This window comes from Dendrobates tinctorius, unplaced genomic scaffold, assembly GCF_039654945.1.
Source record: "Dendrobates tinctorius isolate UK_male_01 unplaced genomic scaffold, ASM3965494v1 ptg000116l, whole genome shotgun sequence".
Lineage (NCBI taxonomy): Eukaryota > Metazoa > Chordata > Amphibia > Anura > Dendrobatidae > Dendrobates > Dendrobates tinctorius.
In genome coordinates, this window is record NW_027361784.1 from 10,809,508 (window position 1) to 10,865,535 (window position 56,028).

At 46.5% G+C, this 56,028-nt stretch overlaps 1 protein-coding gene across 1 annotated transcript; it reads left to right on the forward strand.

The window, feature by feature from the left end:
- The first annotated feature begins 2,485 nt into the window (after window positions 1–2,485).
- EBAG9 (estrogen receptor binding site associated antigen 9) lies at window positions 2,486–49,081 on the forward strand. Its single transcript, XM_073590196.1, has 8 exons — window positions 2,486–2,689; window positions 6,253–6,324; window positions 12,252–12,350; window positions 17,651–17,726; window positions 22,024–22,173; window positions 22,706–22,813; window positions 24,509–24,600; window positions 48,673–49,081. The coding sequence occupies exons 3-8, from the start codon at window positions 12,268–12,270 to the stop codon at window positions 48,791–48,793; spliced, it is 630 nt and encodes a 209-aa protein (XP_073446297.1). The 5' UTR covers window positions 2,486–2,689; window positions 6,253–6,324; window positions 12,252–12,267; the 3' UTR covers window positions 48,794–49,081.
- Window positions 49,082–56,028: the final 6,947 nt, after the last annotated feature.

Sequence of the window (56,028 nt, forward strand, 5' to 3'; positions counted from 1 at the left end):
AACCCCTCTAGCACTAGGAATTACTCCCTACCACAGGCAGTGCACCTGGATTCCAGCTAACTCCTCTAGCACTAGGAATTACTCCCTACCACAGGCAGTGCACCTGGATTCCTGCTAACCCCTCTAGCACTAGGAATTACTCCCTACCACAGGCAGTGCACCTGGATTCCTGCTAACTCCTCTAGCACTAGGAATTACTCCCTACCACAGGCAGTGCACCTGGATTCCTGCTAACCCCTCTAGCACTAGGAATTACTCCCTACCACAGGCAGTGCACCTGGATTCCTGCTAACCCCTCTAGCACTAGGAATTACTCCCTACCACAGGCAGTGCACCTGGATTCCTGCTAACCCCTCTAGCACTAGGAATCACTCCCTACCATAGGCAGTGCACCTGGATTCCTGCTAACCCCTCTAGCACTAGGAATTACTCCCTACCATAGGCAGTGCACCTGGATTCCTGCTAACCCCTCTAGCACTAGGAATTACTCCCTACCACAGGCAGTGCTCCTGGATTCCTGCTAACCCCTCTAGCACTAGGAATTACTCCCTACCATAGGCAGTGCACCTGGATTCCTGCTAACCCCTCTAGCACTAGGAATTACTCCCTACCACAGGCAGTGCACCTGGATTCCTGCTAACCCCTCTAGCACTAGGAATCACTCCCTACCACAGGCAGTGCACCTGGATTCCTGCTAACCCCTCTAGCACTAGGAATTACTCCCTACCATAGGCAGTGCACCTGGATTCCTGCTAACCCCTCTAGCACTAGGAATTACTCCCTACCACAGGCAGTGCACCTGGATTCCTGCTAACCCCTCTAGCACTAGGAATTACTCCCTACCACAGGCAGTGCACCTGGATTCCTGCTAACCCCTCTAGCACTAGGAATCACTCCCTACCACAGGCAGTGCACCTGGATTCCTGCTAACCCCTCTAGCACTAGGAATCACTCCCTACCACAGGCAGTGCACCTGGATTCCTGCTAACCCCTCTAGCACTAGGAATTACTCCCTACCATAGGCAGTGCACCTGGATTCCTGCTAACCCCTCTAGCACTAGGAATCACTCCCTACCACAGGCAGTGCACCTGGATTCCTGCTAACCCCTCTAGCACTAGGAATTACTCCCTACCATAGGCAGTGCACCTGGATTCCTGCTAACCCCTCTAGCACTAGGAATTACTCCCTACCATAGGCAGTGCACCTGGATTCCTGCTAACCCCTCTAGCACTAGGAATTACTCCCTACCACAGGCAGTGCACCTGGATTCCTGCTAACCCCTCTAGCACTAGGAATTACTCCCTACCACAGGCAGTGCACCTGGATTCCTGCTAACCCCTCTAGCACTAGGAATTACTCCCTACCATAGGCAGTGCACCTGGATTCCTGCTAACTCCTCTAGCACTAGGAATTACTCCCTACCACAGGCAGTGCACCTGGATTCCTGCTAACTCCTCTAGCACTAGGAATTACTCCCTACCACAGGCAATGCACCTGGATTCCTGCTAACCCCTCTAGCACTAGGAATTACTCCCTACCACAGGCAGTGCACCTGGATTCCTGCTAACCCCTCTAGCACTAGGAATTACTCCCTACCATAGGCAGTGCACCTGGATTCCTGCTAACTCCTCTAGCACTAGGAATTACTCCCTACCACAGGCAGTGCACCTGGATTCCTGCTAACTCCTCTAGCACTAGGAATTACTCCCTACCACAGGCAATGCACCTGGATTCCTGCTAACTCCTCTAGCACTAGGAATTACTCCCTACCACAGGCAGTGCACCTGGATTCCTGCTAACTCCTCTAGCACTAGGAATTACTCCCTACCACAGGCAATGCACCTGGATTCCTGCTAACCCCTCTAGCACTAGGAATTACTCCCTACCATAGGCAGTGCACCTGGATTCCTGCTAACCCCTCTAGCACTAGGAATTACTCCCTACCACAGGCAGTGCACCTGGATTCCTGCTAACTCCTCTAGCACTAGGAATTCTTCTCCACCATTTTTCCTTGAAGATATGAAAAATTCCTGCTACAATTTATAAACCCCCTAACAAAAGGTAAGACCATTTTACAGACGGCGCTGACATGAGGGAAACGTTATTTACGAACGTCAAAGTTTCAAAAATTGCTAACTGTTCTCAAACTTTTCATATTTTTTGTTATAAATAAATGCAAAACATATCGATCTAAATTTACCATTAACATAAATTTCAACGTGTCATGGAAAAAAAAATTCTCAGAATCACTGGGATATGCTGGAAACATGTCAGAATTGGGGGGGAGGCTGGGTCACTAAGGGGTTAAATGATGACACTGTGTCCCCTCTTCACACATCTGAAGGGCAGCAGTAAGCACCACACTACAGGCTGCAGGACACACAGGTAGAAGTAAGGAGGATCGTGAGCCAGGGAATTATGGGAAATGTAGTTTCTGAAATAACGTAGAGACTACACTTCCCAGAATGCTTCGCTTCGTTTTCCACGTCGGCGGCGTTTTGACGTGTGGAGCGTGCACTGCCGCCGCTGCGTCGACGTCATCGATCCTGGACAGAGCGGTGGGAGAGAAGGAGTGCTCGTCCCTCTTCCCTGTGTTTGCCGGGACCTTGCCTCGCATGCTGCCGCCTGATGGGCGCTCCACACCCGGAGCCGGGCGCACGCTGAGCCGGAGCTGCGCGTCCCCTGCAGGTGCATTGTGGGTAGTAGTGCTGAGGGAAACGTGCTGGAGCTTATCAGCCCCGGGGAAAGCTGGGTGACCGCCCGCAGCAGAGCCGCTGCTCCGGGATTAGAGCCCAGTGATCAGCCCCAGGGTGCGCTGGGATCAGTAGTCCCACCAGTGATCGCTGGCAGCTTATGGTGCAGTGTTTCTCTTGCATCACATGGATGAGCTTTTCCTAGACTTTTTCCCCCAATGTTGGTTCTTGTTCACATGAAGCTTTATTTATTTTCTATTTTATCATGTTGAAATTTTGCTGCATTTTTTTTATCCTGTGCAAAAAAAAAAAAAATCCTGATGCACATTCCCGAGTTTGGAAAATTTAGCGCTTAAAAAAAGAAAAAAGACACCATAAAAAAAGGAAAAATAACCTACCGTACCATAATTCAGCCTCTGTGTTCTTTTTTTTTGTCATGGGGGGTAAAAACCAAAGACTCTTTGCTGTGGGTTTTTTTTTCTTACGTTAACGTGGGAACGCTGCATTAAAATTAGCAGGAAAAATGCAGATTTTTTTTTTTTTTCCTTTCCAAAATTCACTTCAGATAAATAAAGATAAACATGCAAAGATGTGAATGAGACTTTACAAATCTCACTGTTTTGCTGCAGTTGGAAAAACTATTTTTTTTTCTTTCCGCCCTAAAAACTGGACTGAAAAAAAAAAAAAAAAATGCTCCTAGTGTAATAATAATCCCGGTGGTCTCGCACAATGGCAGAGTGACTTCTGCACTTAGGTAACAGGACAGTCAGTCTGCAGCAGTGTGGGGGCCGCGAGAACAAGCGGAGTCTCCGTCACTGAAAGATTTGAATCTCCTCCGAGGGTAAATACCAATCCTAGAATCCTAGAACCAATCCCCCGTTACACACTGCGATATCGCTAGCAATATCGCTGTAAAGTCACCGATTTTGTGACGTAGCAGCGATATTGCTAGCGATATCACTATGTGTGATACTTACCTCCGACCGGCTCCCCCGCTGCTCAACACTGGTCACGCGAGAAGCTGCTGGACCATTTCTCGTCGGTCACTTCCTGCGGCGCTTCCTGCTGTGACGACGAGCGACGCGTGGAGCCGGGCAGGATCGCCGCGTCTGACGGGTAAGTAGCGACCCCCGTCCCCAGCGATGTCGCTAGTGAGATATGCCTGTGTGGCAGCTCACTAGCGACCACTTAGCGATGCACCAGCGATCCTGACCGCGTCATATCGCTGGTCGGGATCGCTGGTGAGTCGCTAGGTGTAACGGTACCCTTAGAGTTGGAGGGGACCTCCTGGGCCATCGTGTCCAACCCCCTGCTCAATGCAGGATTCACTAAACCATCCCAGTCAGATGTCTGTCCAGCCACTGTTTGAAGACTTCCATTGAAGGAGAACTCACCACCTCTCGAATTCGCAGAATAATGCACTGCCCGCTCATTAAAAAAACAATTTTGACTAAATGTTCTGCTGCACATCAGTTGCAGAAAATACTCCTCATATTCACTACTTGTGCATTTGCTCTCTGATGTCCGCCCCCTCTTCAGGCTACTTTCACACCTGCGTTTTTTTTGTGCTGTTTTTGCGCATAAGTGCGCATCCGTTTTTTTCCCCCTATATTTAACATGGGTGCACATAGTCATGCGTTTGTATGCGCGTGCGTTTTTTTGTAGTGTGCGCCTGGCTGCGCAAAATGCATCCTGTTGCATTTTTTGTGCGTCCGACCTGTCCCAAAAAAACGCATGCGCACGAAATTCACCCAAAACTAGAGTTGAGCGACTTTGGTCGGATCGGGTTTCATGAAACAAAATTTGAGTCGGATGAAACTGCTCCGACTAGGGCAAAAAAAGTCGGAGTTTCGTCTGAAACCCGACCTCAATGCAAGTCAATGTCATCCACTCAATGATGACTTTTATTCCCCATTGACTTGCATTGGGGTCGGGTTTCGGATGAAACTCTGACTTTTTTTGCCCTAGTCGGAGCAGTTTCATCCGACTCAAATTTTGTTTCATGAAACCCGATCCGACCAAAGTCGCTCAACTCTACCCAAAACCCATTAAAGTCTGTGGGAGTGCTGACGTGCTCATGGTCATGCGCACGTCAGCGCAAAAAAAAGCATGCATTTTTTGCAAAAACCATGTGCAAAAAACAAGAAAACGCACTAAAAAACGCAAGTGTGAAAGTAGCCTCAGTAAGCCAAAAATAGAGGCTTCTAAATTACCGCATCAAAATTTGACCTTTTAGTCAGTTTTTTTTTTTATTATATGTATGGTATATTTAAGCCACCATTTAATTCATGTTCTATATTCTGTTTTATGTGCGCCTTCCTTGCAGATCACGCGCCACAGCGATTTCAAGGAATTGTCCAAATTCAAGCGCCCGTCTCAGATTTGCAATGACCCCCAGTAATTTTAGTATATAATGGGGCTCAGATTTCACTAGAGTCTATTTTTTAAATAATTCTGTTCTCGAATTGGTGGTCAACATTGCCCATGTGCCAGGCAGAGGGAGGCTGTCAGGGTGCCACCTGCTGATGTGTTTCCATGTTTTATTTCCTCCCTACTAGGGATGAGCAGACCCAAACGGTAAAGTTCGGGGTTGGTACTGAACACCTTGTGTCCGATGTCAAACCTCAAACACAGACTACTTACTGAATGTCAGGTTTCGGCTTCTGTAGCCTAAGGCCATGTGCACACGTTGCGGATTCTGCTGCGGATCCGCAGCTGATTTTTCTGCATTGTACAGTCCCATTGTATTCAATGGAAATCCAATAATGCTGTGGACATGCTGCGGATTTTTCAGCGCGGATTTGCTTCGGTTTTAAATTCGCAGCATGTCAATTCTTTGTGAGGATTCCGCAGCGGTTTTACATCTGCTCCATTGTACAGGTGTCAAACCGCAGGGGAAAACCACAGGCTAATCCGTAGGTCTTTTGACCTGCGGATTTACCTGCGGATCTTTCTAAATCCGCGTGGAAAAATCTGCAGCACCTTCAACAACGTGTGCACATAGCCTTATAAAGCTTGCTGAAAGCAAGCTTTAAGACATTGAGCACTACCATCCGTATCACGGCCATGGTAAGTAATGGCATGTCTATGATTAGCAGGCGCACCGCGTGATTCGGCCTGATAGTGTGTATATGTGTGAGCTGTGAGCTGGTCTTTATTATGCTGGGAAGTGGCCAATATCCATGGAGCTTCTTTTCCAGCCTATTAATATCAGTCCTCAGGTGTCTGCTTTGCCTTAACTTGTGATTAAAATGATGTGGGGGGGCAAAAAAGTTTCTCCCCTAATTTTAATAAGCTAAGGCAAAGCAGACAGCCGGGGGCTGACATTTACATTCTGGGAAGCTCCATGGATATTGGGCATTCTCAGCATTCGACTACCAGCTCACTGCTGTCTGCTTTCCCTTGGCTGGTTATTAAAAAAATAGTGGGGCCCGTGTATTTCCTTTTTTTTCCCCCATTTCAGCTGAACCCAAGCTTCCACAGGGTCCACTCATCTCTTCTCCTCAACCCATGTATTTTCCAGTGTTTCTTTATATAACAGGTGTTTTCTATCTCCAGTGACCACAGAGGACGGCTCTCTACGATCTTCTCAGATCTGTGAATGAAGCATAAAGGAGCCGGCGCTCACAGGTAGGTTTTATGTGTCACATGCCGAGAGTCCGTGGTTGAAAGAGCGTGTCTTGACCATAGGATGGAAGAACAGAACGGGGGATTGTTAGTATTCTGGGCCTGGGGGCACCCACCAGAGACAAGGCTTCTTTTTGTGTGTGAGTGGGGGTCTTACCACAATGCCACAGATGACTGGTTGACCCTTTGATGAGCAGATGTTGTATGTCGCTGACTTGCAGGTATGACCCTGGGCCATGAGATCTGGTGTCCTAGGAACAGAAAATGGGGTTTGTTCCTTCTAAGATGTAAAAGGTTTCTGATCCCAGTGTGCGGGTGATGAGACGAGGGCCCTATAAAGCTGACTCTCCGAGGAGGATACAATGAAGGCGATTCCTTGTTAAGGACATTGTCAGTCTGTGTACAGGGGGCAATTTTGGGACTGACTGCCCCACTTTTGAATTCGGGTTTAGATGTTTGTGGTTAATCTGGAATTTGGTCCAAAGACAGACCCTGAAACGGACATGTGAAGCAAACCTAGGCCGTGCTCTGAGGACTAAGGCTATGTTCACAAGGTTATTTTTCTTTTTTTTCAGGTGAAAATGCCTGAAAAACCTACAAAAAACCCAAAAGAATGTACTATGTAAAAAGTAGTCTTGCTTTTCAGACATGTATATGTATGTTCAGGCTTATTAACGTCTCTTAACAGCTTCATGTTTTCTAGAAATGCCAAGTGGTTTAAAACAAGTTACATGCCCTTTCCTCTGCCGTTTTCCGCTCGGGAGATCCTCTGTACCTTACAATACAAGTCAATAAGAGCATTTTGCCATCATTTTTGCTTTAAAAAAAAAAACAAAACTTCACTATCCAATGGAGTGAGGGGGGAAAAAAATCAACAGCAAAAAGGACATGACAAAAACCTTGGGAAAAACTACAAAAATTGACCGGGGGCTAAAACAGAAAAACACTCAGGACATGGCTTAAAAAAAAAAGCACACAACAATTTTCAACGGAAAATAATGGCCAGTTTCCTGCTTCTTCTGCTCGAAGGCATTGGCGGGTTCTCCGGAGTGTATAAGACACGGTGTGCACAACATAGCCCGACACTTTTTTGTTTTCTGAGTTGATAACCAGTGTCCTCACCTTCAGGTCGAAGTAGAAAGGGTGCGGCACTGATAATGTAACAGTATATATGTCCAACTCTGGCCCGCGACACCAGGCGGGTCTCCCAGGTGTATTTGGCCTGCGAGGCACTTTCTCCCAGCTTTGCACATTAAACTATATCGGCTTCCCAGATGCCAATACAATTAAAAGCGATGATGGAGAAGGGAGCATCAGCCGACTCTCTCCCATCATTCCCGCTCTACATCTGCAGAGGATTTGAAGACTCCATAAAGAGATCGGAGCAGAGGTGAACATTTATTTTATTTAATGTGAGGCCAGTATACTGTATGTGGGGCCCTTTATAGTGTACTAGCTGAAGAGCCCGGCGCTGCCCGGGCATAGTAACTAACTGTGGTTAGTTATAACAAATTATAATTATCCTCCATCCCATAGTCCCGTGCCCATATACCCATCATACATATCCTCCATCCCATAGTCGAGTGCCCATATACCCATCATACATATCCTCCATCCCATAGTCGGGTGCCCATATACCCATCATACATATCCTCCATCCCATAGTCGAGTGCCCATATACCCATCATACATATCCTCCATCCCATAGTCGAGTGCCCATATACCCATCATACATATCCTCCATCCCATAGTCGAGTGCCCATATACCCATCATACATATCCTCCACCCCATAGTCCCGTGCCCATATACCCATCATACATATCCACGATCCGATAGGTCCGTGCCCATATACCCATCATACATATCCGCCATCCCATAGGCCCGTGCCCATATACCCATCATACATATCCGCCATCCCATAGTCCCATGCCCATATACCTGTCATACATCCTCCATCCCATAGTCAACCATTATGACATCATAATGAGCGGCGGGGCTTGATACACGCACACTTTTTCCTCATTATGTAGATAGGGGCAAAATTATTTGGTGAATTGGAACGCGCGGGGTTAAAATTTCGCCTCACAACATAGCCTAGGACACTCGGGGGCCAGACGTGTGACTGTGCCAAATTTTATGGCTGTAGCTGCGACGGTGCGGATGCCAATCCCGGACACACACACACACACATTCACATTGAGCTTTATATATTAGATGGGCCGCTACTCAGTTGGCGAATGGGGGCCACCATTCTTTGTCGGGGAATTAAGGGAGTTGAGAAGGGTCATCATACCGTGTGTGGGTGTGGATGAATTCTCTGTAGGGGTATCATACTGTTTGTGGGCATTTTTGTTTGCATCATACTTTATCTGTATTCAGGCTTTGTTATCCTTTGTTACATTATTTTACTCGCTTATATAGCGCCATTAACTCCACAGCGCTTTACAGACATCGGATTAATATTATAATTTATTCTAATTATATTAGGCCATTGTGCCACATGCTTTTTACTGCTCTTACATTATTATACATTTTTATAGCACCATTTATTCCATGGCGCTTTACATTTTCAAAGGGGCAATTATAGACAAGTACAATGAACATGAGCAAAACAAGGCGCACACAAGTACAGAGGATAAGAGGACCCTGTACACGAGGGCTCGCAGTCTACAGGGATGGGTGAGGATACACTAGGACAGGGTTCCCCAGCTCCAGTCCTCAAGGCCCACCAACAGATCATGTTTTAAGGATTTCCCTTGTATTGTACAGGTGATGCAATTATCACTTGGGCAATACTAAGGAAATCCTGAAAACATGACCTGTTGGTGGGCTTTGAGGACTGTAGTTGGGGAACCCTGCACTAGGAGAGGGTAGAGTTGGTCGTGCCGCGGTTCAGCAGACTGAATTGCAGGTTGTAGGCTTGTCGGAAGAGGTGGGTCTTCAGGTTCTTTTTGAAGGTTTCCATGGTAGGCGAGAGATTGATATCTTGGGGTAGAGAGTTCCAGAGTATGGGGGAAGCATGGGAGAACTCTTTTATGCGATTGTGGGAAGAGGAGATAAGAGGGGAGTAGAGAAGGAGATCTTGTGAGGATCGGAGGTTGCGTGCGGGTAGGTACCGGGAGACCATGTCACAGATGTATGGAGGAGAAAGGTTGTGGATGGCTTTGGATGTCATAGTTAGGCTATGTGCCCACGTTGCAGAAATGTGGAATTTTCTGCAACTCCCTGCCGTGGGTAAAACGCGTGCGGAATTCGCATGCGTTTTCCTGCAAAACACAAGCGTTTTGCAAGGGTTTTTTGCTTGCAGAATGCTTGCGCATTTCCAAGCGATTTGAAGCATTGCTTAGAGAAGTGTTTGACAGGTTGGTCACACTTGTCAAGCATAGCGCTTGACAAGTGTGACCAACCTTTTACTATTAGTAAACCTTTTACTTTTAGTAAAAAAAAATATTAAAAATAATAAAAATAAAAAATAGAGATATACTTGACCTCCGTTGGCCCTCGGAATCCTCCCGGCCCTCATGGCGCTGCTGGCAACTTCCGTTCCCAGGGATGCATTGCGCAAATGACCTCTGATGACGAAGCGGTCTTGCGTGACCGCTACGTCATCAGAGGTCATTCGCGCAATGCATCCCTGGGAACGGAAGTTGCCGGCAGCGCCATGAGGGCCGGGTGGATTCCGGGGACCGACGGAGGGTAAGTATATCTCTATTTTTTTAATTATTTTTAACAGGAATGTGGTACCCAGGGCATGGAGGACGGTCTCCTCTCCTCCAGACCCTGGGTACCATCCACACATATAACGCTCACTTTACGCATAGTGGGCATAGCCACATGCGTAAAGTGAGCGTTTCAATGCAATCCTATGGCGGCGAAATCACAGCGATTCCGCAGAAATAATGGAAATGCTGCGGATTTTACCGCTATGCGATTCTGCAGCGGAAAAATCCGCAGCATGGGCACAGCAACTGCGGAATCGCATAGGATTGCATGGAGATGCGTTTAAGCGTTTCCGCTTAAGGTTTTGGACTGGAGCCTCGATGATAGGAAGCCAATGAAAGTCTTGGCATAGAGGAGAGGCTGGGGAATAACGGGGAGACAGGTGGATTAGTCGGACAGCAGCATGTAGGATGGATTGGAGTGGTGCCAGAGTGCTAGAGGAGAGGCCAGAGAGAAGGAGGTTGCAGTAGTAGAGGCGGGAGATAAGGGCTTGCACTAGTGTCTTTGTGGTTTCATGGTCAAGGAATGCACGGATCCGGGAAATATTTTTGAGTTTGAGGCGGCAGGAGGAGGTGAGGGCTTGGATATGTGGCTTGAAAGAGAGCGCAGAGTCGAGGATCACCCCAAGGCACCGAGCGTGCGGGACTGGGGATAGAGAGCAGCCATTGACATTGATGGATAGGTCTGGTGGAGGGGTAGAGTGAGCTGGGGGAAAGATGATGAATTCTGTTTTGTCCATGTTCAGTTTTAGAAAATGAGCAGAGAAGAAAGCTGAGATAGCAGCAGACACATTGTGGGATTTTGGTCAGTAAGGAGGAGAGGTCAGGTCCAGATCTGCGTGTCATCGGCGTAGAGATGATACTGCAAACCGTGGGATTCTATGAGCTGTCCCAAGCCGAAGGTGTAGATAGAGAAGAGTAGGGGTCCTAGAACTGAGCCTTGAGGAACACCGACAGGTAGGTGGGGAGGTGGTGTGGGAGAGGGAGACACTGAATGTAAGTGGATGTAAAATTGTCCGATTGTGTTTTTTTTTCTTTTTTTGTGTGTGTTCATCTGTAGACCTGAATGGGCAGGTCATGTCTGACATATTGAAGAGCATAGTACCTTATTTTTTTGGGACTATAAAACGCAACCCAAATTTTAAGAAGGAAAACGGGGAGGGGTAATTAATGCATCAAATGGGGGTCCGTCTTACAGTCTTGCATCCATCTTACCCGGTGGGGAATCGGCACCCCTGGTGGCAGCAGGAGTCGCACGATTCTTCCGGTGGCCCGACAATGCGGGGCGATGATCTCGCTCCCATCCCAGCCTGGTGTGGCGATTCTTGGTGGTGTGGGGGCCTCCGGCGACATTTTCTGAAAGTCCAAATCCCCCACACTTCTATTGCCTTGATGCTATGTCCTCTGGGAAAATGGCCACCGAAGGCAGCGAATGCGCAGATTGAGATCTTGGCCACAATTGATTCCCCAGGCGCAGATTGAGATCTCTGAGCCGAGATCTCAATGTGCGCATGCGCCGCCTCCGTGACCATTTTCCCGGTGGCCGCAGCATCGAGGCAATAGAAGTGCGGGGCTCCGGGCTTTCAGAAAATGTCGCCTTAGCCACTGGCACCGCCGTACAACAATCATCGCCCTGCAGCGTCAGACCAGGACCATCACAATAATCTCCCGACTCCTGCTGCCACCAAAGTGTAAGTACTGTACATTCCAACTATGACACCCCCCCCCCCCCGTTTTCCACCCAAATTTTTTTGGGGAAAAAGTGCGTTTTATAGTCCGAAAAATACGGTACATGCTACTATATTTTTATTTTCACTTAGAGCAAGTCTGTCACTTGAACAGTCGGCGCGTCGTCCTTGTTACTCGTGCAGAACACGTCTATATTGTACGCTCCTGAAGCCTTGAAAGGGGTTCTCATGTCAACAACTTTGTGCAGGTACCCATCCTAGATTGGGGCCTCTCTGTCACCCTGATCTCTGATCACCTGAATGACTATCATGTATTATTACTTTTCCTATCCAGCTGCTTTCCCCAGAAGAATGAGCTGATGACTAGTGCTGCCTGACCAGCCAAATATTAAAGGGATTGTTCCCTTTAAATCACCTTCCCATATCTTGATCTAGTGTACCCCATTACTACTGGGATAGCTGAGCATTATATACAAACCGCCTGATTTTGTGATTTAACTCTTTTGTGTGATTGCCTTGCAGGTGAACAGCTCTCGGCATGGCCGTCACACAGTTCCGCCTATTTAAGATTTGCACTTGCCTCGCTTCCGTTCTCGCCTTCTTCAAGAGATTAATATGCAGGTAACCTGGGCCTGGCATCTGTTACTTTTTAATGTACTTTAGTTACCTTATATAGCTTCAGTTATCCTAAATATTTTTTTATATTTATTTATTTTTTAATAGACGATACATTCTTTTCCTGACCTGATCCTGCCCATACAGCCCTCCATGCTCTGACATCGGTGTAGCCGAGTGGGTGTTTAGCCTCAGTGCCTGCACTTTTCTTTCAGCTATTCCCAATCCGTATTTTCGGCACAATTCATGAAATACACTTTTCCCAACCCTCTTAATAATCCTTCTTGCTTATGTAGAATACAGTGTAGAGACGGTGATGCCTTTGAGAAGCCGAAAGTGTAGTGACAAGCCACATCTTATATTATGTAGGGTGCACTCACATTCACGTTTTGCAGTGTCTCCTTCACGTGTCCTGATTTTTCCAGTACTGGAAAAACCTGTATCGGTGCTGTCTGTGCATACCACCTACTTGAATAGAGATGACAGATGTTTAGATGTTGGATGTGCAGAAGATAGAGGTAGATATGGTGCAGATAGAATGATATCCGTGAGATATTTAATTAGGGCCGTGTATGTGTAGTTTACTGTACTTACATTAGGCTAATAAATGGGGGAAAAAAGGGGTCCCATCCAGTTTTGATAACCAGCCAAGGTCAAAGTAGACAGCTGAGGGCCATTGGATATTGGCCCCTTCCCAGCCTAAAAATACAAGCCAATAGCAGCCCAGAATTGGCACATCACACGGGATGCAACAATTCTGGCGCTTTCCCTGGCTCTTTCCAATGGGAAGAACTGGTTCACTAGCAATCTGGGTAGTAATTTCTGGGCTTGATGTCAGCTGACATCAAGCCCAGGGGTTAGTAATGGAGAGGCGTCTATCAGACACTCCCGTTACTAACTCCGTAAGTTAAAAGGAAAAAAAAAAAAAACACAAACTCCCATGCTGGTCTGAAGTAGTCCAAGGATTCAGACGTAGTCCTCAAATGGCAACTTGAAACAAGAAAAGAGAGAAATAAAGACAAGAAGCAGTCCATCGTTTACCAATTTATTAACCTCACAGCTCCAACGGAATGCTTGGACTAATTCAGACAAGCATGTGTTTTTTTTTTTTTGTTTTTTTTGTTTTTTTTTTTATATTAATACATTGAACCAGAGTTTGTTTTTTGTTTTTTTTTTCCCAATAAAATATTAAATATTATGGGGCTTTTTTTTCTTAACTTACGGGAATGGTAATGGAAATGTCTGATAGACACCACGCCATTACTAACCCCTGGGCTTGATGTCAGCTGACTTTACACAGCTGACATCAAGCACACAAAATAAGTAAATATTATTCCGATTGCCTCCACACCAGGGCAAGCAGGAAAAACAAGGCAAAGTGCCAGGATTAACACATTCTTTGTGATGCGCCAATTCAGGGGTGGCTGTGGGCTGGGAAGGGAACAATATCCATGGACTGTCCCAGCTTGATAATACCAGCTCACAGCTGTCTGCTTTACCTTGGCTGTTTATCAAAAATGGGGGATTGGCCCTATAAGCTTTTTTTTCAATTATGTATCAGATTAATACAAGTGTAATAAGCTACACATTCAGAGCACTAATTATGTATCTCATATATATCTTTCTATCTACACCATATCGATCTCTGCACATCTTAACATGTAAAAATGCCATTTCTATTCCAGTGAGTGTCACACAGACGGTACAAGGATGTCACACCTTGTCATCCATATGTGTGGGATGTATTGACGTCTATGCTGCAGGAAAAAAAAGCGGACGTGTCCACGAGTGGATCACACCGACATGTGCGCAGCCTCATAGATTATAATGGGTCTACATGTGCAAGTGTCTTCAGTACGTGTGAAAACCATCACCAAACGTACTGGAAACACTGACGTGTGTTACTTGTGGGGGGTTTCCGGAAACCACTCTTCGATACATTGGGCCCCCCATGTATGTAGATGAGCCCACATCATACCGGGAGGTTATTGCTGGGTTACACGGCCGGCATCTTCCTATAGTAGCAGTGATTGGCTTCAGCTCCAATCGTTGTTTTGTTACTATATAAGTGCCAATATCTGTCGCTCACAACGGCATTTTAAGAGAACCGGTTAAAGTAAAGATATGATCATTATGGCCCAGATATACTGATTTAATGGGTACCTGTAGTGAAAAAATCTGTAGCCTGGTTCTGTTTAATTCACCTTAGAAGTTTTGGTGCAACAACCTTTTCATGCATCGGGGTGAGACTGTGGGTAGAGACCCAGTTTGGCTTGGGCCCCTCCACATCTGTATGAGCCTCCTTCTTAAAATTTCACGATAGCTCAGCCCTTGCCGGTGGCTCTTGTACGCTTTCACGTTCCAGTGTCCTGCAACAAAATGGCGCTGCAGGCTCAGGTTAATCTTGCTTTCTCCAGCAAAATGGAGCCTAGATCATTGAGTTGAGATCCCAATCTGCGCTGGCGCAAAATTTAGCAAACCGGGCTCGGAAAAACGCAGGTGTCATAGCAGTGTCCAAAACCCACAGTCCTGCCCGTTGAAGGTATCCATTAAATCAGTATATCAGGGCCATTGTGGCCATACCTTTCCTTTAAGAGGTTAAATACTGATGGAAGGTTCTTTTTTAAAAAGAGCGGTTGCCGGTTTGTGTGAACACTAGCTCCCAATGGCTTGACATGATGACGATTTACTGATTGGCAGTGTAGCCGGAGCATGCTGAAAACCCCCATGGCTGCCATCTTAGTTCTGTGAAGCTCAGGCGGTGGCCTCAATACTGAGGTGCTCCTGAGATGCCAAATCAGCAAAAATCCCTAATTTTGGAAACTGCACCATTTCAAACCCACAGGTGCTTCACAAAAGCTTATAACATAAGGACTACGCTGTTGCTTTAGTCCCAAACTTCATTTTCACAATGGTAACAAGTGAAATATGGACCCCATAGTTTGTTGTGTAATTTCTCCTGAGGACACTGATGCCCTATTTATGGTCGGAAATTACTGTTTTTGCGCACGGCAGATATAGAAAGGGAAGGAGCACTTGCAATTTTGGCTGGGATATATTGTGGATGCCATATTGCATTCTAAGATCCCCTGAGGTTTTGAAATGATACCCCTCGAGGAAATCCTCTAAGGGTGTAGTGAGCATTGTGAACCCACAGGTGATTCACAGAATTTTTTTTTTTTTTTTTACAGTAGGATGTAAAAATTAGGTTTTCCAGTAAAATGTTAATTTAGCCCCAAATTTTCATTTTTACCAAAGGGTAATAGGAGACAATTGACAGCACAATTTGTTGTGCAATTTCTCCTGAGGGTGCCGATACCCCATCTCTGGGGGAAGACTACTGTTCAGGCAAATTGCAAAACTTGGAAGGGAAGGAGCGCCATTTTGGATGCAGATTTTGTTGACGTCGTTTGCGGGTGCAATCTCTCCATACATCCCTCCATGAGTTTATCTACAGTTCCAGTGAATATGCTGACGCCACAGGTTTTTCATAGAATTTTATACAATTGGGAGGTGAAGATAAAAAAAATTTTTTTTACCAGTAAAAAAAAAAATTTTTGTCCCAGATTTTCACTTAAGGGGATCAGGTGACAATGGACCCCCAGCTTCTAACACAATTTCTCTTGAATACATCAATACCCCATATGTGGTCAGAAACTATGGTTTGGCACAAGGCTCGGAATGCCAGGAGTGCTGTCTGAATTCTGTAATAGAATAATTTGCCGGTGTCAGTTGTAGAGCTAATAAAGTGCCAGAACTGCTGATCCCTCCCCCCCCTCTCAAGTGACTCCTTTTTTTGGAAATTATACCTTTGCGAAATCCTATATGGATGTAGTGACAAATTTGACTCCCACAAGTGTTTTCCAGAAATAAGAAATAGTTGGTGTTGCATATTGAAAATCCATTGTACCCATCTCATGCTTCTGGAGATATGTACCTCTGAAATGTAAAGTGCTGCGGAATATGTCGGCGCTATAGAAATAAAATGTATTATTATTATTATTGCCCCATAAATTAAGTGGGTTCTCATCATTACGGTAATGGTGAACATGTGGACACTAACTGCGGTTTAGGCACATTGGGGCTTAGCAGGAGAGGGGCATTTAGATTTGAGAGCACAGATGTTACTGGATTCCTCCTTATGAGGGGAGACATTTAGCTTTTCCAGACTTTGTACTACAAGTAATGTGGAAGCCCCTTTTCAGTTTTCAGATGATGGACCGGAGTGGGGACTTGATTGTTTTTAATTTTTTTTGTGCGAGTTCACTGTTTTTATTGGTTGCATTTTGCGGCGCAGAACATTTTGGATCACTTTTAAGGCTCCGTTCACATTTATCTTGTGCTCTACATTGAGCACTTGCATCAAAGTTTTCTCAGTCTAAATCCCTGAAATGTGATTTCAATTGAATAATCCAATGGATCCATTCACTGCACGCGTAAAGAAATGGGTCACCACTGGTTAGTAGCCCAAAATGACTCTCATTAGCCTCATTACAGTGAAATGTTTAGTCTGAATCCTATTTTCAGATATTTCTGTGGAAACCTTGAGTCGAGTGCTCCGCTTAGAGTGCAGGATGAAGGTGAACTCAACCTTATTCTGATATTTGGGAGGCAGAATGAACACACACAGCTTTTTTAAGAACTTTATTTTTTTCCTCCTTCCCTCTCACTGGCTTCTAAAATGTCATGGTCGCTATGAACCACGGCATTTAAACAGCTAGACGGAGGTGGTTATTGCAGCCGTTAAGCTGAGTCCCCACTCCTGTTCCTGCACGATCACCCGGATGTACCAGTACATCTATTTTAATAAGACATATCATTGTGTGTTATGTCGGGAAGGGTTTATTCATGATGTGTATGAAAGTAGACAGAAACACGAGCACCCTGAGCAGTTCTGATGTAGATGAGGGAAGGTGGTACAGGAATGAAGCTGTGCTGATACTGGAGAGCCAGTGAAGACAGCAGCTCCCTGGACACACAGAGCTCACATCCAGCCTATATTACTGAGAGGAACACGTCGTCATGAGGAGAGTCAGAGACTAGGAGCAGGTTACAAGCTGCATGTCAGGGAGTCGGAAAAAGAATGACTATTATAAACTCAAACTTTGTGCCACATTTTTAAATAATGGAAACTACTAATATGTAAAATTCCTTCTTTTTTTTTTTCCTTTGAAAGCTGTCAATGGTCTCTAAATGTACTGGTATTTTTGAAGATGCAATTTGCTAAACTTCTTTAGTTGCCTGCCTCTCTGATCGGTTTGGCTGATTCATGTTGTCTTTTTTTTTTTTTTTTTTTTCTTTTTAAGGTCCGGACGTGGGAGAAAGTTAAGCGGTGATCAGATAACTCTGCCGACCACTGTAGACTATTCTGTTCCCAAGCAGGTCAGTTACTGCCTCGCCTCCTTGTCTCTGTTCTCCTCCTGCCGCACATCCTGTTCATTGTATATACTGATGTGTGTGCGTATATGTAGGCAACGAGATATGGGCACAAGACACCTAATATGTATATGCTATGTACTATATTTTTCAGACTATAAGACGCACTTTTTAACTCCCAAAATGTGGAGGAAAATGGGGGGGGTGCATCTTATAGTCTGGATGTACAGGCTTTGGCAGTGGTGGGGAGGTGGGGGAGCTGTTTCAGCGGAGCAGCGGGTCACAGAGGCTGGAGTCAGTGGCAGCGGCCAACTCCTGTGCCCGCTGTTAAAGAAAAATGAATATTCCCTTCATTAAATGCCCATGGGTGTGGAGGGCAGTGAATATTAATTTCTTTTTGGCATCATGGTATGATTGGCCCCATCACGTTCCTGGTATGCATTGCCCCATCCTTATCCTGGTATGATTGGCCCCATCCCATTCCTGGTGTGCATGGCCCCTTCGGTATTCTGGTGTGCATGGCCCCTTCGGTATTCTGGTGTGCATGGCCCCTTCGGTATTCTGGTGTGCATGGCCCCCTTCAGAAAAGATTAAAAAAAAAAACATCACACTTACCTTCCTCGCAGCGTCATGCTCCTTTATGTAGCAGGGACGTCATGCGCTGCTCACAAGCAGAGCACAGCTGCCGGAATAGTCACCGGGATTGTTCATCGCAGAGAGCAATGAGTATTCGTTGCTCTTCAGTAACGCGCAGTGTCAGCGGGAGCCTTCCTGCTGCTGCCGGCAGTCACTTGTGCAGATACTTAAGAGAAATGAATATTCTGACTATTCATCTTAAGTATCTGCACAAGTGACTGCCGGCAGCAGCAGGAAGGCTCCCGCTGACACTGCGCGTTACTGAAGAGCAACGAATACTCATTGCTCTCTGCGATGAACAATCCCGGTGACTATTCCGGCAGCTGTGCTCTGCTTGTGAGCAGCGCATGACGTCCCTGCTACATAAAGGAGCGTGACGCTGCGAGGAAGGTAAGTGTGATGATTTTTTTTTTTTATCTTTTCTGATGGGGGGGCCACTCATACCAGGTTAAGGATGGGACCCTGCAATACCAGGATAGGGATTGAGGGGACCATATTTACCAGGATAGAGGATATTAAGTACAGAAGTGACCACATTTTTTGCTTCAGATTTTATTTTTTCCTTATTTCCTCCTCTAAAACTTAGATCCGTCTTACAGTCCGAAAAATACGGTACATCTCCTCCTACTGGGCTTGTTTAGGAGCTTTAGAAACACTCATTACTTACTACTATGGGAAAACAGTTTTTTCTGCTTTTTGTTTTCTTATTGGGCTAAAAAACAAAAAAATGTAACCCCTTAATGATGCAGCCATTTTTTCTTTTTTTTTTTGCACTCCTACAAAGAGGGGGGGTTGTTTTGGATTCTTTTTGCACGCAATAAGTTGTAATTTTGAATGACACCATTTATTTTTGTCATACAATGTACTGACTGTCAGTAATGAAAAATCCAAGTGTGGTGAACTGGTGGTAGGGGAGTGGGGAGGGAACAAAAAACTCTTCAAATCCGCCACTTTTCTTTTGTATTTACTTCATAATGAACACCATAAAAATAAGTAAAAGAAAATCTGCTAAGGTCAGTATGATTATGGAGATGCCAAACGTCTGTATACAATGTATATGTATATATTTTGTGTGCCTTTTTTTTTGTTTGAGTTTTTTTCAGAGTGGGCTGTAGTTTTTAATGTCAGCATTTTGGGGTACAAAAAGCGTTTTTATTACGTTAGTTGATTTTTATTCTTTTTTTGATGTTTAATATATTTAAACAATTTTATAGATTTAATCCATTACTATTAGGTTTATGCTCAAAATGACGTCACCAGCCTTATCACAAGACTATCTGACAATCCAAAGTGACTGACATTCTTCCCTCCCTCCCGTTGTGCAGCCCCTGATGATCTGCCCACGTCAAAGAAAAAAAATTGCCATGTTCGACAGGAATCTTTTCCCTAATAGCATGCCTTCTCTTCCATTCTTCATCTAGATCATCTTTAGTCTCTCAACCGGCGGTAATGAACTTACCGCCGATCAGAGTCAGTGTTTTCCGTGCTGTCATGGCAGATGACAGCGTGGCAATCAATGGATTCTTGGGTCCCCCATTCATCTTATTGGGGTCTGGATACTGTTCTGGTACCCAAATCAAACTTTTTTTTTTTTTTTTTTTAAACTTCGCCAAACCCGAACATCCACGGGTTCGCCCATCACCACTAACAGCTGAATCTAATGGCGGTCACTGCTCCCTACTGATTCTCCTGGATCTCTTTAGCATTGACACTGGATCAGCAGCTCCTCCTCACTATGCTCCGCTCTATCGAGCTCAAGGACCCCGTTCTTTGTTCTCCTACCTTTCTGACCACTTGTTCAGTTTATAAATTGCCGGCTCCTCCTCCTCCTCTCCCCTCCTTCTCTTCTTATCAATGGGGTATCTCAGGGCTCAGTTCAGTTTTCAGTACCATTTTTATGCTGATGACACCCAATTATACTCCTCTTATCCTGACCCCCACCTGAATACAAAATACCAATGATTGTTGTTTGTCCGCTGTCTCTAACGTCATGTCTGCTCTGTATCTGAAACTGAATCTTTCCAAAACTGAACTCCTTGCTTTCTCTGTTGGTGGTTCTGCCATTGCTCCCCAGCATCGTGCCCGCTGTCTTGGGGTCATATTGGATCAGATCTTTCCTCTACTCCCTACATCTAATAATTCGCTGACGTCACCTGCACCTCAATAACATCCTTAAAATCCGCCCTTTTTTACCATCCTGAATGTGGGATCCAGGGTCATACTTTTGTCCCACTGCTACACTGATGCCTCTACAATACAGTATAAACTCTCACCCACAGCTCTCCACAGTGCTGCACCACCCTACATTTTTTTCATCATTTCTATCACCCTACACGTCTTATCCATTCTGCTAATAATCCAAGACTAGAATAATCCGAGCATCCCATTCCAGTCTGTAAGACTTTCCTTGTGCTGCACTAGTTTTCTGGAATGCACAACCCAGGACAATTTGATAAATTCAAGTATACACAGTTTTAAGGTGTTAAGTGTGCTCTAAAAACGCATCTCTTTAGACAGACCTTTCACCTCACTAATCTTAACTCTTCCCTGTTCTTCCTTCCTGCATTTTCTTCAGTATCTGTTCCCTCCTATTCTTCGCACTTGGTAACTGTATTTGTAGACCTAGTGGCTGGTTCATGCTGCATCTTTCAAAGCCCCTATTATAATATAATTATAATGGCTGGCCCTTACTATACAAGGTCTTTTTTTTTTTTTTTTTTTTTTTTTTAAATACCTTTTGTTTAATATCTTTCTATTTTTTTTTCGTATAATGAAGGGTTTTTCAGTTTCCCAGTATACTTTCTGTATCAGTTCCTCACCAATTTCATGATCTCTGTTTACTGTCATTTTGTAAGATCTTTCATTGTTTACAAATGAGAGGCCGGCCACGTGACGGATGCACAGGCGCGCTGCCGGCCACGTGACGGATGCACAGGCGCGCTGCCGGCCACGTGACGGATGCACAGGCGCGCTACTCATCACACAGCTCTAATGTTTTTAATGTAACAAACCGTGCACCTCTGTCCATTGCATGACCGGGACATAATTTCAGCCTCTGGAAAGTTTTGCTTACACTGCAAACATCACTTTTGCTTTTTTATGGATCCTTCCTCAATATGACATAATTGGCCTTAATTTTTTTTTTCTTACTAGTAGGCTATTCTGATGGAAAAGAACAAAGCCCTCTTATACATTATTATTATACATTTATATAGCGCCATTTATTCCATGGTGCTTTACATGTGAAAAGGGGAAATCAGTTGTATTTTTGTGGGTTTTTGTCTGTTTTCACCAGTAGACTTTCCTGTCAAATTCATCAAAATGGTGCACGATGTTTGCATTTGTCTCAAATTGAAAATGGCATTTTTCCTTCCCCCCCCCCCCCTGTTTGCTGATTTTTACTCCTTTTTTGTAGTGAAATGTCGCACATTTGTCTTCAATTACAAAAAGAAAACCTTTTGTATTGTACTGTCTACTGAGCATTGCGTAAAAACTTTTGCGACAGTCACAAATGACGAATCAGCAGATAATATCCAGCTAATGAAAGCCGCGTCTACCGTGTACAGACAACCCAAAGATGAAATAGGCACAAAAGCTGATCTGAATCTGGTGGAAAAAAATAATGTAATAAGCATGACTCTCGCTAACTCTCGTGCGTCTCGTTTAGGTGGAGGAGTGGAGTTCTTGGGACGATGAAGTCCCCACGAGCGTGAAGATTGAAGGCGGGAATGGAACTCTGGCCACACCAAATTCCGGGGAGCAAGAAGAACCCGACTACTTCAAGGACATGACGCCAACAATCAGGAAAACCCAGAAAGTCAGTTCACGCACCATAAAGTGGTATATTGACTGTGCTGCCGTCTGACCGCTGCTCTGCCGGGGTCTCGTGTAGCTTTGCTTGTTGAAACCAGTATGCAAATACTATGTTAGATGCTGCAAAATGAGCGTCCGGGCACCCCGACCACCAAATTATTTCTAAACCGGCAGATGTATAAGAACAGACACATCACATAATATCACACTGGAGATATGAGTTTAATATCTTACAGTCGGAGCACGCAGGGTTAAACGCAGCTTCTGTGATTCTACTAGCAAATGTAGTCAATATGGCATGGAACACAGTGGAATCTATAGGTATCGCGATGTGCATAGTCTGCGCTGGTAATTAAATGCTTAATCCGCCATTGGCCGTCTACCGAGTGCAATTTCCTTATCACAACAGCAGGTGGCGCCGTATACACAAAAGTCTGTTAGAGAGCAGCGTGCGGGCGGAAATAATGGCCGTGTGTTCGCCACGTTCTGGCTTCCGCCGCTACAGTTTTTGATCTCATCTTTCGCTTTTTCTGCAGATCATTGTCAAGAAGAGAGAACCAATCACTTATAATGTCCCAGATGGGAGCATAGGATTTTCAAGCCGACTGGCAGCCACACAGGATCTCCTCCCTTATGTACAATCGGTGAGTGTTGGATGAGACGGCTGAAGACCTGCACAACGCCGGTCTCCGATTATGTTCGTGTCAGGCGGGCTCGTTATTGTCTTTGTCACGGTGCGCCGTGGTTTTCATGGTAGCTATCACACCGGTCCCATGCGGCTAGTCTTTAGTCTTCTCCTGGGTATCCATCAAGCTGCGGTAACTTTGTAAATCGCATCCAGCACATCGTGTGATGGGGATAGTCGGCCCTCTTTGCCCTCCTTGATGTACGACCAAGCACACAGCAGCGAACGTGGAGCCATGGAGCACCCGGAGGGCCATTAATGTTAAGCCCCCGTCACACTCAGCGATGCTACAACGATACAACCTGGTAGATAGCTGCTGTGTCGCTATGTGGTCACTGGTGAGATGCCAAACAGTCAGATCTTCCCAACGACGCAGCAACGATACGGCGACCCGTAGCGACCTTTGTAACGATGTCGGCGGTATGCATGCCTATATGTGTCTTCGCTTCTGAGTCGCTAACGAGCTGTCAAACGTACCGATGCATGCTACCCAGCGGGACCTCAACGATCAAAAAAAAGTCCAGGTCATTCCGACACGACCAGCGGTCTCACAGCAGGGGCCAGGTCGCTGCTACCTGTCAAACGTAGCGAGATCGCTGCTGAGGTTGCTGTTGCGTCACAAAACTTAGTCTCGCTTAGTGTGACGGGGGCTTTAGGAAAAGAGGACCATCATTATTTGCAACTCATTCTTTTGGCCTATCCACAAGATAAACCATAAATGCCTGATGGACGGGGGCCGACCACCGGTGCTTCAAAGGAGTCTCTTGGCTGAAGGTGACCGCATAAACCAAGCTCAGATCTTTGTGGGCTATAGCCTTCTATAAAAAAAAAAAAAAGTCCCTTTTAGGGCTCTAGTCCCTGCTTCCATTCTGCAAATCTTGAAATGTAATCTAAACTGTTAATTATGTGCTCGGTGCACCCCGGGTGTGGCCAAGAGTCTCAGCGCATCGTTCTGCCCACTGGTTTTGCCTGTGCTGCCCCTCTTTTTCTTTGGTGATTGACAGCGCTGGCTTAACTGCAGTGAGCACTGTCTGCAGAGAAAGTTAAGGCAAGCCAGCGCTGTCAGCCATTAGTGAGAGGCGGAGATATGCAAAACTAGTGGGCAGAACAGGGCACTGAACCTCTTGGCCACACCCAGGGTGCACTGAGTACATAATTAGCATATTGGATTAATCTTCAGCTTCTACAGAACAGACAGCAATAAGAGCCCTAAAGGTGTGAATTTTCTGTGCTTAGTTTATGCTGTTGGGAATGTCCCATCAGAAAACTACCTTATGTTTTAAATTGCGGTTTTATGTAAAAAAAAAAAATTTTTTTTTTTTTTTTTGGTTTCACATATCATATTTATTAATTTTCAGAAATCTTGCAATTTTAACCCAGGTCTCTAGGCCTGATCTAAATAAGTGTGACTGTCACACGAGAACACAAAAAAATAAATTTTACATTAAAACCTGATTTAAACAGGTGACTTTGTGATGACGCGTCTGCCATAGACCGCAGCGATGAGACCTCTGCATTCTCCGAGGGGAGATAATGTACAGCCAGTAGAAGGGTGCACATGCCCTGGCCAATGATCACGGGGCTTTCCTTACCCTCACATCACACACAGCGCAGTTCACAATGTGCTTTTACCCTCCTATAAATATATTTTTAGGCAGAATTGGGCGACTTAGAAACGTGGCAAGAAAATTCCAATGCTTGGGAGGCAGAGGAAGACGCGGCCTGGCAGGCGGAAGAAGTTCTACGGTAATAACTCATTGTTAATATCGGTCATGCACTCGGCCTATAAGAATTGTAGAGATGTATTTTTATATATCATTTATAAGATGTAAATGTAATTTGGATTCATCTTGTAATTTGGTTAATTACCTTATTTTTGCTTCTTTAATGCTGAAGAGAGATGCCGAAGTGTTCATAGATCTGTGCTCCAGATATCCCAGCTCATGTAGGTGAGGGGAGCAGGCTGCACAGTTCTCGCTCTCCCTGTATATAGCAGCCATAGTGAGAGGAGTGCAGGAGCTGGGGCTGCACAGTGCTCGCTCTCCCTGTATATAGCAGCCATAGTGAGAGGAGTGCAGGAGCTGGGGCTGCACAGTGCTCGCTCTCCCTTTATATAGCAGCCATAGTGAGAGGAGTGCAGGAGCTGGGGCTGCACAGTGCTCTCCCTGTATATAGCAGCCATAGTGAGGGAGTGCAGGAGCTGGGGCTGCACAGTGCTCGCTCTCCCTGTATATAGCAGCCATAGTGAGAGGAGTGCAGGAGCTGGGGCTGCACAGTGCTCGCTCTCCCTGTATATAGCAGCCATAGTGAGAGGAGTGCAGGAGCTGGGGCTGCACAGTGCTCGCTCTCCCTGTATATAGCAGCCATAGTGAGAGGAGTGCAGGAGCTGGGGCTGCACAGTGCTCTCCCTGTATATAGCAGCCATAGTGAGAGGAGTGCAGGAGCTGGGGCTGCACAGTTCTCGCTCTCCCTGCATATAGCGGCCATAGTGAGAGGAGGGCAGGAGCTTGGGCTGTACAGTGCTCTCCCTGTATATAGCAGCCATAGTGAGAGGAGTGCAGGAGCTGGGGCTGCACAGTGCTCGCTCTCCCTGTATATAGCAGTCATAGTGAGAGGAGTGCAGGAGCTGGGGCTGCACAGTTCTCGCTCTCCCTGTATATAGCAGTCATAGTGAGAGGAGGGCTGGAGCTGCACAGTTCTCGCTCTCCCTGTATATAGCAGCCATAGTGAGAGGAGAGCTGGGGCTGCACAGTGCTCCCTCTCCCTGTATATAGCAGCCCATAGTGAGAGGAGTGCAGGAGCTGGGGCTGCACAGTTCTCGCTCTCCCTGTATATAGCAGTCATAGTGAGAGGAGTGCAGGAGCTGGGGATGCACAGTTCTCGCTCTCCCTGTATATAGCAGTCATAGTGAGAGGAGGGCTGGAGCTGCACAGTTCTCGCTCTCCCTGTATATAGCAGCCATAGTGAGAGGAGAGCTGGGGCTGCACAGTGCTCCCTCTCCCTGTATATAGCAGCCCATAGTGAGAGGAGTGCAGGAGCTGGGGCTGCACAGTTCTCGCTCTCCCTGTATATAGCAGTCATAGTGAGAGGAGTGCAGGAGCTGGGGCTGCACAGTTCTCGCTCTCCCTGTATATAGCAGTCATAGTGAGAGGAGTGCAGGAGCTGGGGCTGCATAGTGCTCGCTCTCCCTGTATATAGCAGTCATAGTGAGAGGAGTGCAGGAGCTGGGGCTGCATAGTGCTCGCTCTCCCTGTATATAGCAGCCATAGTGAGAGGAGTGCAGGAGCTGGGGCTGCACAGTTCTCGCTCTCCCTGTATATAGCAGCCATAGTGAGGAGTGCAGGAGCTGGGGCTGCACAGTGCTCCCTCTCCCTGTATATATTTATCAAATCCATTACAAACAAATGGAAAGAAAATGGTACCACAACAAACCTCCCAAGAAAGGGCCACCCACCAAAACGGAGGGCATTAATCAGAGAGGCAGCACAGAGACCAAAGATAATCCTGAAGTAGCTGCAAAACTCCCAAGCAGAGACGAGTATGTGTCCATATGACCACAATAAGCCATACACTCCATAGAGGTGGCCTTTATGGAACAGTGGGCAGAAACAAGCCTTAGAAAAATTATAAGGCTTGTTTTGAGTTTTCCAAATTACATGTGGGATACTCCCCAAATGTATGGAGGGAGGTGCTGTGGTCAGTTGAGTCAAATTGAAGTTTTTGACTACCAAGGAAACTCTGGTGCCAAAGCAACACAGCTCATCAACCCAAGAACACCATTCCTGCAGTAAAACATGATGGTGGCAGCATTATACTGTGATGTTTTTTCAGCAGCAGGGACAGAGAAAATGGTTCAAAATACAGGGATATTTTTGAGCACAACCCGTTTGTCAGTGATTTGAGACAATGTCCCAAAGCATTCTGCAAAGGAACACTCACGTGGGTTAAAGGTAAATGTTTTGGAGTGACCTAGTCAAAGCCCAGACCTTAATCCAATTGAGAATCTGGGGGTCTGACTGGAAAACTGCTGTTTACTAGAGGAAACTATCTAACAAAGGAGCTGGAGCAAATTTGCCTTGAGGAATTAACCACTTTACCCCCAAGGGTGGTTTGCATGTTAAGCCTCCGCTCACACATAGTGATCTCGCTAGCGAGTCGCAAGTTTTGTGACGCAACAGCGATCTCACCAGCGAGATCGCTGTGTGACACTTCTCAGCGACCGGCCCCCCCTGCCGGTTATCGCTGATCGTCCTGGAATGGCCATGACACTTTTTTTGATCGCTGGCCAGCACGCATCACTGCGTGTGACAGGCGGGAGACAAGCGATCAGCGCTTAGAAACCCGACGTGTGCCTTAGTTACCAGCGCGCTGATGCAGGGAGCTGGTAACCAAGGTACACATCGGGTTTCTAAGTGCCGTGCACCGCTTAGAAACCCGATGTGTACCTTGGTTACCAGCTGCCTGCACCAGCGCGCTGGTAACTAAGCGACGTGCGTCGCTTGTTACCCTCCTGTCGCTGGTGCTGATCGCTGGTGAAGCTGCCTGTTCCTGACAAGGTCATATCGTTGTCGGGATCGCTGGTGCGTCGCTATGTGTGACGGGGCCCTTAATGACGGGCCAATTTTTACACTTCTAACCACTGTCCCTTTATGAGGTTGTAGGGGTGGCGAGGGAAGGCAAAATTAGGTGATGCTGCTGATAGGTGGGAAGATGTGCTAATCCAACCGAACTGGGGGGGTGACCCACTTCTTAGCGCAAACAGACTGGAGACTGAGACATTACTGTAGTTCAACAGGTCTGGTTTTATTCACCAACTTTGCCGACGTCCACACTTTAATACAGGACTGTTCACTTTTCCTCCTCACACAGACCCGGGTACCTTAGATGCATCTGTGCCACTGATGTGGCGTCCTCTGCGGTTCTCTTCACTGTGGCTGCCCTAGGCACTTCCACCAAAGCGCTTCCCCGTTCAAAGTACACCGGTACCTATTCCGCTCAGACTGTCTCCGTCTGATGCTCCTGTGTTCCTGGGTCACCCCCCCCGTGACCGTCTCTACTGTCTGGCGCTCTCTGAGGGCTCTCCACTCAGCAGCAAACCCTCCTTTCTAGTGAGCTCTCCTGGCTGATTGACTTTCTGGAAGCTTCTCCCAGCCTTTTATCCTACCAGCCTAGGTAGCTCCACCCACTGTCACCTGACAGTCACCTTTGACCAATAAGAGTGACCTTGACCTGTGGCAGTTATGTAACATTCTCTTCTGTGCTCCCCACTGCCCTCTAATGGTCACTCTCAGTACGGCAACCTTTTCTCTTCTCAGTGCCTGCCAGGTCAACCTCCCCACAAGGTAATAACTCTGGAACGCTTCCATGGATCCCGGTGATTCTGTCATTGTTTTCTCGTGACGTATTGTACTTCATGATAGTGGTGAAATTTCCTTGCTATGACTTGCATTTATTTGTGAAAAAAGGGAAATTTGGTAAAAATTCTGAAAATTTTGCAATTTTTTTAAAATTTGAACTTTAAGTAACATTTCCCACATGTTTACTTTACATCAGCACAATTTTTGCACCAAAATTTTTTTTCCGTTAGGAAGTTAAAAGGGGTTAAAACCTAAACGGCGATTTCTAATTTTTACAACATCATTTTTTTTTTTTTTTTTTAGGGACCACATCACATTTGAAGTCTCTTTGAGGGGTCTGTGTGATAGAAAATACCCAAAAGTGACACCATTCTAAAAACTGCACCCCTCAAAGTACTCAAACCACATTCAAGAATTTTATTAACACTTCTGGTGCTTCACAGGAATTTTTGGAATTTAAAAAAAAAAAAAATGAACATTTAACATTTTTTCACAAAAATTACTTCAGATCCAAATTTTTCTATTTTACCAAGGGTAACAGGAGAAAGTAAACCCTAAACGTTGTGCAATTTGTCCTGAGTACGCTGATACCCCATATATGCAGGTAAACCACTGGGCGCATGGCAGAGCTGGGAAGGGAAGGAGCGCCGTTTGACTTTTTCAACGCAAAATTGGCTGGAATTGAGATCGGACGCCATGTCTCGTTTCGAGACCCCTGATGGGCCTAAACAGTGGAAAACCCCCCGCAAGTGACACCATTTTGGAAGCTAGACCCCCCCCCCCCCCCCCAAGGAACTTATCTAGATGTATGGTGACCACTTTGAACCCCCAAGTTCTTCACAGTTTATAACGTAGAGCCGTTAAATAAAAAGAAATCATATTTTTTCCACACAAATCTTTTTGCCCCAATATTTTTTTTAACAAGAGAAATTGGACCCCAAAAGTTGTTGTGCAATTTCTCTTTTGAGTATGCTGATACCCCATATGTGGGGGAATAATACTTTTGAGGCACAATAACATGCTCAGCAGGGAAGAGGGGCCATATTGGAGTTCAGATTTTGCTGGAATAGTTTGAGGGTGCCATGTCAAATTGGGAACTACAGAAACCCCCCCCCCCCATATGTGAACTGATTTTACAAACTACACTTCCCAATGAATGCATATAGGGGTGCAGTGATCATATTGACACCACATGTGCCTCACAGAATTTTATTCCACTGAGCGGTGAAGAAAGAATAAATTACATTTTTACAAGTAAAATGTTGTTTTAGCCCCAAGTTTTTAATTTTTCTAAGGACTAATAGGAAATTTTTTTACAACAAATTGCACAGAATTAAAAAACACAAGTTAAAAAAATCTCTATCATAATAAAATATGGAAATACAAACACTGAGCAGCAGTTCCTACAAAAACACCGCCATATCTATTTTCTCATTTAACCCTAAAGGTGCTGTGGCATTCGTTCGTAGAATCCACTTAGATTCTCTTTGTAAGATAGAGGTTTTTTTTAACTTGTGTTTTTTAATTCTGTGTTTGATTTGTTTGTTCACATGTTTCACTCCATTGGGGGGAGTATAAGTTTGAAATTAGGAGGTGTGTCCACATGTGTGTGTGCTTCTAAATTTCCACCTGCCTGCATTCCAGCCTCAGGACCCGTTGAAGCGCAAGTGCGTGAAACGACCGTTGTCCTCTCTCTGTACGTTCCTCCCGTGCCAATGCCTTTTAATCAATAAAGAATTTTCACGACAGAACGGTGATCCCACGCCACTTTTTTTTACATTTATTTAATTTTAAATAAGCAGCTTGTGGACCCTTCTATTCTTGATAACCAACCTTGCTGAAGATGACAGCTGAGGGTTGCAGCCCCCAGCTGTGAGTTTTGCCTGGCTGGTTATAGAAAATAGAAGGGAAACCCACGCTGTTGTGTTTAGTTTTTTTTTTTTTTTTTTCTTCATTTATTTATAGCACAGGCGGCGGCTAAATACTCCTATCAGCCGCTCCTGCTGTCACTGTTATTAGCAGCAACAGGGGTAGGCTGATGGGAGTAATAGTCCCATCAGCTGCTGCCTGCTGTCTCTTATATTACTTAAATATAACTCCCATCATTCTCCCCTGCTCACGACGATCGCCGGCAGAGCAGGGGAGAATGATGAGAGCCAGGGAACAGCGCTTACTGTAACACTTCTGCAAGTATTACACACACGGACAGTGACCTCTCCGGTACTGGAAATATCAGGACGTATGAAAGAGGCCTTATTGTGGGTTTTTATGTTTGGCAGCTGTCGCAGAGTAAAAGACGCTTTTTCTGGGAAAAAATAGTTTCTTTATCACTTCATTGGGGGACACAGGTAACCATGGGTGTATGATGCTGTCGCTAGGAGGCTGACACTATGCAAATAAAGTAAAACTGGCTGCTCCTCCGTAGCGTACGCTCACCGACAGGCAGGAAGTACCTCAGTTTAAGCTTAGTGTCCGTAGGAGGCGGACCTGGATCTAACACCAGATCCGCAGTGTTTTTTATTTCACAGGTTTCTGTGTGAATTTATTAATCCTTTTCCCTTTGTTTTTCAGATACAGCTCATTGGGTAACAGGGTGCAGATTTCTCACCCTGTTTTCCCACATTTAAGCGACCGAGAGAGCAGTGTGGTATCACTCACATCGCCCACTCTGACTCGCTGGCACGACTTTGTCCCCTGTCCCCCCTTTGGGGTGTTTCAGGGTGACTCTCGGTGGCCAGTCCTTGCCTATTCCCCTCCTCACCCCTCTCCTCGGAGAGGGCTGAGAGGATGACGGTGGTCACCGGTGGTGGCCTTCCCCCTTGTTCCTAAGGGGTTGACGCCGTTTTCTGCACCGTCTGGAGACGGTGCGGGAAGTAGGATCTTCTCTCCCAGGACCCTCTTCATCCCGAGGGCTCCTGATGTGATCCTCAGCTATGAAGAGGAACCAGATTCAAGCAGGTGGTAAGCCAGTGGGCTCCTTCTTCCCCCCTGCAGCAGCTACCCCCAGCACAGCTCCCCTGTTTACCGGTGTATAGGTCCCCGCTGTAGATAGGCCACTTAACTCTCGGCTCCACCTCTCATTCAGGCTCAATTTTCACGCTTTTTTCTCATAGCGCGCGGCCCCGGCATTTTGCATGCTTTCTTCTTCCCTTCTGCCATTTTACGTCAGGAGCACGCTCCCTGCTTGGCATGTTTAGTTTGCCCTAGCCATCTAATATGCCGAACACGCCCCCTCTGGCGTGCCATCTTATTATCTCGCCTTTTTCACCGCCGGGCACGCCCCCCTATCTGCGCATCGCTGGCGATTGGGCCATTGCAGGTCGCACGCTCCTCCTCCGCTTGTCAGCCTATCAGGCCGCAGCCTTCTTCTTTCGTACTCTTTCCTGCCCGATGGGAGGCGGCGCTGGGTCAGATTATCCTGGCTTGGTCCAGGTCACGCCTCCCAGCGCAGCTTTGGCTGGGTCACACCCACTGCTCCGCAGCGTGACGCTGTTCCTGTCTCTCCCTGGCTTGCCCGGTCCGGTCGCTACTGGCGCCCCCCGCCACGTCAGCCATTAGGAGGGGAGCTTTTCTTTGTTTTTCGCCATCCGGCACATTAGCCTGAGTCGGCGCGGCTCCCCCGGCTTTGGGCCTTGTCTACCGGTCTCCATGTAGCCACCCTCTTACCGGCTTCAAGCCCGTCTGAGACCCTCGGCCAATCAGTGCGCGCCCTGCGCACATTACCAGACCAATTGGTGTGCGCTTTAGGCTTAGCCACGCCCCCTCCCGATGGCCACGTTTTATTTGACTAATCAGTGAGTGTGCCTCTAGCCCTCGCTCCCTGTCACCCTAGACACGTCCCCAGTATAGCGTCTCAATGCCTGCAAGTTGTGATCATGCACTATCTGTAGATTTGTGCACTGTCTTCACCATCTGCCTCAGGACCCAGAGGGCACAGCAGGCGGTGTACCTCTATCTGTAACAGCGGACGAAGATCCGTGCATCCCCAGCGGGCACCCATTTCTATCCGGCACCGGATCTGGGAGACACTGCAGCCTGAGCAGCGACACCGCCATCTCTGGTTTCAGGTAGGACCAGCCCAGGCTGGTTGTTTTTTCTACCTCATAGGGGCTTATCTATCCCCAGCAGTAATCTTCGTCTCTCCCTTTGGCCACCATCTGTATAAAAGGCAGTGGCCTTCTAACCAGGGCTGTGGAGTCGGAGTCGGTGCTCATTTTGGTGGAGTCGGAGTCAGAGTTGGAGTCGGTATAAAATGGACCGACTCCGACTCCTAAAATATATAATAAATTGGGTACAGTAATTCAATGCAGGATGTGCTGAATATTTTTTCATAGGAGTTTGGGAAAGTTATGAAATGTCCTATAAATGGCTGTTATATTCCTGATCTAAGGCTACATTCACACACAGCATTTTTCCTGTGTTTTTTGAGGATACGTTTTTCAGCTGCAAAAGCTGATCATCTTTTTAAAAAACTGCATCACCTGAAAGGTTTTTGAGCTCATAGATAATGTTTTCAATAGCAAAAGCAGATTAGAAATCTGCTCTATCTATCCATTTATCCATATCTGTCTATCCATATCGTATCTGTACCAAAAAGAATGAAAACCGGGTAGTACACCAATATATATTCTGTTCTATCTAAATATCTTGATTATTGGATCGTAAAAATGATTAAATGTCTGAGGTTCACATTGTACTACAATAAATTTTTCACTTAAATATAAGCAATATGTGTGGGAGTTGGAGTCTGAGTCGGTGTAAGGGAAATTGAGGAGTCGGAGTCGCAGGTTTGGCTTACCGACTCCACAGCCCTGCTTCTAACTAGTCTGCATTATTTATGCCGGTACTGCAGCTCTTCCACAGTGTCTGTCCTACAGCAGTCACCTAACTCCTAGGACAAGAGCACTCCCCTCCCTCCAGAGTGGGCTGCTGCCATGTCTCAGTCGATATCCGACCTGACAGAAGTTTCATAATCCACGACCCAGGTCCTGGAGCGTCTTTTGCATCGTTCTACTGCCACCAGTCCTCCGAACGCCGTTTCATTCAGACGGGTGAAATGTCCCTCCAGCATTTTTCACAAAGAGTTTGAGGCTACCACCTCTAGACACTGGGAACATCCGGGCAGACGCTTCCCAGGAAGAAAACATCTGGACATTCTATACCCTTTTATAATAACCTTTATTTCTCTCACCCATGACAGCACCACGGAGAGAGGGGATCCGCCCTTCAGGGACTGGAACCTACAGATAAAAGGGCGGTACCTATCCTCCGCCTTCAGTTGGGTTCCTGTCCCTGACTGGGGGACCCACAGTACGGCGTACCTGTGATTTGAAGGAGAAGAGTCCGGATCCGGGGCCGACCTGTCCGGTATACGGCAGCGGGGAGGCCCCTGTCGTGGCAGGAGCGGTGCCCGAAGCCGCCACCGCTGGGGCCGATGCAGGCTGCCGGGTGAGCGGGGGGGGAGACGTCGGAGCCGACGCTCCGGAAAGGAGATTGGGGCTCGCGGGGACCCGGTGGAAGAGCGGGCAGCGCCATGGTACAGAGTACCAAGATGGCCGCTGCCTCGGAAGTAGAGAAGCGGCTTCCGGGTCCCTGAAACCGGCGCATGCGCAGGAGCACGCTCCCCGGCCAGCGCGGTGCAGGATGGGAGCGGTGACGTCACGGGGGCGGCAAATTTAAAAATGGTGGATTCAGAACTGGCTGGAAGCGATCCTGATAATGGGGGATAGCGACCAGCAACAGGAGCAGCATGCCAGGCTGCAGCTCAAGCAGCAGCAGCACCACCAACACCACCACCGGCAGAAGGAGCGAAACAGAGATGGCCATTCCAGCAGTCACTCCACGCGGCGCAGTACGTCATCGGCAAGGAGCAAATCGCCACCAGGAGATCAGCCTATACAGGACCTGACTCCATCTCCCGAACCGGTACCTGCAGCCATGCACCTTTGGGGGTAAGTGATCTTCGTGAATGTTCGCCCTTGTAATACAGTTCCTCTCCCTTATTAGGGAAAAAAGAACAGGGAATGCCCCACTTGCACTAGACCCCTACCTGTATCATGGGAGAAAAAACTGTGAGTCTTGCACAAAAGAAATTCTTTGTCAGGAGACTCCGGATTTCGCATCCGACCTAAGGGCTGCAATCAAATCAGAGGTTCAGAGCGCCATCGTATCCCTTAAGCATAGGGATAAAACGAGGAAGAAAGACACGATAGGAACCTCCCAGTCAGACTCTTCCATGTCGGGAGAAATCACGTCTAAAACCTCGGAATCCGGCTCCTCATCCTCAGACGAGGAAACGGGAGGGCGTCACTGTTTTCCCCTAGAAGATATAGACAGACTAGTAAAAGCTGTAAGGTCTACCATGGGGGTATTGGACCCTAGGCCAGATAAAACAGTCCAGGACATAATGTTCGGGGGACTAGGCCAGAAAAAACGGAGAGTATTTCCGCTTAACGAAATTGTCAAGGGCCTAATTAAAAAAGAATGGGACAAGCCAGACAGGAAAAATACTACAGTCCCTTCCCTTAAAAGAAAATATCCCTTTGAGGAGGAGGCATCTACGTCTTGGGATAAAGCCCCGAAGCTCGACGTAGCAGTCGCAAAGGCCTCAAAGAAATTCGCCCTTCCCTTTCAGGACATGGGCACCCTCAGGGACCCCCTAGATAAAAAGGCAGATACCTTTTCTAAAGGGGGCATGGGAGTCAGCAGGCGGTAACCTCAGGCCAGCCATAGCGGCGACATGTACTTCAAGAGCCCTAATGGTATGGGTGGACCAACTTGAGAAACAGCTGAGGAAAGGGACACCAAGGGATAAGATCTTAGATTCTATCCCAGTAATAAGGGGAGCGGCTGCTTTCCTAGCGGACTCATCAGCCGATTCAGTCAGGCTATCGTCCAAAACAGCAGCACTTTCAAACGCGGCCTGAAGAACACTATGGCTTAAAAGTTGGCCAGGGGACCTACAGACTAAAATGAAATTATGTTCAATCCCCTGTGAAGGGAAATTCCTTTTTGGGGAGACATTAGATGACATCCTCCAGAAAGCAGGGGACAAGAAGAAAGGGTTCCCAAATTTTGGGCCAGCAGCATTTAAAAGGCCCTTTCGAAATAGGAGGTTTTTTCAGAGGAGACCACCAAGGGAACAAAAGTGGGATGACAAAAGAGATAGAGGGTTCTTCTTTAGTAACTCTTCCCGAGACAAAAAGCCCTCCAAGTGACAGTACACCCAGGGTGGGGGGAAGGTTAACCCTTTTTCTTCCAGCCTGGAGGAGAATTTCAAACAACCCATGGATAGTAAACCTAATCCAGGAGGGCCTAAGAATAGACTTTCTCTCTCTTCCACCTCAAAAGTATGTAATAACGCCGCTGAGATCCAGTACGCGAGAACAGGAAGCGCTAGAAAGCGAGGTCCTAGGCCTAGTAAAAAAAGGAGTCCTCCAGGAAGTTCCCCTGCAGGTTATGGACAGAGGGTTCTACTCCCCTCTTTTTCTAGTAACCAAACCGGACGGCACCTTTCGAACGATCATAAATCTGAGAAAGCTAAACAAATACGTCAGGAATCAGAGCTTCAAAATGGAGTCGATCAGGTCCACCACCAAAATCCTGTTCCCAAACTGCTACATGACGGTGTTAGATCTCAGCGACGCCTATTATCACATCCCTATCCAGAAAATATCTCAGGTTAGCCGTCTCAATAAAGGGCAAGGTCAAAGAATTCCAGTACAGAGCCCTGTCGTTGGAATATCGATAGCCCCGCGGGTATTTACCAAAATAGTAGCAGAAATGATGGCTCATATAAGGGAACAAGACATAGTAATAATCCCATATCTAGACGATTTCCTCATAGCAGGCAGCTCGGCTCAAAAATGCAGGGAACAGAGGGACAGGGTGATGGACACTCTACAAGGCCTAGGCTGGCTTCTAAATCTAAAAAAATCAAGATTGGAGCCCAGCAGGGTACAACAATTCTTGGGCCTAAAGGGCCTGTCACACTAAGAGATATCGCTAGCAATATCGCTGTAACTTGTGACGTTATAGCGATATTGCTAGCGATATCGCTGTGTCTGATACTTACCTCCGACCGGCTCCCCCGCTGGATATCGCTGATCGCGCGAGAACGTCCAGGACTGTTTCTCGTCGTCAGCTTCCTGCGGCGCTTCCTGTGGAGAGACGAGCGTGGAGCCGGGCGGGAGGATGTCAGGATCGCCTGGTGTGACCGGTAAGTAGTGACCCCCGTCCCCAGCGATGTCGCTGGTGAGATCTGCCTGTGTGGCAGCTCACTAGCGACCACTTAGCGATGTACCAGCGATCCTGACCGCGTCATATCGCTGGTCGGGATCCCTGGTGCATCGCTAAGTGTGACAGTACCTTAACACTGTATTCAAACATTCAGGAGTGTCGCCTCCCAGACCACAAAAAGGAGAAAATCGCTCAAATTACAGCAAGAGCAATCCAGAATCCCTCTATGACATTAAGGAAAGCTATGTCACTGCTTGGTTCCCTATCTGCCTGCCTGCCAGCAGTTCAATGGGCTCAGTTAAGCCCCCGTTACACACTGCGATATCGCTAGCGATATCGCTGCATGTGATACTTACCTCCGACCGGCTCCCCCGCTGGTTATCGCTGATCGCGCGAGAAGCTCCTGGACCATTCCTCGTCGTCAACTTCCTGCGGCGCTTCCTGTGGCGCCGACGAGCGAGGCGTGGACGCGGGCGGGAGGACGCAGGATCGCCGCGTCTGACAGGTAAGTAGCGACCCCCGACCCCTGCGATGTCGCTTGTGAGATCTGCCTGTGTGGCAGCTCACTAGCGACCACCTAGCAATGCACCAGCGATTCTGACCGCGTCATATCGCTGGTCGGGATCGCTGGTGCATCGCTAGGTGTAACGGTACCCTTACACACGAGAGATCTCCAGTGGGACGTATTAGCCAACCAGGCAGCAATAGGGGGACATCTAGAGGGTCGTTTTACCCTAAATTCAAGAACTATTCATTCCCTAGCTTGGTGGGGAAACCAGGAAAATCTGTCCAAAGGGATCCCCTGGGTAACAAAGATAACACACATAGTGACAACGGATGCCAGTCCCACGGGATGGGGAGCACACATGAACAACGAGGTGGCTCAGGACGTGTGGGGAGATCAAGAATTAAAAGCCTCCTCAAATCAAAGAGCTTCTAGCAATAGGCTATGCACGGACACACTGCCTACCCCTGCTCCAGAATCACCATGTCCGCATTCTTTCGGACAATCGAGTCATAGTGGCCTATATAAATCATCAGGGGGGAACCAGGTCCCAAGCCCTAATGGACACATCCGCCAGAATCCTCAAACTAGAGGAGGCAAACCTGCTATCTGTTACCCCTACACATCCGGGGTACAGAGAATCAAAGGGCAGACTTTGAGCCGCACCCAATTACGACAGGGGGAATGGGTACTAAAGTGGTCCATTTTTCGGCAGATTGTAAAAATGTGGGGGACCCCAGACATAGATCTGTTTGCCGATTTCAAAAACAAAAAAGTAGACACCTTCTGCTCCCTAAATCCCAGGGGGAATCCTCTAACTCTGGACGCATTTATGCTCCCATGGACACAGTCTAACATATGCCTTTCCCCCAATCATGCTCATTCCAGCGGTCCTAAGGAAAGTCAGGGAGGACGGGGCAAGAATGATACTGATAGCCCCTTTCTGGCCCAAAAGAACCTGGTTTTCCTGGCTAAGAATGCTCTCAGTAACCGACCCATGGATCCTACCGGATCTCCCGGACCTGCTATCGCAGGGCCCAGTGTTACATCCTCGGGCACCGAACCTCCATTTAACAGCATGGAATTTGAGAGGGTGCTGATGAGGGACAGGATTTTCAGAGAACCTGATAACTACATTACAAAAAAGTAGGAAACCGGTTACGATGAGAGCTTACGGTAGAACATGGAAAAAATTCCTATCCACTTCTAGGGCAAAGGTTCAAGACGGGGTTCAGATTGATAAGATACTAGAATTTCTACAAAAGGGCCTAGAACAGGATCTGGCGGTCAACACATTAAAAGTACAAATAGCGGCGTTAGGCGCCCTCTATAACCATGATATGGCAGGTGGCCCTTGGGTAGCACGGTTTATTAAGGCCGCAACCAGATCTAGGCCAATAACTAGTCAAAGGTTACCGTCATGGGACCTGAATCTTGTACTTTCAACACTGACAGGCCCTCCGAACCAATTTACTCGGCACCCCTAAAAATCCTATCACTTAAAACGGTGCTTCTGGTGGCACTAACATCAGCTCGAAGAGTTAGCGATATTCAAGCCTTATCAGCAGGGCCACCTTTTACAAAAATTCTAGAGGATAGAGTCATCCTAAAACCTGACCCGGCCTATCTACCTAAAGTATCATCACATTTCCACAGGTCCCAAGAGTTCCTTCCTTCTGCCCAAATCCAAAAAATAAGGGGGAATAAAAATTCCACACTTTAGATGTTAAAAGGTGCCTAGTACAGTACTTAGAGGCCACCAAATAATGTAGGAAAGAAGGCTCTCTTTGTATGTTTCCAGGGTCCTCGGAAGGGGCTCAAGGCATCCAAGAGTACCCTGGCAAGGTGGATAAGGGATGCGATTGCCCTGGCATACTCATCCAGTGGAAATACCATCCCGGAGGGGCTGAGAGCTCATTCCACAAGGGCAATGGCGACCTCATGGGCTGAAAGATCTGAGATCAATAGAACAAATCTGTAAGGCGGCCACCTGGTCATCACCTTCGACCTTTTTCAGGCACTATAGATTAGATCTAGCCTCTACGTCTGACCTGATCTTCGGGAGAAGGGTCCTTCAGGCGGTGGTCCCTCCCTAAGCTACCAATCTCTGTAATTCTCTCCGTGATGCTGTCATGGGTGAGAGAGAATAGCTTAGTTACTCACCGATAACGGTGTTTCTCGGAACCCATGACAGCACCCGCTTATTCCCCTCCCCTTCATGAGTGTGGTGAGCACGTTTTACTGTTAGTAGTGTGTTTCCGTTTAGGCACGGTGCTTTTGATAAATAAGCAGTATTATAATATTGTGTATATATTTCTGTTTAACTAACCTGGAGGCCCTCTGATGCTCTGTAACCAACTGAAGGCAGAGGAGATGTACCGCCCTTTTATCTGTAGGTTCCTGTCCCTGAAGGGCGGATCCCCTCTCTCCGTGGTGCTGTCATGGGTTCCGAGAAACACCGTTATCGGTGAGTAACTAAGCTATTTTATATAGCGCTAACATTGCAGGCCTTGCATATGTTCCGATTCCCCTAAGGTGGATCTGCCTTTTTTCACGCTTAGCCTCTCAAACAGTTCCATCCAGTCCTGATGTGGCGTCTCTCAAGGACGCTACGGACTGACAGATTGTGGCTTTAACTGTATCGGCTTTGGAGACGTCATGCACTTCTCTCTGACCTAATTTAGCCTCCACTTGAGTGCTGAAAGCCATACTGGCATGGACCAAGATACTTCACCGGGGCATTAGGGCGGCTCCTACAGAGGAGCTAGCAGATGTAGCACTGGCGTGCCGTTCCAGGAATCCAGGCTCTTTGGGACCAAGCTTGTCCAGATCACTTCCGATGCCACCAGAGGTGAAAGCAGCTCTCTGCCTTTCCTCTGGCGGTTTTTTTTCCAGCAGGACCGTTCTCCTGCACAAGGGGAAAGAAAGAAACCTTCCTTCAAGCTATTCCTCACTGGAGGTCTAGGACCCGTCTCTCTAAGTCCTCCGGATCCCCCTATCACAGATCCTCCTCTAATGACAGGTCATCCTTACCTGGGAATCCTTCCAGGGTGGAAGGCAGGTTTCTTCTTTTCATGGAGACTTGGTTGTCGGCGGTCAACGATGCCTGGGTCAGGGAGATCGTTTCACCCGGCTACAAGATGGGGTTTTTTCTTGCCTCAGGAAGACGTTTCCCCCTCCCGCCAATTCAACCCTCTCATGGGTTCCCCAAGCCATCTCGTCCCTGCCTAAGATCAGGTGTCATTGTACCCGTTCCTTGGCACGAACGGTTTTTCTGGGTTCTGCTCAAACCTCTTCATTCTCCCGAGAAAAGACTGTTCTCCCCGCCCGATCCTAGACCTTGAGCAGTTGAATTGCCACCTTCGAATTCGCCTCTTCAGAACGGAGTCCTTGCACTCGGTGATCCTCTCCATGGAGCAGGGAGATTAACTTTGCTCTGTGGACATTCAGGATGTTTACCTGCACGTTCCTGTGTGTACAGCATCGGCGGTTCCTTCGGTTTGCGATACAGGAGCACAATTACCAGTTCATGGCACTCCAGTTCAGCCTGGTGTCCGATACCAGGGTCTTCACGAAGGTCATGCCGGCGGTCATAGGAACTGTCCTTTATGCCCAGTTTCACACCCGCCCTCTTCAGTTGGCCCTCTGGTCTACCTGGGACAAGAGAATTTTCCCTGAACTGTTTCCCTGGATCGGCCAGTGCTTTTACCTCTCAATGTGAAGCAGTCCCTCTCTTGGTGGAAACTATCCGTCTCTGCCCTGCGCAGGAGGTCATGTCTCCTGCTCCATTGGCAGATCTTCAACATCGATGCCAGTCTTCAGGGTTGGGGAAAAGTCTTCCTGAATCTCACAGTGCAGGGTCGGTGGAACGTTCAGGAGACCCTCCTCCTCATCAATCTCTTGGAGATCAGGGCAATTCTCCTTGCCCTCCTCTACTGGCAGCCTCTCCTCGCAGGCAATTCAGTCCGCACTCTGTCGGACTAGGTCATAGCCGTGGCTTACATAAACCACCAAGGCGGGACTCGCAACACACAGATCAAGGTAGAGTTAGCAAAGATCCTGCCTTGGGCCGAAGGCAATGTCCCCGCCATATCAGCCGTCCACATTCCAGAGGTAGACTACTGGGAAGCCAGTTTTTTTTTTTTTTTTGTATCGTCAGGGATTCGCGTCAGGTGAGTAGTCTCTCAACTCCGCCGTCTTCTGCAAAATTTGTCGGAGGTGGAGCATTCAGGATGCCCACCTAATGACTTCTCGAATGAACCAAAGGGTTCCCTAGTACGTTACCTGGTCCCAGGATCCGATGAACTACAAGCTGAGTCAGACCTGGTACCTGGAGCTGGCGTACATGCTCATGGCCGCCTCCTGTGGCTTTCCAGACCGTCCCCTCTTCCGCCACAGTTCAGTCGTTTCAGTTTAACGCCATGGCCTTTGAGGCCTACTTCTGAGAGGGACTGGGTTTTTTCCCATCAGGTCATTATGTCCATGCTTTGGGTGAGAAAACCTGCATCTTAAAGTTTCTGCGACAGTTACTGGAAGATCTGATTCAGGTGGCGTAAGTACAACTATTTGGTTCCGTTAGCCTTATTGGCTACCAAGAAGAGTAATCGGGGGCGTTCTGAGTTGGCAGCATTATCCTGCCGTCCTCTATTCCCCTTTCATTCCACATAAGTGCAGACATTGTCCTTTCTTCTCTAGGTCCCTCTTGCCCCTTTCTGGTCCAGACTCTGGATGACTCCTGGGGCAGTTTCTCGCTAGGGCTCGGCTTTAGAGGTTGCAGAGCCGCGACCTAGTCCTCTTCGCACATTCTTGTAAAGTTTTACGATATTCATACTCATGTCTTGTCCGACGCAGGCCTAGGAAGGAAAGGTGCTGCAGGCGGCGTTTACGCACCGGCCGGCCTCGGTCCTTTTTTCTCTGCATTCTTTCTGTTCCCACCCTTGGGGACTGCTTTAGGACAACCTATGGTTACCTGTGTCCCCCAATGAAGCGATAGAAGGATTTTTGGTACTCACCGTAAAATCTTTCTTGGAGCCTTCATTGGGAGACACAGCACCCTCCCTATTTGTTCTGGTTTTGGGCCTACGTGCTTTGGTCGTTGAGCCAGTATGTATGTGGAGTTTGTTTGTTGCTTCTCCTACTGCTTTAACACTTAACTGAGGTACTTCCTGCCTGTCGGTGAGTGTATGCTACGGAGGAGGAGCCAGTTTTACTTTATTTGCATAGTGTCAGCTGCCCAGCGACAGCAGCATACACCCATGGATACCTGTGTCCCCCAATGAAGCGATAAAGAACCTTTTTTCCCATAAAAAGCGTCTTTTACTGTGTGACAGCTGCCAAACATAAAAACCCGCCATAAGGCCTCTTTCACACGTCCTGATATTTCCAGTACCGGAGAGGTCAGTGTCCTTGTGTGTAATACTTGCAGCACATGTGTCAGCCTCCTAGCGACAGCAGCATACACCCACGATTATCTGTGTGCCCCAAGAAAGAGATTTTACGGTGAGTACCAAAAATCCTTCTTTTGGCATCACCACATTTTTAGAGCTATAATTTCTCCATATTTTGGCCCACAGTCATGGGAGGGTTTTTTTTTTTTTTTTTGCAGGACGAGTTGTTTTTATTGGTACCATTTTTTGATCGCTTTTTTAATTTCGAATTTTTTGGGAGGCAGAATGAACAAAAACCAGCAATTCATGAATTTCTTTTTTGGGGTGTGTGTTTTCACCATTCCACATGTGGTAAAATTAATAAAGCAGTTTTATTCTTCGGGTCAGTACGATTTCAGCGATACCTCATTTCTATCAATTTTTTGTGTTTTGGTGCTTTTATACAATAAAAACTATTTTATAGAAAAAAAATAATTGTTTGTACCACTTTATTCTAAGAGCTATTTTTACTTTTCGCTCAAGGAGCTGTATGGGGGCTTGTTTTTTGTGGGACAAGATGTCGTTTTCGGTGCTACCATGTTTATTTATATCCGTCTTTTTGATCGCATGTTATTCCACTTTTTGTTCGGCGGTATGATGATAATGCGTTTTTTTGCCTTGTTTGTTTATTTTTTATGGTGTTCACTAAAGGGGTTAACTAGTTGGACAGTTTTATAGGTCGGGTCATTGAGGACGCGGCAATACCAAATATGTGTACTTTTCAGGGTTTATTTATTTTTTTTTTTTCATTCAAATATTTAGAGAGAATATAGATTTTTTTTTTTTTGTTTTTTTGTTTTTTTTTTAATTTACATTATTAAAAATTTTTTTTTTTTTTTTTTTTTTTTTTTACTTTGTCCCACTATGGGGCAATAATTTTTTGCAGGCTGATCGCTTCTATAGCATGTAGATGAAGCAGCTTCCCCATGCCGTAGGAGCTGTCTACGCTGCACTCGCAGAGAGACTTGCTGATCATGTACTGCGCATGATCGGCAAGTATCCTCGATCTGGTGACCCAGATGTCGTCATGACAACATCGGGTCAGCATGGCAACGATTGGTACCCCGCGCAAGGTCTCCAATCTAAAGGCAGAGGGGCTGTCAGCCCTCTGTCAGCTTCCAGAATGCAGGGATCGTGTTCGATCGCAGTATTTCGGGGGTTAAAGTGCCAGGAGTGGTCACCTAGTGCCGGTTGTCAGAACAAGCTGACACCTGGCGACGATGGCCCACGCAACCCCTGTGAGAGCGTGCGATCGCATTGACTTAAAATTCCATCCATGGTCAAATTGGCCCAGGTCACTTGGACGGATGTCAGAAAGGGGTTAAATTCCCCACAACGCCACCTCAGGGGTGACGACGCATGGCACTGTGTCTCTTCTTTTTGATTGTGTAATTCAGGATAGGTTCTCAATCAGCGGTTACAAAGAAGGCTTCTTTGTAACCGCTGATGAAGAGGTGGGGACTCTGATCACAGGACCCCCACTCACAATTTTACAAAATGGGAAAATGGGCTGTTAAACCTGGACATTTCCTATAACTCCAGACAGGATCCTACCCGTCATAACGACACCTCTGCTTTGTGGCACATCTTGGTTCTCTTAATCTTGGGATATTGTTTTGTAAATAACGAATACCTTTCTTCACAGACGCCAATTTCTTATCTGGGTCACTGGGCGTTTTCTGATGTAAATAAAGGTGGTGACTTTTTGGAAGCTCCCATCTGTTTTGGATTTTCAGTGCCCATTTTCCCAGCCAGATCTGTTCTACTCCTGTCACATCCAGACCTGCCCTCGGTACGGTTTCCTGTGAGCTCATGGGTCTCTTGATCTTGAATTGTCCTTGCAGACCATTATAAAACCGAATATATCTCCCAATACACCTCCGCCTATATACTGCACAACACAGGATCCCAGCCAGACGGTGGCTTGTGGTGACTCATTATACAACTTGTGACCCGTACTGGAAGAAAAACCGTCACCGGGGAAGGAAACTGTAAAGAATGGGTTATTGCTTGGGGATGTGGCTGCTGCTATTACATTATCCCCACAGCTGCTAATGTGGATGGACTGGGTCTGCCAGAACTGGTTTATGGAGGGCAGTGGGACACTCCACTGACTTCTAAGTTACTAGGGTATAACCACCTCTTCAGTGTGCTCTAATACTATGTTCGAGACCCTGTGACTGCATGTCTTGCAGGTCTTTGACAGCTGCGACACATGCAGGGGATTACTGGCGACTCAAACATGGTCGGGAGCGTAAGCTGCCCCACAGCCAAGCTCGGGGGGGCAGAAGCAATACTCGGCGCAATCTTGAGTATTGAGCACTCATCAAAAATTAAAGAAAAAAAGCAATCAATGTCATGTCCTCAAAATGGTACTTATAAAAATTACAACTCTCCACGCAAAAAGAAAAAAAGTTCATCAGTGTAAGAGAGAAAATGTTACAGGATTTCAGGAGACTTAGAAAAAGTTCAGAATTTGTTTCTAAACATCCACCTTTCCCACTAGAACTTAAGTAGGAGAGTCCTTCTTGCACACGGCGTCCATCTGGGCGTTTTTGTGCACAGCGCATCGTGCGCATCCATGCGCATGCGTCATGCGCACCTATGTTTTACATGGTGTATGCATGGTCTTGCGTTTGTCTGCGTTTTCGTGCGCTGCGTTTTTTCGAGGTGTGCAACTGGACGCAACGTGTTGCATTTTTGGGTCCGTCCAAAGTTGGCAAAAAGCATGCATACGCTTGCGCACGAAATGCGTTAAAACAATGCATTACAGTCTATGGGAACACAGAGGTGTGCGCATGCGTTTTAAACATGTCTAGACACTGGTTTAAACCACCCCCTTCCCATGACACACGCCCACTGGTGTCCCATTGGTGGAGTCTGTTTCAAGGATTTTCCTCCTGTGAAATGTGACACCTAGAGATCGTATGCGCATAAAAAACATAGAGATCGTATGCACATTTTTGCACGCGTTTCTACTTGCGCACAAAGACGCAGATGTGAAACTAGCCTAACGAGGGTACCCTAACATTAACAGACCTGTTTAACCCATAAAGACCTCCAGAAGGGACATCCCAATAGGGCACATAACAGAATCCTCACATTTATGTGATCATAAACAAGTAAATTTAATTGTGACATGAAAAAAATAAGTGAAAAGTGTCGTACACAACACAGATCTGTCCGTTATGATAAAAAAAAAAAAAAAAAAAGGCTGTATGTGAGAAAGTAAAATACGCACACATTGCCTCTGTGGAGTTACGTCACCCCATGGTCTCTTTGATTGTCTGCTGGGTTACGGGTATGTGCAAACATTGTGGATTGGGCTCAGGAATTTCCTGAGCCAATTCTGCATCTCTTGCCAAAAACGCATATAGAAATCCGTACGTATTTTTTGGTGGATTTTGTGCGGATTGGCAAAAAGAATTGACATGCTGCGGAAAATAAACAGCCGCGGATACTGTGCGGAATCCTCCGCAGCATGTGCACAGCAAATTTTTTTTTCCCATTGAATAACATTGTTTGGTCTCACACTTGCGGATCTGCAGTGATTACGCACAAAAAATCCGCTGCAGATCCGCAACGTGTGCACAAACCCTAAGGTGTGAATGTGTCTCTCCTATAACACAAAACTGGTGGAGACAAGAACATCTTCCCCTTATTGCGAGGAGTCAGGGCAATGGCTGATGTCACAGAACAGAGAAGGAATAGTTCTACATCTTATTTGATTACATTATGGGATTGAGAGGAAGATTGGGCTCTTCAAACCTGTCACCTTTGCATGGCCATAAAGTTCAGTGCACCTTCCCCCCCACCATATTTTTCAGACTGTAAGATGCTGTTTTTTTCCCCAAAAAATTTGCATCTTACAGGGGGGGTTGTGGTACTGGTGGAGCGCGATCATAGGAGGCAGGGTTCCTTTCTTAGGAGGCTGGCAACAGCAGAAGCTGTGCGATGCTGCAGGTCTGGTGTTGGTGGTGAGGCGGAGCGGCGTACATTGCTTTCCTGGGGGCCATATTCCTGAAGAGTTTGGCTGAGGTGACACATGCACAGACTGGCATCTCTGCCCAGCTGAGATCTTAATCTGTGCAAGCCCCACCTCTGGTGGCCATTACCCTGAAGCCCACGGCTTCACCGCTGACACTGAGCCCGCAGCATCACACCACTGAGGCTCCCACTTCTGCCGCCCACAGCATTGCTCCACTTCTGTCACCACTGCCTTCCTGAGGAAAGGACCATGCCTCCTGTGACCGTACTCCACCACTGTTGCCGCCTCCAAAGGTAAGATTCCTTAAATTTCGACTATAAGACGGACCCGCATCTTATACAAAAAAAGCAAACTTTTTTTTCCCTTTTCCTCCCCAAAATTTAAGGTGCATCTTATAGTTCGAAAAATATGGTAGGTGGGAATGTGCACTGAACTATTTGGCCACCTCAAGCACCTGTATTTGGCTTGTACAGTGATTCTGTGCTGACAGACTCCCTTTAACTATTCACAATAAGTTGTCATGTACATGAGGAATAACTCTACTTGTATCCTGTATATTCACCAGTTTTCCCCTCTGCAGGTGCAGATTTTTTTTTTTTCTCACTTTACTCTGAGCTAGTGGGTGGAGACAAGCTGCTATAAGGTCTTCCATGCACTGCACATGTGAGCAGGTTGTGGGATGCAGTGACGGACAGGAGGCAGAGCAAGGGTTAACAAGTTTAATTTAATAACAGGGAAATACTCCACGCAGGGAGGTAATGGGTTAAACAGGGGAATAAAACAGTATTATTGCACAAGGATATGCAGAGTTCAAACATTAAGGCGGTTCCTGTGGAGCACTTGTCAGGAGTTCCTCAAACTGTAACTCCTGCTGTGAACTCAGTAGCGCTGGCGCGGTGTCTTTTCCAGGGAGGTCCTGTGGGCAACAATGCCCTGTCTTCTGGCGGCAGAGGTCGGTCTCCGTTACCTTCTACTGAGCCTAGACCATGTGTGCTACAGTGGCTGAAAGGGGTGTGGGCCACAGTCCTGTACGAGCCCAACGCAGGTCTGCAAGTATACTCTGGTGAAGTCAGGGCACAAGTGTCTGGGCAAATATTCGCCGGCAACGTCAGGGAACAAGTGTCAGTCACGTATGTGGTCCCTCTTATTTGGCATGTGTGCAGTTCTCGCGGACACAGCGTACGGCGCCTTTCTCTCTGGTAGTCACTGGGCACACTACACCTCTCTGGTCTCTGCTGCTGGTGGTAGGAGATGGTGGATGCTGGCCTGCACGATGCTGGTGCTCCCCGAGCGAAGCACTCTTCTGCCTGGTGGCTGCCGCTGATGCTGGACACATGGCTCCCCTCAGCGCAGCAGTCCCTCTCCTGGTCTGCTTCATCACGCCTGGACCTTCTCTCTGCTGCGGCCTCTCTGCAGGTGGTGGGGCCTTTCACAGCGCCGGTACTATGTGGAGGGATGGGGCGCAGAGCTCCTCTGACTACGCCATGCCCCAGGTTCGCACCCAAAACACCCTGCTGTGCGCACATATCTTTTATGTCCTCGTCCCACTCTGTCAGGAGGAAGCTCCAGCCCACCCATGCTCCCCTCCCCCCCGGGAACTGAGGATGCAGCCTTTCTAGTTCTGGACCCAGCACGCAGGTACCCGCGGTCTTGTCTTTCCACACACACACCCGCGGTCTTGTCTTTACCCTTATATATACACACACACACACACACACACACACACACACACACACACACACACACACACCCCCCCCCCCCCCCCCTCGGTCTTGTCTTTCCCCTTACACACACACACATATATACGATATGATTCCGGCTCTCCTGTCTAGCACGTGTTCAGAGGCAGCAGTTTGGAGGACATTATGCAGCCGTACTGAGCAGTGTAGCCGCGAATCCAACAATGTGGTGAGAGAATACTTCTTGGTGTGTCTGGGCTGCTTTCACTCTGTTCATTCTTCCCTCTCCATAGACTTGAATAGGCAGCTGGAAGATATTTCAAATATATAGGTCTGACTTGTTTTAACCAAGATGGTTTTTAGCAATGCAGAGTGGATGAGTAGCAAAAAATAGTAGAAAAGAACGGCACTCACCGGGTAGTGTAGTCAAGGCTTTATTGTAAAAGCATATCAGCGGGAGAACGGGTGTAAAAAGGAGATGGCAACGACGATCGTTTTGTGCAGCAAAGGCGCTTCCACAGGTTAAAAGAGTGGATGAGTAGTTCTAAGATTTATTACAAAGTGTATTATATGTGCTTGTACTAGTGATTTATGCAAAGGTAACCATTTTACGTTTGTTACTCAGGCAGCAGAAAGTAGCCGAAAGGGAAAAACGAACCGCAGAGCAGCAAAGGAAGAAGATGGAGAAAGACGTGCAGCGGCAAATGAAGAAGGAACAGAGCAAAATCGGCGTGAAATTATCCTAACGACGAGCGCCGCTCATCACACAAACACTTCTCTGATTTTTCTGATCTTTCCATTGGGGTAGCGGCACAAAGTCACTGGGATTTATGGGAACTCAGACGCCTCTTATCACATTTCTAAGACTTTGGATTACAATACCAGATGATTGAATTGCCTCCTCAGACTCGCGTATGGGACTCGGAAAAACGAAGATTAAAGAAAAAAAAAAAAGGTGTAAATAATTGGGTTAAATTGGCTGCTCCATTATACAGTGTGACAAATGTAATTATTGATTAAAGGATTTTAAAGAACTTGCTGTCATGTAGTATGATTAGTCGCCCCTGGGGCAGGCTCACACACAAAAAATTACGGACAGCGCTAAGACCAATGTTATTCAACTAGGATTTTTAGATGAGCGTTGTTTTTTCATAGAATCTGCGTGTGAAAATTTTCAACATGCACTAGTTTCTTTTGTATGTTGGGTGTGCTTAGTCTATTCAAGCCTATGGATGCCATATGGATCATCAGGTTTTTTTTTTTCTTATTGATACATTGCCATTCTTAAAGGGAATCTGTCAGCAGGTTTTTGGTATGTAAACTGAGAATAGCATGGTATGGGGGGCAGAAGAGACCCTGATTCTAGCAATGTGTCCCTTACTAGATTGTGTTTATCTGTTTTATTAAAGTCAATGTTTTATCAGCAGGAGATTATCACTAGAAGGTGTCTCGTGCCTCCCGGTCCGTCACCTTCACCACTGATTGGCAACTGTCAATACAAAGTATACGCAGAAATCTATTTTTCGAGCATGCCTAAAACACTGATAACACCCGAGCATGCTTAGAGAACGCCTTATCCCAGTACGTTCGCTCATCACTAGCAGCAACGCTGTAGCATTGCTGTGTATGTAGCACAAGCGATCAGATGATTGTGTCAAGTCCTCTTAGGAGACCAACAAGAACAGTGAAAAGTAAAAAAAAAAAAAAAATCCCCATTAAAAAGGAAACTACTACCTTTAGCAGCTGCCTTTAATGTATGGTCTTTATGAATTGGGTGGAAACTCTTCCCAGGTATGCTTGTTCTCACATTGAAAATATGTATAGATTTGAATAAGAAAATAAAATTCATTGTGTATTACAGGTGGGTAAAATGTGCAGCAAATTCACTCCATTTCCACCAATTCATCCACTGATTTTCCACTACAGGCACATTCATGGGGCATTATACTGAGCAACAGTGGAAAGTGCGGTTACATCCAATCAAGTGATAACTGTGGTCAGTGATTAGTAGGTGCAATGATGCCCTTCTAGCACAATTAGGCCAGGATCACACATGCGAGAAACACGTCTCAGTCTCGCATGTTAATACTCTGGAGCGGAGCGTGCGGCTCCATGTATTGCTATGTGGCCGTACGCTCCGATCAGAGTGCTGGCAGGAGTGCCGGGTATTAACATACACATGCAAGAAACACAGCTGATTCTTGCAAAACCCAGGCTTAGAAGATGTAGAGAAAGTCACTCTTGGTGAAGAATTAAAGATTAACCCTAGATATGATTTCTAGTTGCTGAAAGTCTTGTAACAAATGAGATTAAGCAAACCAGTCAGCAGGATTTTGCCAATTAACACTGCTAACTAAACCATGCCTGTAGTTTACACTGATTAAAAAGGTACCTGAGGTAAAGAAATCAGTCTTGTAGTTCTTGTGTTAGAAATTTTCAGTTACTGATAGGAATGTACACAGAGTCTTATATTCCTGCTCTAAGCCAGAGAAACCAAGGAAAGACCTGCCCACAGGCTGCTCCGAAGCACAAACATGTTCATCCTCAGACAGAGACAGACTCTTTGAACAAATTATTAAACAACATGTATGTCAGTACCTGGATAAGAATGAAGTGATTAAACAGAGTCAGCATGGGTTTGTAACTAATAAGTCATGTCAGACTAACTTAATTTCCTTCTATGACGGAATCACTGATTGGGTGGATCAAGGAAATGCTGTAGATATAGTATATCTTGACTTCAGCAAAGCATTTGACAAAGTATCTCATACAATCCTTATTGAAAAAATGACTAAGTATGGAATGGACAAGGCAACTGTTAGGTGGATTCATAACTGGCTTAGTGATCGGACCCAAAGAGTGGTCGTAAATGGCTGCACATCCAGTTGGAAGAATGTCTCAAGTGGGGTACCACAGGGCTCTGTCCTGGGCCCTGTATTGTTCAACATCTTTATTAACGATTTAGGTGAAGGAATTGAGAGTAAACTGATTAAATTTGCTGATGACACAAAGCTAGGAGGGATAGCTAATACTAGAGAAGAGAGAGAGAGGATTCAAAAAGATATAAATAAACTGGAGAAGTGGGCAGCAACTAACAGAATGGTTTTTAACAGGGAAAAATGCAAAGTACTACATCTGGGCAATAAAAATGAAAAAAGCATATACTGAATGGGAGGAATAGGGCTAAGCAACAGCACATGTGAAAAAGACTTGGGTATACTAATAGATCACAGACTGAATATGAGTCAACAGTGTGATGCAGCAGCAAAAAAGGCAAATGCAATTCTAGGATGTATTAACAGAAGCATACAGTCTAGATCACGTGAAGTCATTATTTCCCTCTACTCCTCTTTGGTCAGACCTCATCTGGAATATTGTGTCCAGTTTTGGGCACCACATTTTAAAAAAGACATCAACAAACTGGAGCAAGTTCAGAAAAGAGCGACCAGAATGGTGACCGGTCTGCAAACCCTGTCTTATGAGGAAAGGTTGCAGGATTTGGGATTGTTTAGTTTGCAAAAGAGAAGACTGAGAGGAGACTTAATAGCTGTCTACAAATATCTAAAGGGCTGTCACATTGTAGAAGGATCAACTTTATTCTCATTTGCACAAGGAAAGACTAGAAGCAATGGGATGAAACTGAATGGGAGGAGACACAGATTAGATATTAGAAAAAACTTTTTGACAGAGTGATCAATGAGTGGAACAAGCTGCCACGAGAAGTGGTGAGTTCTCCTCCAATGGAAGTCTTCAAACAGAGGCTGGACAGACATCTGACTGGGATGATTTAGCGAATCCTGCTTTGAGCAGGGGGTTGGACCAGATGGCCCAGGAGGTCCCTTCCAACTCTACGATTCTATTCTTTGTACTTCAGGGTGGCCTGTGGTCAGGTAGCGTCTTGGTTTCTCTGGCTTGGAGCATGAAGATAAGACCCAAGTTCTGCCCCCGAGCACAGGCATATTAGTAACTGAAAATCTCCAACGCTGATTATACAAGAACTATATTCACCACAGGTATAATTTTAATCAGTTTAACACAGTCAATCTGACAATGCCTGTAGTTTACTTAGTGACATCCTGCTGACAGGTTTGCTTTACATTTCTTCTGGATTCATTCAGTTTAGGAAATAGGAGGAGGAGCGCCGAGAGATGGCTGCTCTGGCATGAGGCTCCTGAGTTTTTTAGTTTTTTACCCCGTTTAATTGTCAATTCTCCCTTTGGTTCACTCACCATTGCGTAGCTACAGGATTCGGCAGAGCTGGGAGTAGTGTGGAGACTGCGATCAGCTGGGACCGGTGTCTTTCTATCCACGTGGAGCTCCGTGCCTTGATTCAGCTAGGAGAGAGTGAAGCTGCTGGCTGCCTGCCAACTTTCCTACAACTTGTACCCATTTCCAGCAAGCAGATGATCCCAGGATAGGAAACCTGGTGGAGTGTGCGGTGCTGGAGTTGTTCTGGAGATCTTGTGGTCCACGTGGAGCTGTAGGGCTACAGGATTCGGCAGAGCTGGGAGTAGTGTGGAGACTGCGAAGAGCTGGGACCGGTGTCTTTCTGTCCTCGAGCTCCGTGCCTGGTTTCAGCTGGGAGAGAGTGAAGCTGCTGGCTGCCTGCCAACTTTCCTACAACTTGTACCCATTTCCAGCATGCAGATGATCCCGGGATAGGAAAGCTGGTGGAGTGTGCGGTGCTGGAGATGTTCTGGAGATCTTGTGGTCCAGGTGGAGCTGAAGGGGTGAGCTGGGCAGGTTTGGACTGACTGTTGGCGTGTCCCCTGATGTCCCTGTCTTGTTGCACCCATGCCCTCCCCCCAGCAGTGCTGGGAGCACCCTTTATGGAAAGTTTTACATTTAACTCTGCTAAGCTGTGACTGTTCAGTCTTTATAGCTACAAGCTGAGTGTAATCATGGCCACTGCACTCTGTAAACCTACTCTTATGATTTCAAGGGACGATTTATTATTCTGAAATCATCTGCAATTTCTCATGGACTCCCCTTCTTGGAGCATGATTGCTAATTCAACAATTGAGTACATAAAATCCATTACTTCTGTGAAACCTGTGGAGGTGTACTGCAAGAGAGGTAGGAGAGGAGGTGTCCTGGCACACCTTCGGAGGAGAGGGTTCAGAACTGCTCTTCCTTCACTCCACTTGGCTAATGTCTGTTCCTTATCTAACAAAATGGAGGATCTGAGCTTTGTAACATGAGATCTGATATGGCCAATTCAGCTGCTCTTTGTTTTACTGAGACCTGGTTGAATGAGACCATCCCTGATTGTAGTCTGGATCTACCTGGTTTTGTTATCTACAGAGCTGACCGTGATTGTGTAGCTTCAGGTAAACAAAGGGGGGTGGGGTATGTCTCTACATCAACACTAGCTGGTGCTGTGATGTTAACATACTGGGAAAAGGTTGCTCTCCAGATCTAGAGTACCTTGCACTCAGTTGTAGACCTTTTTACTCTCCAAGAGAGTTTTCATCTATGGTTCTGGTTGCAGTATATATTCCCCCTCAAGCATCTGTTAAAGCTGCTATTGGTGAATTAGCTTGCAAAATATCAGAATGGGAGAAAGGATCTCCAGAAGCATTTGTGATCGTAATGGGGGACTTTAACAAAGGAAAACTCAACCTGGATCTCCCCAAATTTACTCAACATATAAACTGCTTCACGAGAGACAACAATACGCTTGATCACTGCTATACAGTCATAAAAGGGGCCTACAGGGCAGTGAGGAGAGCAGCAGTGGGCTTTTCAGATCATTGTCTAATTCACTTAACTCCAGCCTACAGGCAAAGGTTGAAAACATCCAAACCTACAGTTTACACAAAGAAGACATGGTCTGAGGAGGCAAAATTGCAACTTCAAGCATGCTTTGAATGCACGGACTGGGAGGTATTCCAGGAAACATGCTCGGGTCTGGATGAATGGGTTGATGCAGTGTCCTCATATATCTGTTTTTGTGAAGACACGTTTATTCCATCCAAATCTGTCCACTTTCGGGGAAACAACAAGCCGTGGTTTACAAATAAAGTCAGGTTGATCCGTTAGAGAAAAGAGGAGGCTTATAAAGCAGGCGATATTACTGAATTCAAGAAACTTAGGAACTCGCTATCTAAAGAGATCAAGTTAGCCAAACACGAGTATGCAAAGATTCTGGAGGAAAGGTTCTCATCAAAAGATACTAGATCTGAATCATAGAATCGTAGAGTTGGAAGGGACCTCCTGGGCCATCTGGTCCAACCCCCCGCTCAAAGCAGGATTCGCTAAATCATCCCAGTTAGATGTCTGTCCAGCCTCTGTTTGAAGACTTCCATTGAAGGAGAACTCACCACTTCTCGTGGCAGCCTGTTCCACTCATTGATCACTCTAACTGTCAAAAAGTTTTTTCTAATATCTAATCTGTGTCTCCTCCCATTCAGCTTCATCCCATTGCTTCTAGTCTGTCCTTGTGCAAATGAGAATAAAGTTGATCCTTCTACAATGTGACAGCCCTTTAGATATTTGTAGACAGCTATTAAGTCTCCTCTCAGTCTTCTCTTTTGCAAACTAAACATTCCCAAATCCTGCAACCTTTCCTCATAAGACAGGGTTTGCAGACCGGTCACCATTCTGGTCACTCTTTTCTGAACTTGCTCCAGTTTGTTGATGTCTTTTTTAATCCTCTTCTGCATGGAGAGGATTAAGAGAGGTCACCAATTATAAAAGCCACCCCACTATAGTGAACCCCAGCAGAAGTCTGGCAGCAGAGTTAAATGAATTCTACTGCAGATTTGAGGCAAGCTCTACACACAGTGGCTATTCATCTCTAAGCACCTCAGTCTGTTCATATAAAGATCATTCATTGTGCAACACCCAAGTAGTGATCTCAAGGCAGAGGTGATACGCATCCTGAAGGGACTTAAGGTCAAAAAGGCACCTGGCCCTGATGGTGTATCTCCAGTGTGTCTGAAAGTATGTGCTACCCAGCTTGCCCCTATACTGACAAATATATACAATGTGTCACTGAAAGAGTGCGTTGTACCTCAGTGTTGGAAAAATTCCACAATTATCCCTGTCCCCAAGAAAGTGGGATCCTCTGAGTTGAACGACTATAGACCAGTAGCACTCACATCTGTAGCTATGAAAGTCTTCAAAAGAATTATGATGTCCCACCTGATAAAATTCACGCAGAAGCTATGGGACCCGCTTCAGTTTGCCTATAAGGAGAATCGTTCAGCAAACGACACTGTCAATCTGGCACTGAAGTACATTTTGGATCATACAGATGAACTGCACTCATATGTCCGGATTCTTTTCATGGACTTTAGCTCAGTGTTCAATACCATTGATCCGAATTTACTTCATAAGAAAATGGTAGCTCTTGGAGTCCCTCTCAACTTATGCTGGTGGATTTATAACTTCCTGACAGCCAGGATACAGAGTGTAAAAGTTGGACCATTCACTTCGGACACCTTGGTCACAAACATCGGGGCACCTCAGGGGTGTGTTTTGTCCCTGTTACTGTTTTCTCTCTATACGAATGATTGCATCTCTTCAGCAGACTCAGTAAAAATCTTGAAATTTGCCGATGATATGACACTGATTGGTCTCATCAGGGGAAATGCTGAAGACTTGTATCGGAGTGAGGTGGAAAGAATATGTGACTGGTGTAAAGCCAATAATCTTGTACTCAACACCAAAAAAACTGCTGAGATGGTTGTGGATTTTAGGAAAGATCAACATGAGATACTTCCAATCTACATCCATGACGAAGTGGTTCTTAGGGTCACAGAGACCAAATTCCTTGGTGTTATCATCTCTAATGATCTTAAATGGGGAAAAAACGTGGATGCTGTTATAAGAAAAGCACAACAGAGGATGTTCTTCCTGCGTCAGCTGAAAAGATATGGTTTGTCTAAGAATCTGCTGATCTTATTCTTTAATGCTGTCATCAGATCTGTGATTTGTTCCTCTCTGATAGTCTGGTATGGGGGAGCCACTGCGCATG

What these genes read in the sequence shown, in the direction of transcription:
- EBAG9 (XM_073590196.1), top strand. Translation starts at nt 12,268, where the DNA reads ATGGCCGTCACACAGTTCCGCCTATTTAAGATTTGCACTTGCCTCGCT. An exon ending in CAATCAGGAAAACCCAGAAA is followed by an intron (nt 22,174 to 22,705) that starts GTCAGTTCACGC and finishes CTTTTTCTGCAG; the next exon opens with ATCATTGTCAAGAAGAGAGA. An exon ending in CAGGCGGAAGAAGTTCTACG is followed by an intron (nt 24,601 to 48,672) that starts GTAATAACTCAT and finishes TTTGTTACTCAG; the next exon opens with GCAGCAGAAAGTAGCCGAAA.